At 38.9% G+C, this 72,089-nt stretch overlaps 2 protein-coding genes and 1 pseudogene across 7 annotated transcripts in view; 2 read left to right on the top strand and 1 right to left on the bottom strand.

The window, feature by feature from the left end:
* The window catches only part of Pak3 (p21 protein (Cdc42/Rac)-activated kinase 3), a 294,919-nt gene extending 262,293 nt beyond the window's left edge, over positions 1-32,626 (top strand). For all 6 annotated transcript variants that reach the window (XM_013504549.1, XM_013504548.1, XM_013504547.1 and 3 more), the window contains 7 exons: positions 3,355-3,403; positions 3,715-3,827; positions 5,146-5,263; positions 6,044-6,143; positions 6,750-6,946; positions 22,189-22,326; positions 26,013-32,626. In XM_013504549.1, the coding sequence (XP_013360003.1) occupies positions 3,355-3,403; positions 3,715-3,827; positions 5,146-5,263; positions 6,044-6,143; positions 6,750-6,946; positions 22,189-22,326; positions 26,013-26,102 (805 nt within the window). In that variant the 3' untranslated portion in view covers positions 26,103-32,626. The remainder of the gene's footprint in view (positions 1-3,354; positions 3,404-3,714; positions 3,828-5,145; positions 5,264-6,043; positions 6,144-6,749; positions 6,947-22,188; positions 22,327-26,012) is intronic.
* An 8,222-nt stretch (positions 32,627-40,848) lies between these two features.
* On the top strand, positions 40,849-42,296 carry LOC102005717 (annotated as a pseudogene).
* Positions 42,297-45,498: 3,202 nt separating this feature from the next.
* Capn6 (calpain 6) lies at positions 45,499-71,671 on the bottom strand. The gene is made up of 13 exons (XM_005404646.1): positions 71,583-71,671; positions 65,065-65,244; positions 56,164-56,295; positions 54,966-55,174; positions 54,290-54,482; positions 53,518-53,711; positions 53,182-53,259; positions 52,888-53,074; positions 52,433-52,555; positions 52,058-52,260; positions 51,365-51,486; positions 50,858-50,994; positions 45,499-50,441 (listed from the first exon to the last, which is right to left on the bottom strand). Exons 2-13 carry the CDS (start codon positions 65,227-65,229, stop codon positions 50,259-50,261), a joined length of 1,926 nt encoding a protein of 641 aa, XP_005404703.1. The 5' UTR covers positions 65,230-65,244; positions 71,583-71,671; the 3' UTR covers positions 45,499-50,258.
* Positions 71,672-72,089: the final 418 nt, after the last annotated feature.

Genomic DNA, 72,089 nt, shown 5'->3' with positions numbered 1-72,089 from the left:
TATATTTTAAGCACTATATAGATTTAATCCCCTTTTATCCTGAGCCACAGAGACATTAAATTATTTCCCTAGGGTCACACAACTAAGAACTCGGAGAATTTGAACTAGGGGAGAGTTCCATAATGGGAATGAAGGCTACTATTCTCAGTCCAGTAATCAATAATGACAGTGGTCTAATAAATGATTCTTGAAGGAGACCGAGATTTCTTCAAGAAGAGACTCATTTTTATTAGCTTAGTCTGCAATTGTTGAAATATAGGAATATAGTAGAATTGTGGTACAGAGAATGCAAAAGATAGAGCTGTGTTCATTTTAGTTGAAAGTCTGAAAGCTGGGCAAACCACTAACTTACCCAGCAGAGCAGTGAGTTCTAGCCACCTAACAGCATGCCCAGATTCAAGTGTGGTAAGTAAATGGGAGCTATATCACCATTTTAAGATAGGAACCAAGGGTGAAGGAGTAGGAAAAGCATGGGTTCCGCTTTTGGTACCAAAAGCATGCAATTGCCTAGATGCAAAAAGGGGAAATGAGAAAAAACTTCAATTTTAGTTAATAATCAATGACCTAGAATTTCAGGCTCTTTAAACCTCAGTGAATTAGGAAGCTGTGGCATTTCTGTACCACTGAATGTCATAAAACTCAAGATACTGGGATTTCAGGATTACAACTCTGGCAATTTTAAGACAATAAAATAATGAAGAGAGTGTGGGCCAAAAAAAATCCAAGGATGTAAAAGGTTGAGTTCCGGACATGATAAACAGTAACCACCCCACCCCCTTGCATTTCAGGTCAATCCCAACTTTAGCAACTGAGACAGGGGAAATGGATTTGGGGCCTGGAAGGACAGTGGTGAATAAGGGGAAAGCCACCTGAGCTGGTATTTTGGGCCTCTGTATGGAGCTTTAACCATTTCATTTATTTTCTGTATTCAGAGTTCCAGCATATGGTTTTATTTGATTTTTTTATAGTGTTCCAAGCTTAAAAGAAAAAGTCAAAACCACTTCCCTATGGGAAAAATAGAATGTGGAACCTCTACAAAGTGTTCCAATAGATCACCCTTAACCTCTGTCCTTTGGGAAATAAAGACATGCTAGCAAGGATTTTTGGCTGGGAGATTGGGAGGAGCCAACCAACAGCTCATCCCCTACTATGAAACTAGTAACGAAAGCAGTAAGAACAAAGAAGCAGCAGCAATTGCTGTATTAATCATCAACCTGATCTGGGACCTGGGCTAAATGCTCACATAGGTTATGCCATTTGATTCTTTGCAGTCCTATGAGATTGGTACTACTGTTATCTGATTTTGAAGACACCATCACTCTTGCAACTCAAGAAGTTGTGTACATGGCCTCAATATATAGCAATAAACCAAAAAAGGTGCTTAAAAATCATATTTTGCAATTAGGTTTAAGTAGTTGCTCAGCGCTTACTGCAGCTGAAATACATACAAGATTGAGATGATCTATTCCTTTTGAGCTCAGAACAATTCTGAGGTAAGAAGGGCAAATCAGGTACTGTCCCCTGAAGTCAGGAATGTCTGATAGCTTATTCTCAATGTTTCATGTTGATTGAAGTAGAAGAAATGTTTCCTTTACAGAAAGGGAAGTTCTTATTAAGTTTGCAGATTTGCATGGGAATATTTTTATCAATGTGTACATTCAACAAATATTTATTGGCAGCAGTTCTATGCTCTAAACCCATAATTTGGGAATACAAAATTGAGAGAATGGTTTATTTGATATAAATCTCCAGCCTAAGAAACTTCTATAATTACCAAACCCCGGTTGAGTGGCACCTATTAAGTGCATCCCAGTTAATGTTTTAGGCTATTTCCAACAGGTATTTTAAGCCCAAGCAGCATACCAAAGGCAGTATAGTTCTTCATTACCTTTCGCAGATTATTACTGTCTTTGAACCTTAGGTTCCTTATCTATAACATGAAGATAATAGACTTGCTTTATATATAAATGTGATGATCCCAAAAATAAATTATATAAAGTTTTTATCACAGTGTCTGACACAGCTTGCTCAGTCAGTGTTTACTGCTATCACTGTCTCCATGTGAGAGGACTGAAACTCAGTCAGCAGAAATGACTAGCCGAAGGTCACGGAGCCGCTTGACAGTAGACCACATATTAGAACTTAGAACTTCTGTAACAGTCAAATATTTCATAAACTACACTACCCATTTTATTTTTGGGGAGAGGGTAATGTAAACTTCCCAGGCCTATGAAAAATGTTTTGATTCATCCAGGAAGAAAAACTACAAAGAAATGCATGACATAAGAAAAGAATTCCTGGACTCAGAAAGCAAAATGGGGAGTAGAGAGTAAAGAAGAAACAATTACCAAAAAGTTTAGATCACAATGATGGAGCATTATAATACTTAGGAATCCCAGGACTGATTTCTATCCTAATTCCTTTATTTACCACAAATGAAATTGATTGAGTTGTTTTTTCTTTTTCTCTAAGGAGGGAGTGGGAGGCGATCTGGAATGCAGGTACAATGTGCAGAAAAGTCCATTAATTCAGCTTTATTATATAACGTCTACGTGCAAAGCAAGGGAGAGCTGTAATTGGGGCTAGAGAGCAAGCATAAGTACTACCAAGGCTGAAAGAATGATAAATTTCAAAAAGATATTTGGCTAGAGTGCTGTCTTACAAAGGTTGTTGAAAAATTTAGCCAAAAGAAAAACAATGGCTCGATAGAAAGGCCACATTACTGTTTCTTTGCATAGCTACAGTACTGAGCAGCGCTGAGAGTGACCAATTCATTAGAAGTTATTCTCAAATATTGAAATATATGAGAAGAGGCTCTCTGCCCCAATTTAAAAAGTTAATTTACAGTTGCCTAAGCAAAAATGATGTACTTTTTTTTCCTAAGTTATATTTCAGTTTAATCCAAGCCCTAGGATGTTGAATGTTGCAGAATCCAAGAAATATTTGGAATAGTGCAGTAGTTTCCTAAGAGGAACAAAGCCAGTTTACTCAATTCATTATTGCATAGAGCGTGGTCCAGGAACTGGTGCCAGAAAGTCTGACTGGAGTTGCTAGCCTGCCGCAAGGGATACAATGTGATTGTTTCAGGTGCAATTACTATACAAGGAGGTTGTTCCAGCACTGTGTGTTTAAAAATATGCCAATGTTTAAAATATATTAACATATTTCAAATACGTTAAGATTAAAAATATGTTAATATCTCATGTTAAGTGTTCTTACCACAATAGTGTTAAAAGTTTCTCCTGTTTCACAGGAGAAAAGTTTCCCCTGTTGAAAATAATTACATACTATGCAAATAAAATATATTGGTAATACTTTGATTGCTTATTCATTTGATCATTTTCATTTTCACAGGGCATCAGGTACTGTTTATACAGCACTAGATATTGCAACAGGACAAGAGGTAAATGCTAACATTCAATCCTGATTATTATCCCTTTATTCATACTTATCAGGTTTCCTCATTAATGATATCTGTGCCTGAAAAAAGTAGGTAGAACTGGGTTGAAATGGGAATTTGCTTCATTGGTGTATAAAGATCTGAAGTGGGTGGTCTATTCATGATTGACCAAAGAGAAAGGGCATGGGTTTGTGGTACAGAGAAAGAGCTTAGTGAAGAATTTGTACTCCTCACACTGTGTCCCCAAAATATTGATATTTGTGTTGATTGTAACAAAATGTAATTCATTCTCATATTTTAATTGTTGGATTTAGGTGGCTATAAAGCAAATGAACCTTCAACAGCAACCCAAAAAGGAATTAATTATTAATGAAATTCTGGTCATGAGGGAAAATAAGAACCCCAATATTGTTAATTATTTAGATAGGTAAGTGTTCTCTCTCATTATGTACCTGTTTTCTTTTAGGAAGCCATTTTCATGGCAAATTATTTTATGGCAGAATTATTCATTTAGCAATAATTCTACAAATATATCTTAAATACTAACAAGTGATGGATTGTGAGGTCTATTGCTGAACTTGCCCCATGTATGTTTGTCTACCCATCAAAACACTTGAAGAAATGTTCTAGGGACTTGCTTCTCAATATAAACAATTGGTGTAATTTCTTTTTGAGGTGTGTGGTTCCATATTGGCAGGAAATAGACACTTGCATACAGGGAAAAGTGGTGATGTTATAAACATTTCAGCAGACGTTTGAAGCCAATCTAATCTCTGAGAGGCTATGTGAAGAAGGCTGACTACACTGGCCCTACTTTAATGGGGCTTTGTGATTAACTAATGTGCAGTCTGGGGAACTAAGATTTTAATCTTAAACCTTTTCCTAAACCAAGTAATTAATGTCTCTTTCATCAGTAGTATTAGCAGCATATTATAAGCCATGTAATAGCCATGCTAACACTTCACTTGTGGCTAACATTTGTCTCATTCAGTTTTAGTAAGTGTTTGTTTAACACCACTATGCTGCATTCTCTTGGATACAAAAACAAAAACAAAACTAAGGCCAGGCCTTCAACCTCAATGATAGTAAGACCTTGTTGTCTGTGTTTTAGGCCAGGTAGACAGAAGAAAAATGGGGAGGAAAAAAGAAGGGTAGGATTTCAGAGTCTTGATCAGCATTTCACGTAAAGTGTCCCTTGGGGCCCCCCATAGCGTAGCGGTGGAGTTACTGTACATTTATAGCTTTCTAAAAATTGCATTCGTGCTTGTAAAAAAATGCCAATTTCTAAGCTGTTCTTCGTAACTCACGAAATGGAGCCTATGAATTTTCATATTTGACAAGCTTCCAGATGAGTCTTGTGAGCACTGCAGTCTGAGTAATTGTGTACAAAGTATTGTTTCATAGTGATGTGAGTCTTAGAGTAGGGTGGAGCCATTGGGGCTATCCAGTGCCCTGTAATGCCTCTCTCTTGCTAAGTGAGAGGCCAAAGAGACCTGATCGTACTGCTAAATTGCCTTCAGGTGGCCCCAGGTGATTTAAATAATTTCATGCTCTTTGCCTATACTGTAGGGTTCTGGTGACTTTTGTCCCCCATCTTTGACCACTTGAGGTATGATCCTCAATAACTTCTCAAAATAATGAACATGGCCCAGTCACAATTGACTTCTATGAGAACTGAGACCTAACAAACTTGAGTCTCCACTTCCTTCGTGACAAGTCAAAGACTTTTTCTTCTCTTCTTATAGCTACTTAGTGGGTGATGAACTGTGGGTAGTCATGGAATACTTGGCCGGTGGCTCTTTGACTGATGTGGTCACAGAGACCTGTATGGATGAAGGACAGATAGCAGCTGTCTGCAGAGAGGTAAGAAATGGAGCATTTCTTGCTGATAAGGACACCAATATTGGCAATATTTTATGTCTACTTATTCAGAATGTTTGTACTGTAGCAATAGCACAATTTCTGTACTGAAATAAAAATTTAAGTCCTAACCTCATAGCATTTCCTTGCACTACCTTCATAAGGCTGTATTTATTTTAGTTGCTTTTCTATGGATCTTTGACTTCCACTAAATCAAATTTATAGTCATTCATGGGGAAATTCTACCCTGAGCCTGTGGTTTCCATCTTCTACTATTACAATACAAAACATTTCCAAAAAACTACCTGTGATTACTTAATAGTCTAGGAGCCGTTCTTAAATCTGATTGCCCATCAGAAATAGCTTAGGGTACTTGTTTTAAGTTCAAATTTCTGAGTTCACTCCAGATCTAAGTCAAATCATTCTATGTACAGACAGGATTAGTATATCTTTATAAGACCGAACTGGATCAATATCTTCCGGATAACTATGCTAACATATAATTAATTGATTGACTAATTTGGTTGTACTAATCATTAGTGCTGCTTACCATATCCTCATTCTTCATGGCCTAGTTTGTCACAATAGCCATCAAATGCATTATATGAAGTAGAATCTCTGCTGTAAATGGTAATGTGGTTTTAAAGTGATGATAAAACACTTTAAGTAATCTATTTCATTGACAACATAAAATTGTACCCATGTCCAAAATTTGTCTAGAAATGAAACTTAGAATTTTTTTTAAATTGTGGTATAATTAGAATTGCTTTTCTGATTCAATAGTGCCTCCAAGCTCTGGATTTCTTGCACTCAAACCAAGTGATCCATCGAGACATAAAGAGTGACAATATTCTCCTCGGAATGGATGGCTCTGTTAAATTGAGTAGGTATTTTGATCCAAGTGGCATTTGAGAAAATATCAGAAAAAAGTCAAGTTATATCATGCACTTTAACTGTCTATTTTAAGAAGATAGCAGCTATAGAAAGTGATATGTATGAAAGTAGTTAGAGCCCAATATACAGTAAAGAATCTGTTGGGCCGAGGATATAGCTCAGGGGCACAGCACCTGCCTGACAAGCACAAGGTCATGAATTCGATTCCAAGTACCAAAAAAAAAAATTTGTTTTATATTATGTTTGTAGACTGTGACTAGATTTTTTGGATTTAGTATTGCAGTACATTTAGTAGCTTCTAGAATGAATGGTTGAAAAATCCCTAACTGGAACACTGAAAGAACCTGTAGGTTTCAATAAATAGTAAGAGGGAGAGAACTATAATGAAATCTAGTGAAGATGACATATCATCCATCAGTTAGTTCAGACTCCTAAAAATCAGGACCAGCTGAGAGATCAGATAATGAAAGGATGTGAGTTAAGCACTTTTATAAGCTCAGTGTCTAAGAAAGGAAGGTTCAGCTATATTTAAAAGTAACCTGTTGTCAAATGAAAATAATCTGGGCTTATTTTAACTAATCTTTCTTCCCTATAGCTGATTTTGGGTTCTGTGCCCAGATCACTCCAGAGCAAAGTAAACGAAGCACTATGGTGGGCACCCCATACTGGATGGCACCTGAGGTGGTGACTCGAAAAGCATATGGTCCGAAAGTTGATATCTGGTCTCTGGGAATTATGGCAATTGAAATGGTGGAAGGTGAACCCCCTTACCTTAATGAAAATCCACTCAGGGTAAGTCAGAAAAGAATTCAGGTACTTAATGCCCAGGAAAAGGGAAAGACCAAGGATCTTGCTTCCACCAAAAGTGACCAGAATGGGCTGTTTCCTGGGACTAGTAACACAGAAGCACCACGTTATTATACTATTTATTTATTTTATTAATTAAGTTTATTGGTATATGTTAGGTATATGTGATAATCACATTCATCATAGGGAATTTGTACCTATACATGATATAACTTGACTTTTTTCCCATTCTCCTATCTGCTGTTCAACCACCTCTTCCCCTCCTTATTTACAAAAGCTTTATTTCCATTTTTCCTTCTTTTCTCATTTTTTTTCTTTTCTCTTCCCTTCTCTCTCCCTCCTCCCTAGTTCCCCTTCCCATTTGAATATTTGTGAGCTTTTAGAAGTTTCTCTTACAATATCTCAACCATTTTCTAAAGTGCTTTGATAATATACCTAATTAAAAGGGTATTTACTATTCTTTAGCATAGTGTCGCACTATATAAACGTGGAGACGTTGAAAGAAGCAAAGATGTAGAAGGAAGAGGGTATTTTTATGGCATGACATGGTCAAATGATCTATCTAGGCAACACTTACTTTGTAATTACTTTAACAAAGTAAATAAATACGTTTCCAGAACAGCTGTAATTTCTTAAATTGGATTTCCCTCCATTACCAGTAATGATTTATTGAGCAACAACGGCTTAGTTGAATGAAACACAGAGATAGACATAATATCGGCCTGCTGAAATTACAAATTTAATTAGAAGACTGTCAAGTAGAAAATGAATGGAAATAGTTTGGATTGGATAACTCAGTTTGCTATTGCCATATCAGAGGTTTGATCCCCATGTGGTCCAGTTACCTCTGCAAAGACAAAAAGCTGCATTTCACAACCCAACCCCACCATCTTTAGTCAGAGGTGTTCCACTGATCGTGAGGGAAAAAGGCAAAGGGATATTAAAGCAATGATTGCTCAGAGAAGACGTGTGCCGAAAGCTGTTTTGCTTTCTATAGCCTAATGGTGATCCAGCAGCTGTGTTTTGTGTATATAAATGGCATCGCATTGAAAAATGAAATATGCACAGATTCAAATTCTGCTGTCAAAACTTATGCATAATGTCACAGGCGTCCTGTACATCATCTGCAGCCTTAACACCAAGAGTCTGCAACTGAATTTTATCTTTGCTATACAAAAACTCTTGTCCTTAGTAAACAGTTAAGTACGTTCACATTAAGCTCGTCAAATCCATATTCAAGCCAAATATATCAGTGCGGCTTTTTATGTGTGCAAACAAACCTACAAATTAATTGTCTAGTTGTTTTTGCAGTTGAACATTTTGTAATTGGAGCTGCATTCCCTATCTAGGAAGAGGCAGGGTCAGCCTCATTCTGGTCCCCTTCTAATTCCTCTGTGATACTTGGCCTGTTGTCCTAGTCCCCGCACTGATTAGAAAACAACAGATATGAATGCTATGGGCTATTGCTCTGGTCTCATGAAACGATCTGAAAGTGAGTTGCACACACTGATTTGCTGTCTGCAGGGCTGAATGGGAAAAAGGGGACATTTTCCCACCATTTGTGGCTCAGCTCTCCATGAGTTTAATCAAGTCCACTCCTGACCTATAGAGCAGCACAGCAGGATAATTACATGGGCTTTTCCTTGTTGTTTAACTACCTTTGCTCATTAAGAAATAGCGGTGAAAGGAAACATCAGGACTGTTGTTTCCATGGATTTCCTCCTCTAAATCTTCTGAGGTTGGAAGCACTAAGTGGATTATAGCTATTTTGCTTTCGGCCTTCTGATGTGTAATTTACAACCTGCAGAATTTAAGGATTAGATAAGTGGCTCTACAAAGCAACGAATCTCAACAACACGTTTATTACCTTCTTCAGTCCCCCAATTATAATTAATTGCTCTTTAGTTAGGCGGCTAATGGTTAGAAAAAAAAAATTAAACGAGTTTTAATCATATAAGAATCTTCTAGCCTAAGATTAGAATTCATAATTAACAGCTTGTTTCATAGACTCCACAACCTCATATCTAAACAAGTACTTGCAAATTAACAAGGTTCTGGAAGCCTCCATTAAAGTACTGGCAAGAAGACTTGTCAGAAGGACCACCCTGTTGAGTTCTTCTGATAAGGACTTACTCGAACTTTACTAATTACTCTCCTTGTGTGATCAGTCTCCAGTTAACTAATCAGCAAGTCCATGGCGAGCTAGGTCTATTCTAAATCTATTTCTCCTAGAACCAGGAGTACTTTCTATATTTTGACTTCAGATATGCTGTCCTCATGGTCTCTTAAATAAGCACAATGTCTTAAGATAGATGCCTTTATTTGGGATTTGGAAAATATGGTCATTGAAAACATCAGGAGACTAAAAAGAAAAAGATAAAGCATGAGCCTGTAGGGAGCCAACATTTTCTTGGATTCTGGTGACCAGTCCATGTGTGGTGGGGAAACAAGAAAATCATCAAGAATTTTACAAATTTTAATGAGCACTAAATTAGTCATTTTGTCTTTAAAATCTTTCCATTGCTACCACTGTCCTCCACTGCCAGGCTTTGAGGTGGAAACAAGAGGAAGGAAAGAAGTGAAGTAAATGAAGGAAGACAGAGGGGTAAAGTGGAGCTTGGCATATTCTCATGAGAAAAGTGGTTCAGTAGCAAAATCTGAGTATATCTTTGTTCTAAAACCTGCAAGCTCATGACTTCCAAGTCATGTAAAACCTTTGTAAACTTGTTTCCTTTCTATAAAATAGAGATAATGTCTATCTGGGTAACTTGGTGTAAAAACTAAATTAATAAGATAGATAAATCCTCTAGCACAGTATCTTGCTCATTATAGAAAAAATATATGGAAATTCATATCTGACTAGAAAAGTAAGAAAAGAAAAAATGGAAGGATGTTTAGTGAGTTAACAGCTCACGAAAGGATATTTGATTCACTACTCTTCCAAGAACTTGCAGTCCACACTGCCTGTACCCCTAGTCCCTCAAGGAGAGGAAGGTTCTGTACAGATTCAGCATAATGACTAGAAGCAGGTAACACTGAACAGGACAGGTCCAAGGTACACTCTCATGCTATCCATTTCAAAGTTGTTTGTATCTCACTGTTGCTTTTCTGTGTTTTGTTGTATGAATTTCAACGGAGCAAATCTTTTGTGAATATTGCCCCTTAACATATATTTGATGCAAGTAGGCGATGATTCCCTCTGGTTATAAAGTGGTTGAGACATTTAAAATGTAAATTGTTCTGCACCAATTGACCTAATTTGCTCATAAAATGCCTTTTAAAGGTCAACGAGTTATTAACTGCACTGATGTTATGAGGTTGGTACCCTTCCAGAGACAGAGAGGAGACAAGCTTCTTAGCGTCCCCCACTGCCTGAAGTCTTTACACTCAACATAATTGGCCTTGAACATGTTGTTCTGGAACCCATGGACATTTTTAATGCATCCTCCAATAATAAAGTCCTTGCTCCTTCTGTTTGCCAAAGTGACTGGGGTTAAAAATTGAACTTTCCTTGTGGATATCAAATTAAATATTGTGTTCTGATGATCTCAACTTTTTTGTTAATTGAAGATACATTTTTTTAAGACCTGTGATTGTAATGCTCTAAGAGGAGGCACAGTCATTTCTGTATAATTTCTGTTGGTTTTGTTTCTTAGCGTAAAGACAGTGCCTATTTATTAGCTTTGTATTCACACACAATGATGTTGTTCTTATCAAGGGGGTTTGATAGAATTTGGTATTCCTGAAATGTCTGTGATGTCCACTTGAAGTCTACACTAAACCCTTTGAAATCTTTTTTTATGTGTGCCTTTCCACACTTTTGTCCAAGGTGAAATGAACTTTAAGTGTTCTCTTTCTACCCTTGCTTTAGGCAGCTATGAGGCTGTGTCACACACTGGATCACTGGAAGACAGCTATTGATATCAATGCCGAAAACACTGTATATGTGAACCACGGATCCTGTATCAATAGTTCACCTCCCTGGCTACACATGGGATCACCTTTAAGTCTTTCAGTACTAATAACACCAGATTGCCCTTCTCACAGAAAAATAGTACCCAGGTTTAGATCAGAAAGAAAGCTATTCAGCATGACTTCTATAAGACACTGTCCACACTGAGAGCAGTTCTTCAGCAGCCCTCCTTGAGCACAGTGGTTTAACCAGAAAACACAATATCATATTGCTCACATTTCTCCATTTCATATAAAAAATTGAGTGACACTGTCAAAGCCAAGTTGAAACCATGTTTGCTCTGTATCATTCTCAGATTTACCAGTAAAATAGCACTCTCAAAAAGGAAATGAAGGCTAGGGATACAACTCAGTGGCACAGTGCCTGCCTGGCAAGCACATGGTCCTGAGTTCAATTCCCGGTACCAAAAAAAAAAAAAAAAGTAAATGACATTAGTTAAGCACATAATATCTCCATGATAAGCCCTTTCCTGTTTTTTATTTTGCTTCTGAAAATGGAGTTCATCATTAAAATGTGCTACTTGAGCTGGGCATGATGGTGCATACCTGTAATACAGCACTCTGGGGGACTGAAGTAAGAAGATCACAAGTTCAAGCCCAGCCTGACTTACTTAGTGACTTTGCAAGGCCCTGTCTCAAAAAAAATGTGTTTTGAAAAGCTAAAGGTATAGCGTAGTGTAAAGTCCCTGTGCTCAATCCCCAGCACCAAGTACCACACACACACACACACACACACACACACACACACACACAAAGTTCTAGGTGCTGATTAAGTCCTTAGCAAATATTGGTACATAATATAGCCATACAGCCATTGGTCTGGCCAGTCAGGATTAAGAGTAAATACTTGTATGTCCAGGAAGAAGGGAGGCAAGGAATCTAAATTTGTACCTGTTTTCTACACTTATGCTTCCTATCCTCCCCTAACCCCACACTTAAAGCACTGCATAAATGTGGGGGATTTTTTGTTTGGTTGTTTGTTTTTTTATAGGATCAGGGAAACTCTAATTAGTTTACGTTGTCTAGGAAAGAGCTTTAAGCAAAATAAGAGACTATCTAGCTACTGAAAAACAGCAACTGAGGGCCAAACTGCATTTAGTTTCCTCCAACCACTGGAACTGGTGCTGTGGACTGGAATGTCTGGATTTGATGGTGCGTGCTTATTTGAAATTGAAGTCAGACATAAACTTCCTGAGCACCAGAGAAGTGAGCCTACTTTGCTAGGACTCAGTCAATATGGTTTTGAATATATTTCAGGAAGAGCTGGGAGCAGTCCCATCTTTTTCCGTAAGCTACTATGGAACAGCAAGGTTTATTGATGGGTTGTTGACACTCCTTCTACTTTGAGGGCAAACCTGTGCCTAAAAGGAGGAGCAAATTGGGATAACTACAACTAAAATAATTACAGACCAGTAACAGGGTTTCTTTTTAATCTGAAAAAAATATTGCCTGTCAAAAGAAAGACAGCTCTTAAGAATTATTGGTTGTCAAGAATTCAGTATAGGAAAATGGGACTTACCATAGGCAAGCTGCAAATCTCATTTAGATTGTTAATTCAGGAGCAGGCGGTTTAAACTGGTGAATTATGGCCCAGAAGACAGCCAAAGGAGAAATTGATCCCACAGCAAACTAAAATCCAAGAAACTCTGACCAAGTAGAGAGGAAGAAAAGGAAGTTTTAAAATGTGGTGACCAGGGCCACACTGTTGGCCAAAACTGATATTCCCTTATGCTATGATTATCCTGTCATTCCTCTGCGTCCTTACAGGATGACTCCGGTAAAACCCAGGGGATGCATACGCATATTTCCTTTGCAGGTACCCTACCTACAACTAAATCAAAGCTCATTCTAAAGAGACAAATCTTGGAGTGTGATATATATTTGCCCACAGAAATGTCCACTCACATGTTTCATCCTATGGCCTTTGAAGTCTGTTTTTTTTTTTTTTTTGCCATTGAGAAATTACTTCAAGAAAATTGGGCTTTCCTTGATAATTATTTCCAACCTCTGTTGTCATTTAGATATATGCCATTTCTAACCTGGTTGCAACATCATTTTTAAAACCCATTTCCATTCTGAGAAAAGGATACTCTGAAATGTCTTAGATAAGTTTCTTAGCAGAGAAAATTAAATTAAGGCAATCTTAGCTCTGAAGCTGGGAAAGCCAGAGTTTTAACATTATTCCAGGAAAAAACCTGATCTTTTTGCTATAGCTTTTTTTCCTTTTGCTTGCTTGCTTTTCTCTTTTAGAGGTACACGGAGAGTAAGAATTGTTTCCATGCTCACATAGCAAAATTCTTCAGCACTTTTCATCTAGGTGTAGCCAATGAATGTGAGAAGACCAGAGAAGAGCTCTCTAGTATCTCTACCAACTTTATCTGTTATGTAAATTGAAAAGAGAATTCTTTTCCCAGGTCTGTCAGTCAGGAACTCCAGGCATTTGTGTAGGTTATTTCTTTCTGATCCTCCGTATCCTGAGTACTTCAAATAAGTAAAATTTGACTAGGTTACTCTTTACCAGTGGGCTCTACAAACCCTATAGTTGCATGGAGTTCCTTGGGGTATTGAAAGGGCCAAGACGAAGATCATTTGATGGGGCTCTTGGTTACATCAGAATAATTACTCTTCAATACATTGTATACACTGGGCTATCACTTAACATTTATTTAAATAAAAGGGGAGATTCTTGGGTTCCTTATTTGAGTCTACAAAAGGCCCATAGTTTGAGTGAGTGTGGCCTTTAAGAGTGCTTTCAGAAGAAGGACCTGCATAAGCAGCTCAGAGCTCTCTCTCTAATCATTGATCAAATCAGAGTAGCTAGTACTTCCATCTCCTGAATCATCACAGGGCAATAAAAATGGAGCAATTGCAGAATGGAACCCAGGATCCAGGTCCCTATGGCCTCCAGATTTTCCGGCCATCATTTTTTGTTTCTGTCCTTCTGCATCCCACCAGCAACCATATCTCACATTGTCCTTGGCTCTTGTTCTTGCTCTTTCTTCTGCTGCCTCTGCTTCTCACAGCCTCGCCCCTCTAACTCCTGCACCAACTCACCTGCCTTCCTTTTGTATCTATGTGCCTAACTCCACCCACAGTCCCATATCCCCTATAGTTCCAAAGCTTGTGTGTTTCTTTGATTGCCCAAGACTGCTTCATGAGCACAAGTAGCCTTCCCCTCATTTCTTAACAAGAGATTAAAATAAACACATGCATTGGTAGAGTAAGCTGGCACTTACCTTATGGCATTGGTTAGTCCTTTGTGCTTGAAAAAATTACTATGATGCTAAGCTAGCACTCAGCCAGCACAGCCTTATTACTATTTGTTATCAAGTTGTAAGACAATAGACCTAGGGTTCAAATAAGAAAGTAACTTGGTCACAGAATGAGAACTTCTATGTTAAATAAGCAGCAAGCTAAACTGCACCACACTGGTATCACACTGGCTCGTTAAGTTGGATAAGTCAAAGTATGGAAACAATGCTTGTTGTAATGTAGTGCTTTATTTTTGCAGATTGGACCCCATTTACTCTCTCTTTAGGGAAAAAAAAGAAATGGCAGTGCCTTTCATGAAATCCATAAACACATCAGAAGCAGCAGTACACTCTGGCGTTTAAACTCTGAAATCCCAGATCATAAGTAAACTACGTCATAAGGTGTCCGGTGACTTGTTGCCAAATCTTGCTCATAAAACACTCCCAGTTAGTTGAGAATTCTAAAATGAGAAAGGAACCAGGACAGCATAGTTTGCAGGCAACAACTGCAGTACAAGTTGCATATAAACTGTCGACACACACATATACACACATACAGGGGAATATGGTATGGAACCCCCCAACTGCGTACTTGTCCTTTGCTTCCCACTTCTAAGCAAGCAAAGAACGACTGAGTGTAGAAGGCCCATTTCTCTTGTGGAGGTAGAGGTGGATCAAGTAAGCCAGTTGTTTATGCACAGGGTGTTTTATTTTTTGATGAGCCAGTTCTGCCTCGGCTAGAACTCCTCCCCTAGAGACAGGGAACAGAGAAAGGAGGTATCCTGAAACAGTCAAAGAGTGCGGACTGCAGACTCATACTCTCTGGAGTCAAGTGTGAATTCCTACCTTGCTAGTTGTATAACACTGAGCAAGTTATTCTTAACCCCACAAGATTGTTTCCTCATCACTTGGAGATCGTAATACTCTACCTCAGGGGATTATTGTACAGATTATATGAGTTAATAGTAATCATTCAATAAATTTTATCTGTTGATACTTACCGTTGGCCTGTTTAAACAGATACCAAGACATAGATGAATAGTCCTCTTGCTCTTATAGTTCATTTATAATGTACATTCAGTAGAGTTTTGGACTAACCTGGGACCCTACTCATCATGGATAACATGATTTCCATGGAAAAATGTGTTTTGACTCCCAAATACTCAGCCTACAGAAAGATTTTTTGTACCATGCCCTATCCACTTCGTAAAGTGAGTCTTTATATTGGTGCTGAGGCCTCTTATAATTGCTATTACATTTCCTCATAAATCCCCTGGTTTGTTTTCTGATGTCTTAACCTAAACTTTATAAACTGTTATAATTAACTGAAGTCACAAAATAAAGCTTTTTAATTAAATGGTTAGTCCTGTTGTAAAACTGCCTTAATGAAAATTTATTAGGCACATATGGATTGCTTGGGGACTTCTTTGGAGAAATACGGTAACTTCCATGGTGGCTGCTTTAATCTTTCATAACTGAGGAAATTGCAAATAAGGTAAATTAAATTATTGCTTCAACCGGATAAACTAGCTTTCACTTAGTTAGGTGAATTCAGTTGCACACTGGGCTCGGTAAAAACTACAGAGACTGTGTAATACTGCTGAAATATTTAAGGTTATGATGCACGAGTCTAGAACCTAAGAAAATTCGGGGTAATGTGTATATTACAATGAAGAAAGCCCACCATTTTTTGCCAGTTTTTGAAGTTTTCACATTATAAATAAGGTCAGTACATAATCGGGCCTACCTTAGAGAGAAAACAGACCTTTCTTAATCGTCTCACAAATTAATCAGGCATATCTTTATTCAAGGTGAGATAGAAAAGATAGGGTTCTGAGCTGTGTTTTGAGTTCCAGAGAGCCATCCTGTTCTTTCCCCCACATTCTCCGGGTTTATATCAGACAAACCGTGGTCATCTTTCTCCAGCTTTCCCTCGCTTTGCTGGCATCTTCTGATGTATATTGCTCATGGAACACCCTTCTTTCTTATGGAGTAGTAGCTAGTTCAAACTTATTATATGTCAGGCCTAGTCAACTCAGAAAAGGTTCCTGTTTCATTTCTGCATGGATTCTTATATTTTGAAGAGGTTACTTTCAAATCTGACTTAATATTTTGTCCATCAGTCTGTTATTTTCCCCATTCTATTAAATTTATACTTTTTGGCTCTCATCACATTCAGCAACAAAAACATTTATTGAGCAACTATTTTGAACAAATTGCTACAAAATTCAAAGCTGATCATGACACAGATCCTACCCTCCATGGACTCAAAGTCTAGGTGAGAAGACAAATCTATGAGTAAGTAACAAGTATTCATAACACAATGTGAAGTAGACGTTCGAACAAAGGGCTATTGGGAGCTGGGAGGAGACAGTGGCTAACTCTGTCGGCAGTGTGACCAACTGTCCTCGTTGGTTTGAGATGAGAGACACAAGACTTTCAATGATAAAACTCAAGACAGTCCTCAGAATACCAAGGTGGTTGAGCACTCTGCCTGGGAGAGATTGAGAACTTGAAAGATATTTTGAGCTAGAATTTGAAAGGCAAACAGCAGTTTTCCAGGGACTTGCAGGAGATGAAGATAGCATTTCAGTCTGGAGATTATCACATTGAGCAAAATTAGCCAGACTCAGAATGACAAATATTGCATATTCTGCCTAATACGTGGAATCCAAAACAGATGACATAAAAGTAGAAGGAAGACTATTAGACAAGAGGAGGAAATAAGGGAGAATGGGTACAAGAAAGGAAATAGGAAGGATGGCTATGATAAAAAAATACGTGCACTGAAACTTTCCAGAAATGTATGACTGCAGTGGAGGGCAAGGCAAGAGAGGCTGGGGGGGATGGTAATCAAATTATATTATGTATACATATATATCTGACATATCTTCCTGTATAACCCATATGCATTAATAAAAAAAGATGTGAGACAAAAAATTAAAGATAGCATTTCAGGTACTTTGAAATAGCTTTTCCTATTTAGGAAATGCTGAACAAGCCTACGTGCATAGTATGTGATCGTGAAAAGTGTGCATATGTATGGCATTAGAGGGAGAAGGGCCTTAGGATGAGAAGAGAACTAATGAAAGCTGGAAAGGTGAGCCGGGGCAAAATCAGGGAGGACCTGTATGCCATGCTAAGGAATTTTTACTACGTCTTGTGGACCAGTGGTTTTTCAAACAACTGTAGCGATCCCCTGGTTCCCTTGAAACATTACTCAGAAGCATAAGTAAATAAGTAAAGATAAAAGCAAAATGTCTTTGACTGAAGCAGAGATGTGTGAAGTAGGGTCCTAAAATCTTCTCTCACTCTTTGTCTGTGTCTCTGTATCTCTCTCTCTCTCTCTTTGTTTCTCTGTTTTTCTATTTCTCTCTCTCTCTCTCTCTCTCTCTCTCTGTCTCTCTCTCTGTCTCTCTCTCTCTCCTCTTACCTGCCCCTTTTGTCTCTAAAGTGCTGTGAAGGCAAATTCTGGGAAGCACAGTTTGAAAATTTCACCTGTGGGCCATAGGAGGCCAGTAAAATTTTTTAAGCGAAAAAGTGAAAAGTATGATAGGACCCATGAGAAGATGAGATAAGATAAGATTATTAAGGGGGATTGAATGAAGAGCAAAAATGGTTGAGTAAGGAAAACCAATTAGGAAGCCATTTTAACTGTCTGGGAGATGTCTGATTTTAAGCAGAGATAACAAGGGAAGAGAGAAGTGAATGAGTATGAAAGACATCTCTAAAGTCGCCTTAATAGAACCTAGTGGACAGATTACAATCAGGCTGTGGGAAGGTTGCTCCATGAGGAAGAAGCAGAACTCAAGAATGATTCTGTGGTTGCTTACTTACATTGAAAGCGTTTCTCATTTCTCTAAATGGGAAATCTCTGATTCAATTTCTAATAGGTCATTTTCTTTAAATTTTCACTAATGCAGATTAAACCAACATGTGATCATTTATACCTAGATTTAGTTTCCTCAATCTTTCTTCATTTAAGACTTGACTTTGCCAGTAAAGCCCTTCTTGCTGTCCTTGTTATGTTGTCTACAACTGTATTTGTGTCTCATTAATGAGACAGTATGTAGTCATTTTCTTTTTTACTAAAAGAGTCCAAGCCTACGCACAGGATGTGTTCCAAAAGTTCGTTTTTAAATTACTTATTTGGAACTCAGACTGCATTTTCCCATAAAAGCAGCATTATACGTAATGATTATGTTCCCAGGCCAGTCCAAAAAGGCCAGTTTAGCCCGTAACATAACTGAAAGTGTGGATTTTTGTCAGGGAAATTCTTTGGAAATAATACTGTTATAATTAAAACAAAAACAATAGTTGAAAAAGAAATAGTCTGGGTTGTTGTTTCCCTCAAAGGATAGCGCTTGATGAAAAGCAGGTTTAATCCTAAGAAGCCAAAACAAAATAGATGAGGACTTTTGTGCAAATTGGACTCTATGGCTTTTTACATTTTTTTACAGTCATGTTTTAGAGGGTTTTTAAAAAAGAAAGCTGTCATGTTCAGTGTAGAAAATTTGAAAAATACACTTAAAAAGTTAAGTCACCAATAATCCTACCACTGAGACAGAACAACTGCTAAAATGTTGCTGTGTTTCAACCATTTTTCTTAGTAATTTTTTTTGTTTGCAGTACTAGTGATGGAGCCCAGGGCCTTCACACTGAACTACATCCCCAGCCCTTTTCATTTTTTTATTAAAAATCAAAATATTTTTTGATATAGTGTTGAGAAAAAGGCAACTTGCATTTGATACCCATGTTGGGGGTGAGGGAATGTCACATGGATAATAATCAACTAGGGTCAGAATCAGCTGTTAAACTACCAGTCTGTAATTTCTATCCTCAGTCCCAGCTCCAACAAAAACCTCAGTCAGACTTTCTGCCAAAGTTCTAAAGAGGACATGTGTTCCTTGACGTGCTATAAAAGTTTGTAGCACTAGCCCCTTATTACTTCTGATTTTCCTTCAAATTACAGGTGTTTCCTTTCCCTTGATGCACTATATCATAAGCAGTACGTAGGCTCAACAACTGTTACTAGGGTCATTTTTATTCATAAATAGAATGAAAAGAGGAACATAAATTTCCTAAGGTGATCAGCATGGATTGAAGAGAGATGAAAAAAACTCTGGCATCAAAATGTGTACATGCTTGTAAGGAAGATTGCATGGAGTAAAATGTACTAAGAATAGTTTTAATAAACTTTTATCAGGATATTTGCAATACATAACAAATGCATTTATCTTGGAGAACTGCTCCATATACATATCACAGTCTGGTCCTTTTTACTTCTCTCCCATCTTCCTGCTTATCCCCAGATCTCCTTCCCATCTCCACAAAATCTATCGCCTTGTTTCCTATCTTCTAACTTTTATTTTTGCTCCTTTTTATACTTTGGATGTTTAAGAAGTGAAAAAAGTAAATAGCATCCCATGCATGTAGACCATTAGAGCATAGAAAAGACCTAGGGAAAATGGAGCAAAGAGATGTATTTGTTAAGAACTGGGCTAGGCTACAGAGCAGGAAAAGGCAAACAAAAGACATTGAATTTGGGCAAGGTGTAGCCAGCTAAAGTAAGAGTTTCAGGAGGCAAGAAATGTAATATCAAGTGACTGGTTTTCTTTTACTAAGGGAACAAAAATGCTTTGTCAGGACAGGTGCTTCAAGCCCTACTCCAAGCACTAAAATACGTTTTCCGAACTTAACTTAATATTTCTGCTGCAGTGTGTGCCATTTGATTTCAGCCCATTCAGTGATTTTCTAAAAGTAAATTATGCATCCCCCTTCCATCCCATTATCTCCTTTTACTCAAGACCTGGTTTTTTGACATGCAAGTCCTAAGAACTGCCACCTGCAGTTCCTGTTCATCCAGGAAAGAATTCAACATTACAAAGGACTGAGAGGTGGAAGAAAAGATGTGTGGAGACAATTGGATGTAGGTGTGGGTTTTTAATGTACTGAGAAGAGTAACCTAAAAGTTTGTCTGCACTCTGTAGAAGCATATGGCATTGTAACCCTCACGCATCATTATGGAAGAGAATCTCCTTATATAAAATGTTGTGGGTCTTACATTTGCTGTATTTAGGATAGCAGAAAATTTGAGTTATTAGGTCTAAGCTGAGCTGCAGGTTCTCAGCCAGTAATTCTCAATGCTGGCTGCAAATTTTAATCACCCAGAAAGCTTAAAAATACTGATGCCCAGGTTCTCCTCTGAGACTTTTTTTTTTTTTACATAATTAGTCTGGGAGTGAAAACTGAGCATAGAGAATTTTAAAACTCTCCTCAGGTGATTCTAATGTGCAGACAAGTCTGGAAACCTCTAGGTTAGCCCATTACTTAAGTACCTCTTTGGAATAAGCCAGTTGTTCTTAAAATGTGCTTCCTGAGCCAGCAGCAGCAGCATCAACGGGGCACTTGTTAGAATGCAAATTCTTGGGCTCCTCCCCAGACTTTCTGATTAATTAAATCTGGAGGTGACCCAGGAACCTGTCTTTAACAAGCCCTCTTCATGATTCTGATGGATGCTATAGGTTGGCTAGTCACTAGATTAAACAGTCCTTCCTGACCCTTTGTAAAGTGCCTCTGTGAATGTTCCTGGAAAGGAGAAGAGCTCTCTTCTCTAGTTTATATGATCTGGCCTGGAAAAGGACCTTAATAAAAATACCTGTAATAATAATTAGGAACCATGCAGAAGAGAGAAATGGGATAATTTGCTGCAGAGCCCAAAGAAGCACAGGAGGGAGCATGCCTTCCTAAGAGTTAGGGGTTAGCGGATCACATGAACAGGCATAACCCAGGTGGCAGTACCTGCAGGCAAACTCCTATTTGCTCTTCAAGATCTTGTTCAAAGGCCAATCTACTATTTGAAAATTCTTCTGAGCTCTGGTGTAAATTGCTTCCTTCTTGTGTTTATTCAGCACTTTTTATGTTCTGGTATTAGTTCTAATTTTGTTATACTGTGACAATGTTTATGTCTCTTTCCCTGACTAAATTGTATGCTCTTTGAAAACAAGGTAACTTTCTCTTTAATCTTTGGATCTCCAGTGTCTAATACAAATCTGGCACATACTCATTTCTCCAGAATTATTTGCTTAGGGGAGGCATCAGTAATAGCCAGATTTTTTTCTCCTATGTAGCTTCAGAAAGTGGGCTTACCTTTGTGAATTAGCAAGGATCCTGGGTTCAGCTCTCTTTCTCGAAGGCCAGGGACCTGGAGTTTGTCAGCACGCCAGGAACTGATGCTTCACAGTGGTGACCTTACACAACAAAGACCTCAAACATGTATAATAGTCATTAGCAACTTATGTTTTTCCTGTAAGATACATCATTGTCATGACCCAGACTACTAGCATAAAATTTTCTCATATTGCCTCTTATTATTGGCAAAACCATGGGAAATTAAGTGAATTAATAGAACTATACTTGCCACAAAAGTATAGGAGTGCTTGAGCCACACAGGGAGCTTCTCATCCAGCCAGTGCCATCTTTTTCTCTCATTTCTCTAATTTTCTAATCTACTGTTTCCATCCCACATTCCACACATCTACTCACAAATTTTCCTCCAATAAGATAGGCAGTTAGTGAGTTACAGAAACTTGCCCCTTCCTTTCCCTGAGATGATACTCAGATCAGCGAAATTGGATGTTTCTGTGCTTCCCAGCTTTTTGGACTCATAGACTTATAGGCAATCCTTTGGTTTCATTTCCTAAGTGCTTAATCACACATTCCTTATATAGGAATTTTTACTGGCTTATATCTCAGAAGACAACCCTATAACCTTATCTCCAAGTATTTGGGAGGTAGAACACTTCAGTGTGACCTCAACAATTGCCAGGATTAACATGCTAAGTGTTACCCAAACTATGGAATATATATCAGTGACATTCTTTAAAATGAAATTTTTTAAACCCAGAGTGCAAAACAGAAGAAAACTGATGTGTGCCTTCTGTGCCAGCTTATGATCCTAATATGTATGTGCTGAATGGATTTTTCAAATGTTTTTTTCTGTAGGCATTATATCTGATAGCCACTAATGGAACCCCAGAGCTCCAGAATCCTGAGAGACTGTCAGCTGTATTCCGTGACTTTTTAAATCGCTGTCTTGAAATGGATGTGGATAGGCGAGGATCTGCCAAGGAGCTTTTACAGGTGAAAATAAAATGGGACAATTACAAAGACAGAGTTATTATATTGAGCTTTTCCACCTCAGTGTATGAGAGTAAAGAGTTCTATCAGGATATTTGTAGTTAGAGTTAGGTTATTACCATTTGATTTTAGACAACAGGCACATAAATATAGGCATGGATCTAATACATGAGTGATTGACATTTTGCCTTTCTTCTGAGAAGTTGGCAGCTTAATCTGTAAATCTCTTTTGTTCTTCCTGGAGTCTTATTTTGCAAGGAAAAAAAGCAGTGTGACCCCCTGGTGTTGCTGATTTGTTCTAAACTTTACTTGTGCCCCTGGATGTTGTATGCAGGTGCTCTTGGCCGGAGGTAATTCTCTACATAACTATGCAATTATTTCCATGGCATTTGCTACTCTAATGCTTTACTGGTCAAAGCCCCTTTGCTTGTGATGCCAATTGGCAGGCATCTGCTTGCCTGGGTGAGTACCATCCAGTGGTGAGTGCCTCTGTAACGATTTGTCCTTTTCATGGCTCTCAGGGATTAGTATATACGGTAATAATTACTACCTAGTAGCTACCAATTTTTTTACAAACAGTATAGCATCTAATTTAATTTTTACCAGAACACTCTATATGGTGGGTGCTGTTGTGTACTTTACAGATGTGGAAATTGAGGCTCACACAGCTCTTGTGTGACACAGCTTGGATTGGAGCCTTGGACTGTCTGACTTTCCACTCTACATCCCATACGAATCAGTACAGATAAAAGCATGTATTTAAAAAAAAAAAATAGCACATGCCCAGGTTTATCCACGCAGCTTCATTGCTGGCGATTGTTCCTTGTGAGCATATGTCAAGACTTTCAACATCTCAGAGAACAATAACTGCTGTTGTCTGTGTGAATCTGAACACATAAGCTGATTTAACAAAAGGTGCAACACATGGCTGTGAAGAATATTAAACACAGATTCGCTGTATTCTGCACCTCCACTGCCACCATCAAAAAAATCTGCTCCTGTTGCCTCTAGACTCCCTGCAGTGACAAAGCCACAACCATGCCAAATTTATCTCAGCTTAAACCATACCTGGAATCAATCTCCTGATAGGAGCTGAAGACTCTGCACCTTCTCTGCACTGCTGCCTGTCAGCATTCCACAGGTTGTTGTAGGTGACTATAAATGACACTTGGTTAATTCTCTACTGAATCCAGCTTCCAATTACAGATAAAACCTAAGCTTTCGAGCAATTCACTTCCAAGTCTTTTCACCCTTCCCATCATATGCATCCTGATACACATTTCTGTTATGCTTTTATCCAAAGGTTTGTGAACATACAGGTTCTTTTAATGCAGCTACGCAACTAAATAATTCATTGCATCCATTACTTACTGAATTCTCTCCTGAAAAGTATTTTTATTTTAACCAGTTAGATAAGTAATGCAAAACTATATTTTGAATGTAAATTGAAGTTTATCTTTTCATTTTATACATGTCAGCAATCACCTGCCTATCTCAAGTCTGTGTCTCTCACTTCTCTAACTCTAGCCTATTCTTACCCATTTTAGAGGTCACAAAGGAAAGAGATGCATCACCATCATGCCCCGAAAAGCTTGAGAAAAGACACAAGTCTTGAGTATCTGTGTGCCTTTCTTTATACCCTAAGTAGTTCACAGTCCATCAGTAGATATTTATTGAGCAACTTCAGGTTGCAGAGATAAGTGCAGTGAGTTAAACAAGTCTGTAAATGGTATAATTCCCACTTTCAAGATGTTCAGTCTCCTTGGGTATATGTGAAAAGATAATGAAAGGCTGTTCAGAGGCTCATACAAACCAAGTGGCTGTTCAAATAGTAAATGTCATAGTTGTTTAAAGAAATATGTCTGGCTATAGGCTGGGTTCATCAGAACATGTCGACAAATAGCAGAGTTCTGCTGGGCCTTGAAAGACAGATCAGTTTTAGATAGTTTAAGTAAAGACAGGAATGGGCTTCTGATAAAAAGTCATAGCACAGTCAAAAGTGTGTATGCAGAGTTGAAGGGAAAACAACAATGAATGGCCAAAGCAAAGGGTGATAAGATCTGAAGAAGAGGGCCTTGAATACCAGGCTAAAGAGCTATGACTGTAAACAGCTGGGGTGCCCTGAAGATATCCGAGGAGCAAGCATGATAAAAAGAAAACTTGGTTTAGGGAAATTAATCTGGTAGCATGCAATCAGAATTAGGAACAGAAAAATAAAGTACAGGCGGGGGTCGTTACTATACTTTAAAATTAACTTAAGCAGGCCTGGCCTATGAAAAGCAAGAGACAAACGTAAGAGACACTGAGAAGTTTCTTGGTAGCTGTTTACACGTAGGCCATAAGGAGAGGAAGAAAAAAGTGACTTCAGGGTCTTAAACCAATAGCTGCATTCAGTAAAAGACATGGCATAGGACAATGTGATGGTTCACATTCCTCGGCCCCTATGTAGCTTACAAGCGACTGTCACTTACTTCACTTAACCATCATAGTAAGTACAGAGGAGGACTGAACCTAAATGCTCTTACTGCAGAGCCCTTGTAGTTGGCATAATACAAGATTATCCTGTGAGAGACTTTAACAACTTTTTAAATGTTGACCTTAAGGTGACAGAAAAACATTACAGAGGAAATATCCAGCGGAGAATTGGAGAACAAGAACTAGAGCTGAAGAGATCAACTCATATACTATAAACGTGGGAGTCATTCCCATAAAGTTGATAATAGGTTGAAACATGAAAGGAAATAAAATCTGAAGTAATTTGGAGCCAAGTGTGGTGGTGCATGCCTGTAATCCCAGCTTCTTGGAAGGCTGAGGCAGTAAGATGCAAGTTCATGAAGAGCCTGGGCAATTTAGCAAGACCCCCATCTCAAAATAAAATATAAAAAGGGCTGGGGATGTGACTCAGTGGTAGAGAACTTGTTTGGCACATATGAGATCCTAGGTTCTATCCCCAATATGCTAAAAAAAAGAAATGAAAGAAGAAGAAGAAGGAGGAGAAGAAGAAAAAGAGAGAGAGAGAGAAAGAGAGAGAGAGAAAGACAGGAGAGACTGGAGAAAAAAGATATGTGTAACATTCTAGTACGCAGGAGGCAGGAGGAGAGAGTCAACCCAGAAAAAAAGATGGCGAGGAAGTATTGCAATCAGTGTGCATGCGCAGTGTGATAGGGAGGGGCCAAGACAGTGGAGTGTCACAAGCCCCAGAAGGAAAACGTTCAAAGAAAGAAAAGATATTCACTTGCATTAAGTACTGCAGAAGAACACGAAGAAAAATGGTAGAGAACATAGCTACTGGGTTTAGCAGTTCGGAAGCGACTGGTTTCAGAGTAAACTTTTTTAATGATCAACTGAAGATGCTTTTTCAAAAATGAAGACTGCCCTTCATTTTTGTAATTTGTAAATTCATCTTTTAAAAAAATCAGAAACTCAGAACAGTACAACATAGTGGGATTTTACAAGTTCCCTGCCCGGAGTTTCCAGTTATTCCAGCCTGAATCTAGAGGATTTCCTGACACTGAGAGACAAAAGTATTTAAAGGACCCAAAGCTGGTGCTACTTTTAAGTTGAATGATGTCTAACTGGTGCTCACAGTACTTCCTAATGAAAAAAAAAGGCAGCTTGAAAATGTAAAGTAATATACGTGTTGGAGGAAAGAATTCCAGTAATGCCTCTCTTTTTTCTTCCTTTTGCAGCATCCATTTTTAAAATTAGCCAAGCCTCTCTCCAGCCTGACTCCTCTGATTATCGCTGCAAAGGAAGCGATTAAGAACAGCAGCCGCTAGGACTGCACGCCTTACCCCTCACCATCTCCCTCATGAGTAAGATTGAACTAAAACTTTGCTTCAGGAAAGATGGAAGAAAAGACAGTCAGATGGGGTGGGGTTCGTTAACTTTCAAATGAATAGAAACTTCGTATAAGCCTTTTTTCCTATTCCCTCAGATTATGTAATTTATTTGTAAGCCTGAATCGCAGCCCAAACAGGGCCGCAATGTCGAAGTGGCCATCAAGTGGTCACTTCCACCGTGAAGCGAAAGAGCCAGTAGTGAATCCCCTCATTTTGTGCATTCACTTTGAAGAAAAAGATTTCTCAAAGATGCACTCTCCCTCTTCATAGTGTTGTGTTTGTTTTTAAGTTAGAGAGTAGTCCCTCATTCAAACCTCCTTCAAAACCCCTTCCCCAATGTGATGTTTTTCACTTGCATTGTCATTAGATGTCCAAAAAAAGATGTCAAAATGTTTTTTTAAAAAAAGAAAGCAAAAACACAAAACAAACAAAAAAAAAAAAAACAAAGCAAAAAACCAACAAACAAAAAAATAGAGCAAGTACTGTGTGAACATGTGGAACTCCATGCCCTAATAGAGTTGCAATTTTTTATTCTTCTTCTATAGTGGTGGCTTGGTTTGTGTACCTATTTTTCTGCATTTGTATTGGAAAAGGTTTCTTTTAAAACATTTTCCGAAAGCAGAAGGGACTATGTGTGTTCAGGAAGGGCTTTAGCAAATTCTCTATCTAAATAAAGCTCAAATGGTGAAATCCTATCACATTTTCACAGGGATGCGTAAGAGGTAGTTGATCTGCCTCACGTAAACCAGCTTGTTAATTTTCATGATACTGGGAAAACGACACACTAAAAAGGTCATCCCTTTTGGGTGAGCCCAGGTCCTGAACCTGGGAAATCCTAATAGGAGAAACGATTATTTAAACAAAGATGGGACTTTCTCTGAAAGCCAAAAGGAAAATAAGACACATGTGTGATACTGAAATCTTTGTTGGACATTACAGTAAACAAAGGTAAACACACCTAATTTAAGACTCTCTTGTGCTTGTGGATCATATGCACTGTAAAACAGGCATAGCAGGAGGAAATATATCCATTAACCGACATTTCTTTATGATAAAATGGTTTAATTTGACAATTTATAACATTTTGGAATTTTTTTGAAAATAAAAAAGAAATATAATAAGCTTTCAACTCTGGAAGAAATGATATACAATGAAAGATATGTCCCGGTCAACATTTACTTCTAAATATTTCTTCCCGTTTTTTCTGTTTGCCATCAATTTCTGTTTCAGGATCTAATGTGCTCATATTTAGCTCGCTGGGCTTTTGAATTTAAAAGCCTATTTAATAGTGATCTTAAATTCCTTAGTGAAAATAATTTTGGCTTACAATCATATATTCCACAAAATATCAGTCCAACTGAATTCCTTTTGTAGCTTGGGGAAAATACCAAAATTTGACTGTTATTTCACCATATATCTATTTCTTAAAAATCCAACAATTACTACTTCCTGAATCTTCTGAGAGTAGAAAAAATACCTGGAAGGTGTATGTGTAGAAAAGGATATGCTTCTTTTACTGTCAATTTTATAAATTTTGGAAAGTTGTTTCTCTAAGCCTTTGAAAAGCTAACAGTCTATGCTGTAGAAGATTTTTTAATTTGTAGTATATAAGAAATTTGAATCTTCATTCAGCAAGAAGGAAAAAGAGATCAATGACATAGGGCTCTCTCCTTCTTTGCAAAGTCCATCCATCCATCCATCCATCCATCCATCCATCCATCCATCCATCCACCCATCCATCCATCCTTTCTTTAAAATGAAAGCACTTTCTTTAGAGTTTCTACTAACCGTATGGTGCATGTGTTTATGTTTAGAAAACACCACTGATGAATTTCCTATTTTCCTATTGTTTTATTTGACTATAAAATTTAGGAGGGTCTTGACCCTCACTCTTCCCTTCAAAAAGAAAATTGTCCACAGTAGGATAAAACAAGAAATATGAAAAGAAAATCAAATGGTAATATTAACTTGATGCATACTATGGTACACTTTCAAAGAGGTATCTGGGTCTAAAATTTTTAATCCTACACTGCTCTAATGAGATAGGCAGGCCATAATTTTGATTTCATTGACAGTCAGGTGTATTTTTCACTCAGAATGCCAGGTAATGCAATGAAATACCTGGGATGCAAATAAAATCCAGTACATTGGTGATAATAGTCTCGCCAATGTAGAGCTGAAAACCTGGTTGGGAAGCAACTTGTCATCAGTTAGCATCCCTTATATGTTGTGAAGGCAATTTTGTTTTGTTTTGTTTTGTCTCGTTTTGTTATTTTGGAGACCCTGGAGCGGTGATCCTTCAGATCACTGTAGGCAGAGAAATGGCTGCTCTTTATGCTTTTAGTTCAGCATATTGACAGTGCAGAGCCAGGTACTACTTTAGCACCACCTTGTACCAAGTCTTGATGGTGACATGTCCTAGTAGGCTTTATTCTTACAAATTTATTTAGATCTATGTAAATTTTCACATGAGAACAGTTCCTAAAACCCCTTCCCCGTGTTAAAGAGTTATGTATATTTCTAATAAGTGTTAAAGAGAAGCTGCTTCTCGTGCCAAAAATGATGCTGAAGGATTCACATTTGGTACACTTGATTCAACTTGGACTCCAGATGGTTAATAGTTCTTTCCTTTCCTTCAATTTTTTTAGCTCATCTTAACACAGGTGAGTCTATCCAGATCTTTAATGTTGCTGGTGTGCCCTAAGATAAGGAGGGCATGTCATCGAATGTTGACTCCAAAATGTCCTGAGATAGGAGTAGGGCAATGTGAAAGTCAGGGAAGGGTGTGAAGCACAGTAGAGAGTATTTATTTAAGAAAGAAAAGAACATTGATGTGTAGCAAGGATCCGGTGCATTGCCATAATCCCATGAGGATTTTGGGATGACACAGTCCCTTCGAATCAGTCACCATGTTGGGTAATGACTTCGTTCTTGCTGATATTGTCTATGTGTCATTGTAAATATTTGTGTGTCCACGTTCCGTTTTGGCTACTGGATGGCCATGTCACATGAAAAGATTTAATTCAAGTATTTATTCTTTAATTTTGTTATTAGGATTTCTTTCAGGCTTGTGAATTGCACACCAATGTTTGAGTTTAACCACCTGATCCTCACATCTATCCCTCCCTTGTGAAGCACATTCCATTGCTAAAAGAAAAAGAAATACAAAATTGCTTCCTGTTGTCTGTATAACTGTTTTGATAGTTTGAGATGTTTGTCTATAAAGGATATTTCTCAGCTCAAAGATCATGTAAATAATTATATTTCTTTGCTCAGTGGGTTATTTCTAATGAGGCTGTGAGTTCTCAGAGATTCTATGAAATCAGTTTTAAATAGCATAAACAAAGATTGCAACTATATAAAAATAAGTGTGCATATGGGCAAAGACTAGAAACACAGATAATGGAAATCAGTTTTGTTAGGGCAGCAGGATTACGTGATTTTTATATTCCTTTTGAAATTTTCTTTGATGTTTTTCTAATATTACTTTATAATGAATAAACATCAGAAAGGGAATTCTAGAAACATGGGAAAGACTCAAGAAAGACATGCCTTCTGGCCAGAGTCTAGAGCATGCAAGGCACAGATATTTGCTAGTTATAGTTATTCCATGGGCTTTATATTAGCCTGTGATTGGCACACGCTCAGGTATGGCACGTGCTTTCTTAGGAGACTATTATATGTATCAAAGCTAGTGAGATGTCACTACTGTAACTCTAAATGCATTCTTCTGCTTTAAAACAGACTGCCCTCTGCTTCAGTATAACGCCTGGATGTCTATTTTGGTTACTTTAGATAGAAGGGTTAACCATTTGGTTAGCCACGTTGATTAACATTTATTTCAAGTACCACCTTTCTGAGTCATTTTACCAGATCTTCAAGTTGAACTTTGGAGAAATAAAATGATAAGGTCCCTAGTTCCCACCATTTCCTCGCCCAACAAGTTATTATATCATTCAGGTAGAATTTTTCTTTTAATTACCAAGAAACAAGTCCCACTCATGTCAAGAGAAATTATGACTTGCAATTAAAGCTGACTCTGAAATCATTCAGACAGATATTTAGGACTGTCTCAGGTGGCATTCAGTTACAGTCCTATTAGTTCTGGCTTAAGATAGTCTCCATGAGCTTTTGTACTGCTTAATTATAGGCTGTATGCAGTAATTGTGATTTTAAGAGGAAAGGAGACCGTCTACTAAAAGAGAAGAATATCCTTCTAACTAGCCAAAGAAATTTTAGGCTAGGACTTTGATCATATGTTACTTATCACCGATGCCTAGAAAAACTCACAAGATTTTCATTAGCCATTTTAAGTATAAATGAAGTCTCAATCTTGCCATCTGTAGCTGAACTTCATGGTTCTTTTCTGAGCTACTTGCCATTAACAGTCAATTAAATAAATGTATACCCAGTGGTGCAAGCATCTCCTAGTCCTTGAGCAAAAGACTGAAATTCAACATTTGTAAACTGACAGTCTAATGGGCCTCAGAACTGAATGAACTTAACACGCAGTTCTGAACATATATTTGCATGTGGATTAGGAAGGAAACAAAGGAGACCTTGGAAATAATGAGATTGTTTTTCTATGAAAGAGTTTTTCATGAAAGACATACTATAATCTGTCTGTCGACCAGCTTTCACTTTTTCACTCTTTTCTGATCCACATTACTGTAGCAACTAAATGAATCTAACTCAAATTCTCAAGCTTTGGAATGTTTAATGCTGAAGAGTGTCTTTCTGAATCTACAGATGCAGGAATTAGGATGTGACCTCCACGTGCAGATCTCTGCATAAAAGTATACTATATTACTTTCAGCATTTACTGACAATTTGGTTGAACTTGCAAGATAAAGTTATCTGGTCAATGCCATCAGTCTCTTTCGGAAACTGCCATCAGGTGAATTCTATCCCATAATACCAACAGTAAGGCAGACAGCATGCTCAGCTAGTTTAGTACCTAAGAGAAAACTAGTGACAATTCTAGAGAATAAGTCAGATGTGGTGGGAAGCATACTAGCCTAGAAAGAAGACCTGGATTCTACTAAGGGCTTTATGAATAACTTCCTGCATGACCCTGAGCGAGTCCCTTAACTTTTCTATTGCTGTTTCCTCATCTGTAAAATAAAGATATCAGACTAGCTGCTCTCCAAGGTCTTTATAAAGCTCTACATTCTGTGGTATAAATTGCCTTGCAAATTCAATCTGCTAAACTGATGGCAAATATCACATGCTTAAGCCTGAGTCTCATATGGTGTAGTGAAACACTAGAGCTATGTAAGATGGAAAAACTCAAGTAAATGAAGTTAATAATACTAGAGAATGTTGATAAAACTTGTGGCAGCCTTCCAGTTTATTCACAATTGTTTTGATTTATTTCTGTTTTAATGTGGTTTTTTTCTCTGTTGAGTGTTCCCGGTTTTTATTTTCCATATACTCTCTATGTAAACTCTGGTTTTCATTACGCTGTGGTCAGTATTTGCTACTAGAGCAGAAATACACTGTCACATTTGCTAAAATAGAATTGTACTTGGGCCTTTTCTTTCTTGTAAAGCAGTGCTGGGCTTTCTAGATTTAAACTCATAAATGGCACAAAATGACAGATCTCATGCATTTGAATGGCTGAGACTACAAAGTATGGACCTAAGCATTAGCAAGTTGCAGAGAGAAATGAAAGTAAATATATGCTTTTGGCATTAAGAAGTCTTAACAGATATACTTGTTGGGAACCAAAGATCGTATTTTTGACAACTCCCCCAGAGATTAGCCAGGTGTGTGAGTATGCTGCTGGAAAGAGGGTAAACTGGAAGTTAGTGAATGGTCCCAACTGCCTGCCTACAGGAGAGTACCAGCCAACCCTGAGTGTAAAATCCAAGTTCAATGTCTGTGCTTGTGTGTGGTGTGCTTTATGGACCCACATATATTATATTCATTAGTGACAATAAGATCTCTAACAGAATCCAATAACCATTAATGGGTTGAGTTTTAAATATCAGTACATCAGCCAGTAGGAGCCAGATTACAAGGGTATTGATGTCTGCTAGGATTATACTCCTAACACCCAGGTAAAATAAATTAAGGAGGATCTACATTTTCACTGTTTCACAGAATTGTATCTCCTTTGGTTGTGCATTACTTTTGTCAAAATGTGTTATCTGTAAACCCATGTGTAGTGAAATTCTTCTGTAACTTTGGATTAAAGGTATTTATGGTCTTTTTGTTTGTTTGATTTTTAAGTAAGTTATTTCTTTTGTAGACTTGCTGATGGTATGGTTCCATCCTTCTACCTTCAGCATACAATCTTTTTTAAGGAGTTTTGTTTCCAATATCGTTATTTTAAATTGTGGTTGAAGCAATAGAAAATTGAAATATGGATTGTGCATGACTGTGTCTTGAGTGTAAAAATATTGCAGTTTGAAACTTGGACCTAAAGTATTGCAAATAAAAATGACAAATATCAATGAGCTGGTGCTTCTCTCTTCTATCACCTTCCCATCCTCTCCTGTGGTGTTGGCTATTTTACCACTTTGCAGGTCAGAGGGTCGAACTGTCTTTCAGGTGTAAAGGTAAGCAGATGCTCAACCTTGAGAGAAATACAGGAAATGCCCTGCACATTCTACCACTAAATAATAACCCAAACTCAGAGTCTCCATGTGGCTTTTACATGCCTTAGCTCCGAGACAAATATACATGTTCAGTATAGCGCACAAGCCTGGTACATCCCAAAGGCAGATGGAGGAAATCCCCCAAAGAAAGCAGAGGCAATAAGTAATTTGACTTTGATTATCTTTTTACTTGGAAGATTCTGAACACACAAAGTGATCTGGATTATGCTGTTTTGTCTAATACCTGGTATGAAGATCTTCAGGACACAGAAGAGATTTGAAAGCCAGATTCCTGAGAACTTTCATTCACTCGCTCATTTATTCTTTTAAAAAGTATTTCTTGACCTTCTCTTATGTGACAGGCACTGTGCACATTTCTACTAAAGATAAATTTTCTATTAAAAATCACCTTTACACAAGCACCTGCCTGGCAAGTGCAAGGTCCTGAGTTTCCTTCCCAGGACCAAAAAAAAAAAAAAAAAAAAAAAAAAAAAAAGAAAGAAAAAGAAAATCACCTCTAAATGTGACTAAATGACCCCAAAGCTCATTGAAACCTTCCAGGTGCACCTGTTAGAGTCAGATTTGTCACTCAAAAATACCAGATTTAACAAGCTGGAGGGTTATTCCACCAACATTACTTGTACAGAAGCCATAGTGCTCCTTCTGGAGCACATGTATAAAATTTTGTACCTTTGTGTACTTGGATACACATTGATACTGTACTCCAAATGTATATTTCACCAAATAAATGTTAATTTTCTTATTTTCTTGTTCAGTGTACTTACATGCAAGCTTTAGTTTTTTATTGTATTTCTCTATGTTGAAAGTAAGAGAAACACTGTACATAAAACCCTGCAAGTGAATAAGAATCCCAGCAACTAGCTTATTAACCACAATTTCTGATGGGCATGTGCATAAAGTGCTTTACTGCCTCTCCCCCTGTTAGCTTCACATCCTTTCTTGGCAGGGTTTCCTCATTTTTTACCCCAATTAAATGGAGGAGAAATACTTTTTATGTTTTAGCAAATTATCAATATGTTCCTTCAGAAAAGAAAAATTTAAAGGGCATTTCCTATTAGCACAATGGCTTGAAGGATTGAGGTCCAAGCAATGATAGATGGATTATTCCACAAGTCAGCTCTACTAGCTTGATTTTTGGAACTTTAACCTTGTCTCCTACTGCAATGGGAGGGGCTGACACCTGGAGTGCCCTGCACATTATGATTGTTCTGCATCTTCTCAGGGGCCTTAGCCTCACACACACACACACACACACACACACACACACACACACCCCTACCTGTTGCCACCTGTTGGCATCTGATGTCTTCCCATACTGCTATATTAAGCACACTGCTACCATTACCTTCAGCTAAACCCATAGCAGGGTCTCTGTCCAATTACTGTACTCCTGTTTGTCACTATCCCTATCCACAAAATCATACCGCTTGCTGGTGCCAGTAGAGCTCTGCATGGGGTACTGGAGTAACTTGTTCACTTGCAGTTTCATAGCAGGTTACTTTTCCTTACCTGACAGCAGAAACCCTTACTATGGAATCAAACCATTTAGGTACAGCTTTGGAACCATTTTGGTGCTTCTTCTTCAGTTCTTCGCAATCATTGGAACAGGGGAAAGTTTCAGCTGCATTTTCCCCCTCTCCCCACCTGGGGTTTGTCTGGTCAATGCTCTCTAGCCCTTTTCAGATCCCCCATTTCCCATAGAGGTTAATTTACAGCTTTTGCTGTACTATCACTGTACACAATCTCCACATCCTTCCAGGCAGCCGACTTTGGAATAAAAGAGGAAAAATGGCAGTTTGGCCCCGTTATTCATGGGCTTTCACATATTACCTGGAGTACCTCTGGTCCTACATCTTAGAGAGATATATTTCCACAAAGTAAGAAGCAATCTTTCCATTGAGGAGAAAGAGGGGAAATGGAAATGAATCATCTCTTGTAACTACATGTAGACCAACACATATCTCAACAAAACTTGCTATAAGAAAAACAATGGAATAGATGTCAGCTCCCGTGTAAGGTTTCAGAGGTCATGCTAACCAGGTAAGACACAAACGATATCATGTCCCAGCCTAGTTCTACCACCAACCTCCCAGTTAACCTTGGTATCAAAACACTCCTCACTAAACTGACTTCACCTGACGCCAGCCCCACTACCTTACATAGCAGGACTTCTAACATTCTCTTGGGGTGATTCTGGAGTCTCATTCAGGAAGCAGAGAATTGAAATATTTGTTATGAGTTCCCCCTTGTAGACATGGATCAACTGGTTCCTTGGCCTATAATGTCACACAAGAGTAAAATTCATAAGAAACAACTTTTAATTTCACAACATATAAAACTGAATTGCTTGGGGCCGGGGATGTAGCTTAGCGGCACAGTGCCCGCGTGGCTAGTATGAGGTCCTGAGTTCAATTTCTGATACACTTCCCCCCAAAAAAATTCAAAATTGAATTACTTTGTAAAGACAAGAGGGCAATTCATGTTCTAGCAATTTTATATTACAGAGCAAGGCTCTTGATAATGTGTCATGAAGCTCCACAGTAAACACAAGTTGCTAGCTCCCCCAGGATTTCCATATTTTCCTTTTTAAACTATCTTGAACAAATATTAGTGAATGGAATTAAAATCCCTTTCACACATAAGTTGATGTAGATGACATAATTCAGACATTTCAATTTATTTAAGTAAGGTGCAGTTACTTCTCTAGTGTTCCAATAGAGAACAGGGATTACCAAGCTACTTCCATAAAATATTAATCCCTGATGTTATTGGTCCGTTACCACCTTCAGCAATGATTTTTGTTTTGATTTTCATTGTACTGTATTTGGTAAGGTGTCTTTCACCTGAAACAAAAGTACATATATCGCAATCTGCTTTCAGGGTATCTCTATCTATCATAAGACTTGACTGTGGAAAAGATAATAATTGTCTACATTACACGACATAGAAACTAAAGCTTTCATGTCATTCTTACTAACATCTACACTATAAGGCACGCAGTGTTGGCTGTACTGGACCAATGCACCCTCCACAACCCTCCCCAACCCAGAGTTCTGCTGATGGGAAGGCGAGGCTCAGTACATAGTTACAGGCTTATTGACCTGCAAAATGCCATGTACCCAATTGAGTTCACCTTACTTCCTCAGACTTTCAGGTTTTCCACCAGGTTTTCCTCTGCTGTCTTGGCATTACACTTGAACAAGCATGCCTCCACACACGCACCATAATGAATCATTTCCGCTTATGTTGTTCCTCATCATTGTGCCTCGCTACAGCTGAGGTGGCATCTGCAGCTACAGAAGCAAAGCAAAGTTTGGTTCCTCAGCCCCTGAAGTATCTGAGAATTAATGAATAGATTCTGCCTGGAGCGCCACTTACTTTACTAGCTAGCATCTAATGGTGGCCTGGTAGCTTTCCTTTAGTTTCTTATTGGCTGGAGTATACGTTGTGACCCACAGGGATAGATTCACCCCACCTTTTCCCTTCCAATGGACAGGGCCGCCATTTTGGACTCACCAGGGAGTCTCTTAATTCCTCAACATTTTGGACTCACCAGGGAGTCTCTTAATTCCTCAACAGTTCCTGTTAACACACTCTAACAGACCAACTGTGTTTATTCTATTTAAGTTTATTGCAAAATGCCAACCTGCATGCTTCTAGTAGTTTTCAATTAGTCTAACATATTATATCAGGTTCCTAACTCTACATCCCCTAGTGCCTCCCCATAAAAAACATCTCTGGACAGTGGGATTTCTCACCAAAAGTAAAATTATGATAGTAAAGTCATCATTCCTACCACAGTTGTCTCAAACATGCTTGATACTGGTCCTCACTGTATCTTTTATTCTTGCCTCTGATTTATAGCTCCTCCTTAGGTAAATATGGAATTAAGAGTTCACATTTTTAGAGCTACATTTCATTTCTAAGCATTGGTTTCCTCTTTTTGAAAAGATAGAAAAATACACCAAGGTTTATAAAATATTAAAAAATTAAACTACCAATGTGTTATTCTGCCACAGAGCAGTGATACAATACTACTATGTATTATTATTATTACTTACTCTTATTATTAACATCAGCATTAGCATTTTAAAAATCTTGGTAGGTTAGAATCCCTTCAATAGTAGTCACTACTCTGAGTGAATTTTGGCCACAGATTGAAAGGCAGAAGAATTTCTTCCACAATACTTTAACCATTATTGGAGATCTTCTGGTCCTGAGTAGGACAAATGCATGTGGACGCTTGTAGGTGAACTTTGAATGATGCAGACAAGGGAAGTATGCACCCCAATTAAAACCATACAGATTTATTGATTTTAAATTATACTTCAATGAAGCTGAAACTTTTTAAAAGAAACTATATGATAGGCTGAGGCAGGAGGACTGCTGTGAGTTTGAGGCCAGCCTGGGCTACAATGTGAGTTCAAGTTCAGCTTGAACTGCATAGTGAGACCCTGTCTCAAAAAGACCAAACAATAAAAAAAGAAAGAACGTATGTGGGGCCAAGGATATGGCTCAGTGGCACAAACACCTGCCTGGCAAGCACAAGGTCCTGAGTTTGATTCCTGGCACCAAAAAAGAAAAACAGTGAAAAAAAGAATGTATATGATGGCACGTATGTATAATTTGACCACCTTCGCTGCAATCATACTGATCCAAGCTATGATACCCTCTTCTTGAATTATTATAATAACCTCTTAACAGGTCTCCTTGCTTCTACATTTGCACACTGAGCTACAGCCTCAACACTGCATTGAACAAAGATCAAAACTCTATAATTCCATATTCCTTTCAAAGGAAAGACAAGGTCCCTGCAATGAAGATGCACAAGGTCTGCCCCCTGTGTACCACCCTCTCAACGTCTCATCTATACTTCTCTGTCCCCTCCTTACTCATTCTGCTCCCAGCACACTGGTTCCTTGTTACTCCACAAACACTGCAGGAATTCATTTGCCTCCGAACCTCTGTGGTGTCCCCTTCCTTCTGAGGGGACACTTTTCTCTCACAAATCCACATCTTCATCTCTTACTTTCTTCAAGACTTTGCTCATGCTTTTCTGTTTCAATGAGGTCTATCCTGACCACCCCACTGAAACAGGAATTCTCCCACCAGAACTCTTGAACTTATTTTCTTGGTCCTTTGCCTCATAGCACCTGTCAATTTCTTTTTGATTCAATCATTTATTCATTTACTATGCCTGTTGTCTGACTCTTCTCAAATGAATATAAGCTACACTAGTGCAGGCATCCCTGGATATGGTAGTAATAACTCAGTAAACATTAGTTGACTGAATGAATTTGTTTGTTTTGTTTTGGTTTGGGGGCTTTGTTTTTGTTTTCTTTTCTGTGGTTATTGTTGTAGTTGTTTTCTTTTTGTTGTTGTTATTGGTACTTTGGGATTTATCTTTTTTGCATTTTTTGAGACTGGATCTTGCTATGTAGTTCAGGCTGGCAATGAACTCACTATGTACCCCAGGTTGGCCTAGAACTCTCAGTGATCTTCCTGCCTCAGCCTCCTGAGTGCTGGGATTATAGGCCTGGGCCACCACACCTGCCTGACTCAGTGAATGCTAAGTATTCCTTTTAAAGTTGGCACCTCTCAGGTTTGTGACCACTCTCTTCTGATCATTGTTCTGCATTTCTTGACATTTCTGCAGCTCCCCTTCTCCTTCTCTTGTCCCTTGCATGTAAGCATCCCACAGGATGCTTCCCTGGTCTATTTTATTCACACCCTTGTCTCTAACTCCCACCTATATCATGACTCCCAAGTTAATAATTCCTGTATATTCCTTCCCTATGTCCCAGAAATTTATTGTAAACTATCCACTCAGCATTTCCACTAATATGTCTTAAAGAAACTTGATTTTCAAGTTGCCCAGAACTAAATATATTATCCCATGATCATCAGGTCAGCTCCTCTCCTCATATTCTCTACTCAAAGTCAGAAATTGAGGCATCATCCTTGAATTCCCCATTTTATTTACCCCTACTATTTCCTCAGTTACCAAGTTTTCTTGATTGTTCCATTGGGTGGCTTGTACCACTGGTGGCACAAACAGATCTAATCACTTTTATCATTCCTTTTAGTAATAAAATTAATAAGAAGTCTGTAAATGGGCTAAATTTCATAATAGCTCAAATTTGAATCATTACTGCCCAAACATAAACATTCATTTTTATTATTTATACCAATTAAAAATTATAACAATAATTAATATATTTATTTCTTTAAACTAAAAGGAATCTGTATTTATGAATAGTATGTCAGTAGTCAATTCTCTAAATTTTACCATGGACATCTTATGAGTACTCCACTGCTGGTGTGTATAATATACATTTACAACTGCTGAACCACAAATTAGCTGTATTACAAATTTTTGTACAACTAAAGTTTTCCTTGAGGAACTATAATATGATTACATGCAGTCTGATAAGCCAGTGCTTTTCTTTGCATTATTATAATCAAAGACATCCTGAGAAGCGGTACAAGCTGCCTGATGTAAAGTCATGTGTGTGCTACCAGCGAGTCAAGCCGGCAAGAATGATTGAATTCAAATGAGAGCCACCTACAGCTGGGCATGGTGACACACATCTGTAATCCCAGCCCTCGGGAGGCTGAGGCAGGCTGATCTGTGTGAGTTCCAGGCCAGCCTGGGCTACAAAGTGAGCTCAAGGCCAGCCTGAACGGCATAGCTAGACCCTGTCTCAAAAGACAAAAAAAAAATAAAAAACAAACAAAAAAAATGAGAGCCACCTGACAGCAAAAAAACAAGGGCACAGTATAGAGTAGTGAAAGCAATGATTATGCCTTAAGCTATCCCTGTCTTTTTGTCCACACTACTACTCTGGAATAGTGCAGTAATCCCAGAAATAAGGACAGCCTGAACATAGTGGTCCCTTGGCTTCCACTCTTTGCACTCTTTTCATTCACAATGCTGCTAGTGTTTTTGCTGAAAAGCAAATCTCACTGGGTCATGCCTCTTTAATCCTTTCTGTGGGCTCTCAGACATTATCAGGAAGGCCCCTGGCTTTCCATCACATTCCCTCATGTGGAGCCTCCCCTCAAGCTCAACAGTTTCCCCAATACTTCCTGAACAAGAAGATAACCCCTGCTTATAGGTCTGTAGAGAGACATGGGAACCACAAATGAAATTCAAATGAAATCAGAATTGGGGTTAGGGGTGTAGCTCAGTGATGAGAGTGCTTCTCTAGCATGCTTGAGGCTCTGGGTTCAATCTCCAGTATAGATAGATAGATGATGGATAGATAGATAGATAGATAGATAGATAGATAGATAGATAGATAGATAGACAGATAATAAATTTATTGTAAAAATCAAAATTAATGATCCTTTAGCTAAAAGAGAATGAAAAATAGTGAAGAATAACAACTGCAGCTTGTGAATGCAAACCTTCTCTACAATAATCCTGTATTAAAAGCATAAAATTCCAATGTTAAAATTATTTCTGAAACTGAGAACTCACAGACAGATGAGGAGGAGGCTTTCTTTTTTTTTTTTTTTTTTTTTGTACTGGCCATCAGAGAAGAATCAGGCAGTGTTCCTCATCACATGGGATTTGGATTTGTTTTGCCAGTTGCTGCAAGTCAGCCTCCGCCATGGAAGGTAAGCTAACTAACTTTTATTTTGATGCTTAAGACGGCATAGTCCTTAAAAAATAGAAAAAGGAAGGCATAGTTCTTGACTGTCAACTACATAGGTTTGACCTATTTCGTTTTCTTGAACATGATCTGACAGTGATGCAGAGCTAGGCATAGAAGTATTTTATTTTAGAATAAAATGGGTTCTTATAAATTGTCAATGAGAATTACATTTCAAATGGTTTAGCAGGAAAGAAGTGTTTCTACACTGAAATAAAAAAATGTGAGATTTGTTGGCCTAGCTTTAAGTCCAGCCATGGGATAAAAAGCAAAGCTCTCTGGAGGCCGAGCCCTCAAAATGGCACCAGGCAGGGCTGGACTCAACAGTAGCAGGGATGCATTCACCACTGGGGCCGCTGCCGTGGGAGTGGCTACAGCAGCGCCCAGAGTCAGGATGCTAAAATGATCCAGGAGAAGACAAAGAAACAGGCTGCGAACTGCAGTATCGTGTTGGCCAAGAAGATCATCATTAAAGACAGAGGCATACTTCAAGGAGTAGGTTCTCCTAGTGTTTATCATGTGGTTATCATCATTTTTGGGGAGTATTTTGCTTGGGGACTATTTATGGCCAGCCTTGGTGGGAACATACATTTCTGATGAATGCCTTAATTCATGGGATAAGGGTTTGTTATGGTTTCTCAGTGCCCAACTTATTGGTACTCTTTCTGATGTTTGGGGTAGAAAATCCTTTTGACTGCTAATAGTATTTTTCGCACGTGCCCCACTTCCTTTAATGAAGATCAGCCCATGCTGTTACTTCCCTGTTCTCTCTGTTTCTGGGGGATTTGCAGTTACTTTCTCCATGGTATTTGTACATGTAGCAGATATAATCCAAGAGCCTGAAAGAAGTATGTGTTATGGCTTGGTTTCAGCAACATTTGCTGCAAGTTCAGTCACCTGCGATTGGAGCTTACCTCAGCTGAGTGTATGGAAACAGCTTAGTGCTGGTCCTAGCTACAGCAATACCTTTACTAGATAGCTTTTTTTGTTCTTATTGCTGTGCCTGAGTCATTGTCCGAGACGATGTGACCGGTATCATGGGAAGGACCCATTTCCTGGGAACAGGCTGACCCTTTGGCCTCTTTAGAAATAGTAGGCCAAGATTCGATAGTGCTGCTTGTCTGCATTACTGTATTTCTCTCCTACCTACCCGAAGCAGGTCAGCACTCCAGCTTTTTTTGTAATACCTCAAACAGAAAATAAAATTTTCACCAGAAAGTGCTGCAGTATTCATAGCCATCCTTAGCATTCTTTCCATTATTGCACAGACCATCGTCTTGAGTTTACTTATGAGGGCAACTGGAAATAAGAACACCATTTTAGTGGGTTGGCGATTTCAAATATTACAGCTGGCATGGTATGGATTTGGTTCAAAACCTTGCATGACGTGGGCTGCGAGGGCAGTAGCAGCTGTATTTAGTATTACCTTTTCAGTTGTTAGTGCGCCGTTTTCACAAACTGTTGATGCTGATCAATAAGGTGTTGTTCAAGGAATGGTAACAGGAATTCCAGGACTGTGCAGTGGTTTGGGGCCAGCCTTTTATGGATTCATGTTCTACATGATCTACGTGTTTCTTAAGGAACTGCCAACAACAGGAACAGACTTGGGGACAAACACAAGCCCTCAGCATCACTTTAAACTGAATTCCATCATCGCTGGGCCTCCCTTCCTTTTTGGAGCCTGTTCAGTACTGCTGGCTCTGCTTGTTGCCTTGTTTATTCTGGAACATACCAATTTAAGCTTAAGGTCTAGCAGCTGGAGAAAGCACTGTGGCAGTCACAGCCACCTTCATAATACACAAGTGCCAGAAGAGGCCAAATAACCTTTACTCCAGGATACAAATGTGTGATGACCAAAATCAGGAAGATTTTTCTACCAGCCCCCAGGTCTTAGTTTTCACCTATAGTTCTGGATGTACATTCCATTTTCCATCTACAATGTACTTTAGGATTGTCTCAAAAAATGTGTCTGCATGAACTTCATGGGAACTAAAGAAAGAACTAAAAGAACTAGACAGCTTTCCAAAGATGTTATAATTTCTTTGGAAGGAAAATCTTTTATTCATTGGCACCAGCTTCTTGACTGTTTCCTTATACATCCCTTAATTAAAAATTATGTATGTAACTTGTTAAATATTTGCACATATTTCTCTGCTAGCATTTCCTTAAGGTGTTGAGCTTTAACTCTATGCTGACTCTCAGCGAGACTGAGTAGGTATGACTGTACACCACTTTGTTTTTAAGGTTGTAAAATCCTGAGTCCTATTTAAATATGTGAAATCTTGGGTAAATATGTAAATCCTGGATAAAATAATTCAAACTCTTAATGCAGATGCACTAAAATAAATGGTAAATGAAACATTTGCATTAAAAAACAAAAAATTTTACTAAATCTGAATCATGCGTTAAAAGAAGGAAATGTTGTCTCTGTGTAGAGCTCCTTTACAGAGGTGGGCTGTGCAAGGGCAACCCCGGGAACAGGTCATCTTGGCGAAGCATTCTGATGTAGATTATGGACTTTTCTTGACCTTCCACTTGAAAAGAACCTGGGAACAACTCAACAGCCAAAGAGTTCCAAAGAAAGGATATGAGATCCTTCTGCCAGGCTTGGGTATCAGAGCAAGGAAGGAGGTTGAAGAGATATTTTTCTATTCTCAGTGGTCTCAGAACATTGGACAGATGAAATGTCAAGTACTCTGGAGTTAAGTCAACCTTAATACAAATTCTGACTCTTTCACCTAATAGCTCTATAAGTTCCATCCAATTCCTTAACCTTCCCAATATTCCATTTCCTCATCAGTCACGCTAAAATAATACCTATGTAAAATGTTTTCACAAAATTGAGTGTTGTGCGGAAATATAAGACATGGGGTTTGGCAAACACTATACTCTTGATTAATGATATATCTCCTTCCCTACCCACTCTGAGACTGTATTAGAGCCTGCAAAACAAAGAATCTTGAGGATCAGAGTTGCCCCTTTGTAAAAATGAACGAGTTCTCATAACAAGGCCTTTGTTTCTGTTTCTTGAGGATCACTTCAAAACAACAAAGAGAGAAATGGAACACTAGTGAAGAGGTGGAGCTAAAAAGGGACAAATGTACCATCACCATTTTATAAACAATATTTGTTTTGCTTTTATCACAAAATAATATAAATCTCATGTTCATTTTAAGATTTTAAATTGAATGTTATTTAATATTGCTAAGATGACAGTATTCTCCAAGCTGTTATACAGAGTCAGTACAATTGCTATCAAGATCCTAGATGGCTTTGTTGCAGGAATTGACAAGCTGATCCTAAAATTCATAATGAAATGCAACAGACCCAGAATAACCAAATCAATCTTGAAAGAAAAGAATAAAGTTGGGGTCTCATACTTCCCAATTTCAAAACTTACTACAAAGCTACAGTATTGGAAACAGCATGGTATTGGCATAATGATAGACCTAAAGTCAGGCCTATCAATGGAACTGAGATTCCAGAAATAATCCCAGATTTGAGGTGAATTGGCTTTCAACAAGCCTGCCAAGAATATTCAGTGAGGAAATAATGATCTTTTCAACAAATAGTGCTGGAACAATTTGATAGCCATTTGCAAAAGGATGAATTTGAACTTTTGCTGTACACCATACACAGAAGTAACTCAAAATGGATCAAACACCTCATCATAAGAGCTAAAATTTCTAAAGTCTTAGAAGAACACATAAGCATAAATCTTTGTAACTGTGGAATGAGAAATGGTTTCTTAGAACACCAATACCACAAGAAACAAAAGAAAAGTAGATAAATTTGACATCACAAAAGTAAAAACATTTGTGCTTCATAGAACAACATCAACAAACATAAAAGGAGGGGCTGGGGATTTAGCTCAGCGGCAAAAGCGCCTGCCTGGCAAGCGCAAGGTCGTGAATTCGGTTCCCGGTACCAGAGAAAAACCAAAAAAAAAAAAAAAAAAAAAAGAAACATAAAAGGTAACCAATAGAATGGGAGAAAATGCTCTGGAAATGACATATCTGTAAGGTGACTTACATTCAGAATATATTAAATAACACCTACAACCCCAAAAGACAAATGACCCAAATAAAAATTGGTAAGGAAACTAAAAAGAACTTTTTCCAAAGAAGATATATAAGTGATCATAGGCACAGAAAAAGAGATAACCAGCATCCTTATCCACCAGGGTAAAACAAAGCAAAAACACAAGATGATTTATTAATTCTACATAAATGCAACTGTGTACCCATTGAGCAATGTTTTACATTTTCCAAACTTCCCACCCTTGTAACCAGCAGTCTATGCTCTGTTTATATATATTAGATATTTTTAGTTTCACATATAGGTGAGATTATGCAGTACTTTTTCTGTGTTCATCTTACTCACTTAGCGTAATGATTAAATATAATGATGAAAAGTACAAAGTAATGACTATAGTTAAGCATACTGTATATGTAGATTTCATGTGCTCACACCAAGAAAAGATAACTGTAAGAGTAGATGGATATGATTTGCTTGACTTTAGTAATCATTTTCTCGTGTATATGCACACCAAAGCATTGTGCTGTACAACAACTTGTATAAAATATATGGAAATTTTATTTTAAAAACAGAAACCAATATGATAGCACTTCACACTCACTAGGATGGAAGAATCAAAAAGACAGATATTAAAACATATGAGCAAGTACTTAGATAAATTTGAACCCTCACACTGCAGATGGGAATGCAGAAATTGTTCGGCTACTTTTGAAAACATTCTTACAGTTAGTCAAATGGCTAAACACTGAGTTTCTACATGATCCAGCAATTCCACTCCTAGGTATATATCCAAGGGAATTAAAAACATATGTTTACACAAAAACTAGCACACAATATTCACAGTGACATTATTTTAAATTGGAAACAACCCAAATTTCTATCAACTGGTGAGTGAATGAATGAAACGTGGTACATACAAATGATAGGGTATGATCCAAATGAAGTACGGATTCATGCTACTATCTGGAGAACCTTGAAAACACTGTTAAATGAAAGAAGCCAGACACAACAGGCCACATAGTGTATGATTTTATTTATAGGAAATGTGCAGATTAGGCAAATGCATAGAGAACAAAGTAGATCAGGGTTTTTCCTGGGGTAGGGGAAGGGAAATTGGAAAGAAGTGGAAGGTGACTGCTAAAAGATACAGGATTTCTTTTTGGAAGTAATAAATTGTTCCACAATTGATGGTGGTGTTTGTTGCACAGTTGTATAATGTAATGGAATACACTGAATTTTGCACTGTAAATTGGTAAATCAGATAATATATAAGTATATTTCAACAAATCTATTATAATAAAGTGATATATGCCCATTATAGAAACATGAGTAAATTCAGAAAAACAAAAAAAAAGAAGAAACTATTCATGCTTTTAAAAAATTCTATTTCCCAAGATAGATTACATTAAAAAGTCCTTATCCAGATACATCATTTGTCCTGTTTACTTCTCAAGCACCATTTTGTCTCTCCTGCAGTGGTATCACATGTTCCAATCACTAGAGGTTTCCTAGAGATATTCCATATTTGACTGTAAGTCTACACACTTGCATACATTATCCTCATCCCCTGTAACTGGTCCTTCCTTTCTTTATTTGGCTAAATGTATTCATCCATATGTATCACTTTCTCTAGAAAGTTTTGTCTAATCCCTAGGACTAGGTGTACTGTCTTAGTGTCTAATATATAGATGCCTATGGTTATTTCTATAAGATATTTCACCACATGTAAAATTTAAAAATTAAAATTTGTAAAAATTATACTTACTGAAAAGTATTTTAAAATTGCACAGGACCTCAAAGATCATTGGTACATTTTCGAACAGTCTAACTTTCATGTCATCAAAGTCCCAAAAGGATTGGAAAAAGGGATTGGTACAGAAACTAATTTTTAAATCAATAATTGCTCAAAATCCTCTAAAATATTATCAAAAATATTAACATACAAATTAAAGAACACAGTGAAACTCAAATTTGATAAATTTAAAGAAAACCACTCCCAGACAGATAAGAAAACTGCTTAACATCAAGAACAAGCAAAAAAAATCTTGAAATGGGTGTGGTGATGCATGCCTATAACGCTGGTTATTTGGGAGGCTGAGGTTGGAGGTTACAAGTTAAAAGGCAGCCTGGTAATGTAGTGAGACACTGTCTGAAAAATAAAGAACGAATGAATGAATGAAAAAGAACCATCTTGGAGGCACCTAGAGAAACATGGTACATAATATATATAGTACTAATAATTTGAAATGCTGTAGATTTCATCAGAAACCATAGAGGCCAAAAGATAATGGAACAATGTCTTCAAATTGCTGAAAGAAAATAACTATCTAGCCCGAATTCTATATCCAATTAAAATATCCTTCAGGGGTGAAGATAAAATAAAGACATTCTTACATGATGGAAAACTAAGGTGTTCATTAACCGCTCTAAAAGAAACACGAAAGGAAGCTTCTCGGGCTGAACATAAATGATACCAGAGAGAATCACAGAACTTTGGTAGTGAAGAAAGAAAACTAGAAATAGTGATATTTAACTAAAATAAATGATTATTTTCCTCCTCTTAAGTTCTTTAAAATATACATTACTATTGGAAACAAATGTTCTACTATTGTCTGGTGGAGTTCTTAATATATTTAGATATACCTATGTAAATGTCAAAGTATCAGTAAGAGAGTATGAAGTGGTTATGAGGCTTCACTTTTTAAACATTTATTTGCAGTAAAACTCAGTTTTATTTAGAAATTGCATATACTCATGTAACCAACACAACAATTAAGAACTAAGCAGATCTAAAAATATAAATATAACCATCAGTATATTCCTCAGGCCCCTTTGTTTTTCTCCCCTCTCTTCCTCCAAGTAAACCAATATATAGCACTCTTTCACTGTAGGATAGTTTGCATTTTGTAAATTTTATATGAATGAAATAAAATAGTACATACTCCTTTCTGTCTACCTTCTTTCACTCGGTGTAATTATTTTGAGATTCATTCACATTGCATCAAAGACATATGTGGTATGTATTTGTGCATGGGATTCTTTTTGGGAAAACCAAATCTACTAATACATTATATACATAAATGAAGGAAAAGTTAAAGGTAAAGATTCTGAAATAAAGCACGTAGTATTTGAAATCCTTCTGGAGTGGCCGTTAGGTCAAAGCTGTGGTGGCCAGACCTTTCACAGTTTGCACAGTTCTTGGTACAGAACTGTGGCTACACAGCTGATAATATAATGTAGATGAGAACTCACTGCTTTTTTAAAAATTTTCTTTTCCTCACTGCTTTCTGAGGTGCAGCATTTTTTCATGGAAAAGGCCCAGATTCAAGAGTCAAAAGGACATTATCCTGAATCTGTCACTTACTGGCTGAGCAACTGTGAGAAAGTTATGTCAATTTCTCTTAACTTCCTTATCTTTGAAAACTAGAGATAACGACAGCACTTTATATATTAGCTATGGACATTAAAATGAGATCATGTATATGAGGCACTGAACATGGAGTCAGCTATATGGCAAATAATCAAAAAGTGTTAGTTTCTTTTCTATCCTTTTGTGATTTGTGGAAAGATTCTCACCCTCAAAAAAAGAAATAGCAATATCTTTGAGCTTAATTGTAATATCATAGTGCCATCTGGTGACAACATGAAAAGATTACACTGTCTGTATGGGCTACTTCATTTCTAACAAATATACACAATATGTAAATTCCCATTACACATTGGGCTAGTGGTGTAAGGGCAGAGAGAGCGAGCTGTGTTTGAGGACTGTTTTGCTGAGCTCTCTCCCTCAGGTAGGCATCCTTTCATGTCAAGAAGTAGGGCCCGAGGAGGAATGAGAGTTTCTTGCTCCATAGCCTACCCTAGGATGGGCAGCTGGCACATTGCGTGTAAGCAAGTGAGTGAAGGAAATGTTGGGAGAGAGTAGTTGGGGTGCTCTCTTGTTAAGAAGTCTTCCCTTGAAAGGTCTGACCATCATAGCTTTAATCTAAAGTCCATTCAAAGTAGAATAATCTCACATATCACCCAGTTGCTCCTGAATGGCTAATGAAAGGCAAGTCCTCTCAATTCCTTCAACCATCCAACCACCTAGATGAAAATCTATCCCATCAGAGTACAGCCAATTTCTCTGAATTCATCAGACTTCTATCTGATATCAAGTTTTATGAGGTTCTTCCCCCAATCCTGCACTTACCATAACCCTAATACATGTCTCTACAGATGGTCATTTTTGCCATCTCTACTGTGCCATCAATTCAAGTCTAGACTGGTCCATTTATTGCATATGAACTTTATTGTGGTTTGATTTATATTAAGGCAGTTTGGTGAAGGCACTGTGGAAGTTGCAAAGACCAGAAAATATGGTAGAAAATGAGTGAAGTGAAAAACAAAAAAAATTACAAAACATATTTTTTAAATGAATGCATACCAGACTAGACTAAGTACTACAGCTACGTTTCTTTTTCATCATTACAGAAGCGTTGAAATATTGCTAGAAGTGGGCTTTGGGATGGGAGTAGGGAGGGTTTCATGGAGGAGGTGGCATTAATGCTGAGCCTTGAAGGAAGGGTAGAATATTGATAGATGAAGACAGAGGGAAGAACATTCTATAATGACTGACTCTACAGAAAATTTTGCAGAAGTACTGAAAAACAAGAGGGCAAACAAACACCCCCAGGGAGTGAAGCTTCCCAACTGAGGGAAAAGCCTGAGGAGGCTGGGCCCGGACCCAAAGTCTCAAGCTCCCACGTGGGACCTCCAGTACCTATATTAGGAGGCACAGGACAGGGGGCTTATTTGTAAACCTAGCAGCAGCAAGAGGTTTCACATTGCAGTCAGGGGCGCCAAACTGGCTGTACTACTCTTGGGTGGATCCTGTCATCTTTTCAGAGTGTGTAATACTTAACTCGTCACTTTCGCCCACTGACGGCCTGAACGGTAGTTCGTGCGCTCCGGCATGCACGCGTGTGAGTGTAGGTGTGTGTGGATAGTGGGGGACTGAGGTTTTGTCTCCCACTGCAGCTTCTTGCACTATTCCCTCTTACGACATACAGCTGGCTTCTGTTGAGTTCAAGCTCAGGCCTTTTTCACTGTCTAGGCCTCACTGAACCCCAGCTCTTGATTAAGCACCTAGGAAGCTTGCTGAACATAAAGGTAAAACTTACTGTGGGGGGTGACTTGGATGAGGGCAGGACTACACTTTCCGGAGGTGGCAAGGATAGCTGTGGTGGTGGTGGTGGTGGTGGTGGTGGTGGTGGTAGTGGCGGTGGTGGTGGTGGTGGTAAGGGTGAGAACCTTAAAGTCTGCTTTGGCTGCTGGGTGAAATGCTTCTGAAAAGTCTGAAGTGTCAATCAGGAGATGGGATGTCAGGCTAGACCAGCTTGGCCTTGATCATCCTTCCTCCTTCCTCAACATTTCCTACAGGAAATATATATTGGACAAGTGAAAACAGCAAAGACATCTGTAAGGTGTCCAGGCTCTCATTATTGTCCTGCCTGAATCTCACCTCTGGAATCCCCAAAGATCTTTTCTTTGCACACATATGTATGATCTCCAGATAGGACTGTCACCTCCCCCTACCCATCTGCTGGAGGTATATAGGTTATGTAGCTACAGCTGCTACTTAGATCAGGAGGTATGGGAAATTATCAGAGAGAGGAAAAGTTAATTATTGTGAATTTCTTTCTTTCAATAATTATAAATCTTAGTTAAGACCTGGCACCTGACATAAAACAAAAGGATGGAAAACTCTGCCAGGATTCTCTACAGTTGGAGATTTAGAGCTCAGTGAGGTCATCGCTGGAAATAACCTTGAAGCTGATGTGACCTTGCTTGACTTTGGCAGTTGGACCACCCTTTTTACGCAGGTAGAGAGACTTCAGCTCACGGCAGTCACTGGGGTCAGCATCCAGAGTAACCTGCCCCAAGAACTGGTCACAGAATTTTTGTCTGTTCCAGACCTGTAGAAACAAATCAAGGGAGTGAAGAGGTGCAACCTTCTGTGAGATGGACCCTTTCCCAGAGATATCTACAGTTCTGATAGTGAGATTGCAGTGGTCCATCTTGACCTAGCAAAGTAAGAGTCTTCTGAAATGGTATTCCCCCTCATGGAATTTTACAGTACACGTATTAGCAAATGTATCTGTAAAGCTGTGGGCTTCTGCCTACTATAAAGTAAATGCAAGAGATTTAGGCTGGAGATGAATAAGAAACTCAAGTGTCTGTGCTTGGTGGGAAGTGTTTTTGAGTATAAAACAAAGAGAAAAGAAACAGTATAACCCTTGTTCTGCGTTTTAAACACATGTGAGGTACTTGAGGTAATCTTGTATCTGGTAGAGTATATGAACTCTCTCAGGCCTGCTGTTCACGCTCTTACCTGGACTATAATAGGAATGTCAGTGGTCCTTCTGTAGAAAATGGCCTGGGTGTCAAAAATGGCATGTACAGTATTCTTCTGGACAGGTGAACGAACTTCCTCCTTTCCACATTTGATGACCAAATATGGGTTTACAGCTGGAACAAGGTGACAATTTTTAAATATGGTGGTTAACATTCCTTTTCTGGGTAAGCAAGAAACTATCTCCTGAAGTCAAACTTGGGACTTTCAGCATAACACCTGAGCACTCGAATGCCCTAGAACTTAACATTTTTGTTTCTTCTTCCCTTTCCTTTTTCATATTTCATATATGAATATAAAAATATGTATTACGTAGATCTTGCCCAAAGAAGTTTACATCCCATTTTCTTTCATGGTTGACATCTATTTTGACTTCTCTGGACTAAAAGTGCCATGGGAAGGATTAATTTCTTCTCATCTTTTCTAACCATACATGCAATATATGAAATTGAACATTTCTTTTCCAGAAAGCCCTGCCGTTCTTACTTTCAGTGTCATTTTTCTTCTCCAGGCCCTCAGCACTGTGGACCGTGATCTGGGTAACAACCTTTGGGTAGCCACGAGCCAGGTTCCAGCAGGACATCTTGGGCATATCCATAGTTAGTTCCCTAGAACAACAAAACCACATGTCATCTGATGATGAACATCCTTTGATAAGATGGGTTTGTCAAAGCAGACATCATTGCTGAAAATCATGAGACTCTGGGTGACAGCCTATTGCTGCTCAGATATGGCTTATATTTTGTAAGTGTGGTTTCATTTCACCTTTGTAGAAGGACCAGCAGATAATGACAAAAATCAGGGCTCAGGTAAAAAGGGACTTTGGTGACTCAGTACTGAGAACATAATAAAGAAGCACTTACAGGGAGCACTGACAAGCTGTTTACAAAGAGACAGAGTTAGCCAGAGAAGAGGAGACAAAATGTAAGTGAAAACTTTAGGCTGTTGGCCTGTTCCCTTTAAATGACAGCTCAAAACTCTAAAACTCAGACCTACTCAAAGGAATTTCTCATAACCCCACCTTCAGAAATACTATATTCCAGTCACCATCATTTCAGTTAAGTAGGTCTGACTTGAACAGTTTGTCCCTTTGAGTCTATAAGTACAGAGAGATGAGTCAAAGGTTTAGGAGGCAAAGCAGAGAACAGGAGGCTGAAGGGCTTCCCAAGGATACTGAACCTGAGCTGAACAGGCACTTCAGAGAAGATTCTCAGGAGAAATTCGCTGGTGCGGCCATGTTGAAACATGGTAGGGACAAGCACATAATTGCCTTTCTTCAGGTACTTGCTGAGAAACACGGTGCGGGTATCAATATAGGTAGAAGTCCCAGCACGCTCCTGGATGTAGAGGTGGTGGAGGCGGAATCTGCGGTTTATCTCCACCTAGAAATGAAAGAGGATGCAATATTTCATCTTGCTCAAATTACAGTTTTTGTATTGAAAGGTCCTCCTTCTTGCCTTTATTTCTGAGTCTTGCATACTTCCATTTACTCAGACCACTCTAATTTTGACTCTGTTTGCCTTCATGCTCTTTATTCCAAATACCCATTCTTACCTTGAAGAGCTCAAAGCCAATGATGTAATTGTCAGGTCTTCTCATTCTGCGGTAAGTGCGCAGGTCCTTCTGTTGCAGTGACATGATAACCTTGTGCCCATCCTCAGGCACAGTGAAGATGTACTAAGGGAAAGGGGCCAACAAAGAACTGAGTTAGCCCTCCAGTTTCAGGTGATGCAGCTTAAATTTCAAGGAAGACAACTGCATTGGATGGAGAAAGACAGCCAGAGAAGGTAACTCAGATTTGACAATGTTGCTAAGGTATGTGTCTCCAGAGCCCGTCTGCTCTGACTGCTCTGAGCCAATCTCTAGGGATTCTAGTTGATGAGTATTATACAAGATCTGTAAATGGAAGAGTTAATGCCAAAAAAAATACTTCAGCAAACACCAAAGAGAAGCCTAGATTCCTATAAGCTGGATTACTTAGGGGAAAAGAAAACTCATTTGACTCGAACCTGAGGGTTCTGCAGGAATGTATCACGGTTGTTATAGCAGCCTCCGGAGCGATTCATTAGAGGATCATCATCCACAGTCCAGCATCCCAGCACAGATTCGAGCTCCTTGTGGCCAAAAACGGGATTATTCACATTGCGACAGACATTCAGTTTGTGAAAGTTGCGGCAAAAGTCTTCCAGGCTCATCCTGAGTGGAAAGAGTGGAAGAAAGAAATGAAGATATTATTTCGTACTTGCTTCTTACGTATTCTGTTAAGAACCCCAACTCCCTTAATGCAGTAAACCTCTTCTCACCAAAACTCTCCATCGTCACACATGACAAGCCCCAGGTTCTTGCGATCTGCTGAAGTCAGCTGCTGCCACTCTTCAGAACTAAAGACAAATAAAGAGTACAAAGATAAGCCATTATATTTACAGTTGACTTCCTATGGTAAACAGGCTGCCCAAATAACAGAATACATGAGGATCAGGCCTGCTTTCTCTTACCTCTGCCTTTGTTGCAGACCCCATGCCTGACAAGAGCTCACAGATGTCACTGAGCATTGAGTGCCCACTAGCAGTCTCGAGGGATGGGTTTGGGAGAACTACAGAACTTTGGACACGTAGCACTGAATGTGCAATGCCACTCACATTTCACTCCAGGGGCCACTCCATTCCTGTCTTCCCAAGGGATTCCTCAAGCGAACCATATACAACTTCTCAGCTCTGAAGACTTCCACAAGTCTCTCTCCAAGACGTATCTTGCGAATATCAGTCATGGTATAGGTATGACCCTTTAGCAGGCCCCAGTCAGTTTCAACTTCTTGCTCCTCCTGACTGGGAGACTGAGAACAAAGCAAGATACATAAGGGTGTAGGATGCAGGAGACCTAAATCCTGACTACCCTTCTTCCTTGATCAGTTTATGCCGACATGGTTGAAGCTAGTGCTCCCACAGAGACAGAAATTTGATCATGAAAACTAACCCATCACAGAAACAGCTGCAGGAGAGGAAATAAAAAATACAATATAACAACTCACTTAAGCAGCTCAGACTCAAACTACCCCCTGCAATACATTGATGTGGACCATAATAAAATTTGGTAGGGTAGATTCATTTCTTGAGCAGCCAACTACTATTTAACTTCAACATCCAGGGGCTATGACAAGAGGAAAAATTTACTAGAGGTTGTTTATACCAGCTTGGATGCTGCTTTGGCCTCCAGTGCAATGACCGGTTCAAAAGGATAAAAAATTAAAGCTCCTCAGTCTCCTTGCCAGGGTGCCATGCCTATGGTAACTTCCCGAGTTCCATTAATGGTTTTTCATTGATCTCCAGGGTAAGGGCAGTGTTCCCTACTAAATTTTGCAGGTTTTTTTCTGCCAGAAGCAAGCACAAAGTGGTTATTTTGGTGAATACAAACCTCAACGGAGCAGCAGATCAGACCTCCTTTGGTGAACGTTTTGTACAGTTCTCCAAACAGCTTGTACTTCTCCTCAACAAGTTCAGTGTATCTCCCCTTCTGCATGTCAACAGTTTCAGCCAAAGTGCCCGTGAAGTCCACAATGATATCAGTGATGGTCAGACCATCTAGGGCCTCATAGCAGCCCAGAAGCCTGAGGGGAAATATGTAATGTTATCTTTGTAAAATTATTTTTCCAGGCCAAGGACATCATGTTCCCAAAAATTAAAACAGTCCTTGCCTGGACTTTACCAGCTGTCCTTTCTCTAGATATGAAAAGAGAGATATTTTGAGATTATAGTCAGAGATTTCTAAGGTTAAACTATGTTGAGCAAGGACAGTCCATACAGAAACTTATTTCCATAAGCAGATATTAGACAAGGAAAAAAGGAGGCGATAATTACACGTGATCTGCAGATTGGAAACCTAGGAGACCTAGGAGAAGGGAAAATGACTGACTTCTCTCTTATGTAGGATTTTGAGGGGCAGGCCCAGGCTCAAAGCAATGCCTTAAATATGACTGGGATGCAATCTAATTTTATGTCTGCACTTGGGTTGGGAGAGATGAGTACCCAAGGACAAATGGGGTTTTCCTTTCCTTACGTACCCTCACCACAAAATAGTCAATCCCCCTTACTTTGCATAGGCTTTTTCCAGTAGAGCATTCCAAAACTCATTCATGGAAGTTGAGAAGGAGAAGACCAGATCTCCATTGATGGTGGGCAGCAAGTCATCAATCACCACCTCTATCCATTCTCCAAAATGCCAGAACCGAAAGTGAAATATTCCAGCATATCTATCTGGTTTTCGAGGATCCCATTCTTGTTCCTTATGGTTGGGAATTGTCTGAACAGGTAAAAGCACTCAATAACATTAGTTAATAGCCCATATTCAGATATGGAGATTAAAATTAGCTCCTAGTCAAACTATATAGCAAAAGGAAGGATATCAAATACACCTGGCGTGGCTCTCGATTGAAAAGTCCTAAGTAGGGCATTTTTGTCTACAACTTCTGCTTCCCCCATTCATTTTTGCTGAGGATGATATTGCCATGTCTGCCTTGAATATGACTGGTACAGCGAGTCAGGGGTTAAACATTCCCCACAGATAATCTATAAACTAGGTAATGGGAAAAGGACTATACAAATATATTCACGACTGCATCTCTAAGCACATAAGCAAGACATTTAAAAAGGTAAAACCAATAAAAATACAAGACCCAATGTAGTGTTTTAAAATTATTTAGAAATTTTGTGTAGATCCTATAGAATACAGATTTTATTCACACCATGAATGAAGTATATTGCGGAAATTCTTTTTTATGTATTAATTGACCTTAATATTCTAAAACTCCCAAATCACAGTAGCACATTGTTGCCTTACATTTTAACTAAATGTCAAGGAATTTTCATACTACTAACAATTTATTAGAACTTTTCCAACGATCTTTTTCTATCGTTTTCTCCTTTTCTGTTATGCATATGTGTGTTAGTCACTTCCTGGCTCCTTACTGGTTTCACACCTCAGCAGGTATATAGAATAAAGTATTAAGTTAAAGCACTGCAAATGACAATAAAAGATCAACTAATATACTTGACAAAGAAATTAGAGAAAAATGTTAATGGAATCTGTGTGGATACACATAGGTGTTGGTTGCAGAGTTCACTTGGCTGTGAGTATGAAATTTCCTATAACGCAATAGTGGGAAATCACTAGTTAATAGTTGTGACTTCAGAAAATAGAACAGCCTAAGAAATTCATGAGCTCATTTTTCTCAGTTATTAAAGAGAACAAGAAGCTGGAATCTGAATGAGGTCCTACACAAGGGATGTTACCTTTGTCCAGTGAGACTCCTGCACAGCCAAACAGGAAAATGCAGGAACCATGGACTTGTGCCCCAGTCTTCCCTGAATCAGCTGGTGGTTGCTGATGTTGCCTACAATCAGGTGGGGGTCATCGCAGATGTCCTATGGATACAATCGTTGGTTATATAAAAGTCTGGGAAGAGCTTCCAAAGAGTCATTGTGAACTGAACTAAGCAGGACAGACTTCATAGGGGAAATGGATTTAGGGTTGAAAGACGGTTAGGATTTTCAAGGATGGGATAAAGAGAAGGTTGAGGGGATTATGAGGAAAAACAGAAAAGAGTAGACAACTAGCTACAGAAAAAGGACATGTGTGGAAATGGCTAGCGAAATGGAAGAGATGTTCCAATAATACAGTATGATGTGTGCTGGTGGAAGGGCCCTTATCATTTGGGTTTGGAAGAATTTTTACCACAGCAGTGAACTTCAAAAGATGAGAACTAAAGAATAGCATATTTTGCTTTACTTTTCTGAAGCACCTTTGCTTGGAGGGGTGATTGCATCTCAGTGAAAAAAAAAGTTGGTTGGAAATGAACATTAGAGTTTCTCTCTCTTTAGGGAAATGAGTGCAAAGACACTGTAGGAGCCCATTTCTAACACAAAGCAAAGGCAGCAGCAGTTTCAGTGGCAGCTAGACTTTCTGTCAGCTTTGGATGAATACAGATGACTGCAGCATTAATAGCAGGTGTTAATAGACCTTCGCTTGGGCCTGCCACCCCGTCACCTCCATGGGAGTTGTAGGACGAGGGGAACTGATATAAAGTTCACACTGCTGCTTGGCTGGTGACTAAAAAGCTTTTCTAAATCCACCTGGATTCGCTGTTTGTTTGTGCCTAGGAGCATTTCGACACTCTTCCCATAGTGTATCTCCCAGAAGGATCTGGGCAGACGGGGGCAATATCTGTTTGAAGTGTATGTCTGTGTGTCTTTATCTTAATAGATGATTAGCTGTGCCATTCCAGCTGTGAGTAGGGAAAATGAGACCCAAATAATATATTTATATATTATATAAATAATATAATATAATTAAAATATGATGAGGGCACAGTGGAACTGTTTTCAAGTATAATCAATGCCAATAGAGGAACAATCGCTAAAGTATCCCCAGTTATATAGTAAGTATCAGAGTGGTGGTAAATGTCAAATTGACTGGAGGTAGGCCAAGGCATAACAGGTACACAGGTGTGGGCAAAGGCATAACGGCATGCATGACACCATACAACTGAAAATATGATTGTGTGACTCAGAGCATGAGCACTTGTAGATTTCAAAGGCAGGAAATACAAATAAAGTCTGAGAGATGGAGAAAGTTTTGTGGAGGAGGCCCTTGGCCGGTACCTTGACATTCTGCTTACCCAGCAGAAATAAATCCTACTCTTAAATGGAAAGAAAATCTAGACATATAGTCTTTTTAAAATTATTAAATAGAGACAGCTATATTTTTCTAGTCCTCAACTCTGTTTTAATGGACATAATTCTCCTTGATGAATGGTCTGGTCTACAGAATGAAACATTCCATATATTCTTTAAAAGCCAAAATAACTCTGGAAAGAAAAAAGCATTCTGGGCAGGGACAAGTTCAAACTGAAGATTAATTAGACAAACCTTGGCCAAAAGGAGATGGTTAGATGTGTTGTCAGCTTTGAATTTCCTGGTCTATTTTTGTTTAAGATATATGTCTGATGTCTCATCACGACTATCTTTCAAGGTATTTTTTATGGAGTATAAACTGCCTGTTTTTTTTTTTTTTCTTTCACTTACTGAGCATAGAGCAAGTATGTCAGATCAGTTAGATCCTGATGTTCTTTGTCTTCTTTTTGTGTCTATGATTTTTCTAAAATGAAATCAAGCATAGTTTTTCACTCTAGGTCAGAAGTTGACATTTTTTTGGAGCAAGATGTAAAGTTATACAATGATTTCTTCAATCTACATGATTTATACCGTAGTTTCCTACCATGAAAATAACAATAACCATTAATATGTAAAAGTTGTGCTTTTTCATTAGTAAGATAAATTATGTTCTAATTTTATGTAGTTACCACAGGTGGGAGTTACCTTACAGTGTCTTGATTTCCTACAAGGCTCATTTCACACCAGGGTTCAAGGCTCAGCCAATACTTCCCACATGTCAACTTTTACTTAATACATAAAAGGTCACATAGATAAAAAAAGAGAAATATAAACAGAGCTCAAATTGAACGACTGAACAGACTGAGCGATTACTTGATTATTGTCCCATAAAGCTGAATTAGATGTGTTCAATATATATCTATATGTCTATGAGCAATCATGGTAGAATGTAAATTCGGGCCAAAAAGCCCTTAATGATGATATTCTCTTATTCCTTAGTTTTACCTTACCACTCTTTGTACATCACATCTACTTAACAATGAACTTTAAAATGTAATAAGAGTCATGGAATGTCAACACCAGGAGAAATTTAGAGACTATCTGGTTAACTTCTTTATTTTTTAGAGGAAAACCTACGCTCAGAGAAGAGCAGTAACTTGCCACTCTGGTTATATACCTAGTTAGTAGGATATCCAGAGCTAAACTTTTTGATTATTCATAATTGTGAGATTCATAATGGAATCACAAGATGTTTGCCAGGTCATCCTTTTACATTGTGGCTTATCAATGGCCCCCACATAAACGATAATATTGTATAGCTTCCCAGGGATAAAGGTGAGACCACCTCTTTCATTTATCCACCTCAGTGTTGTATTCCCCTTTTCTTAGCACTCCATTTGCTGGAAGATGTTCTTAACTTTTGGTTCCAAGATAAATATCACTAATAGGCTTTGATCTCCTTAATTTAATCCACCAAATATGAATCAACAAGCCATATCTTGTATCTCTTAAAGAAAGTAAGGCATTAAAAGACCAAAAAGCAACCAAGGAGTTAGAAACTGTAAGGGTAATGAACCAACACAAATCTAACAGTTCATGGACATTTTGGTAATTACTGGGAAATACTGAAAAGGGCATTAATTGACTTTTCCTCTAGTTTTGGATACCCTGGATATTTTCCTGTTGGGTTAAGGAAGGAAGGTTGTAGAAATTTTTCTATAAATCAAGGCTGAGACATAGAGTACAGATGGGATATTTCAGCCTGAGCTGTGCTTGAGTACTAGAGTGAGGCTGATGGCGAGGTCACAGCTCACATATCCACATTTGGGTGGCTTGGGAGTGTGTGTTGGGGAGGGGATACCGAGCCTCTAATGGCTCCCAGCTGTGTTGGCAGAGTTGAAGTGATCCGTGAACTGCACTGTTTTTCAAGGCAAAATAATTTCTCAGAGAGAAACACACACAACTAGGAAGCTGAACAGCATGAGTAAAACTGGAACAGTCTCCACATACCTGCAGACTGGAGCCAAAACCTTCTGTAAGCAAAGCAACTCCTCTAAGAAATATGTTCTCCTAGCTAGCCACTGAAAGACCTCTCAATTATCCTTACCTTATCCCCTTCCCAGAGACCTGAAGAAATCATTCAGGAAAGGGCATTCCTAAATAGGTTAGCCTATGTAGTTCCCTTTGCATTAACCCCATCCAAGTCTTCACCAGTGTTTTATACAGGAGAAATTTTCTGACGGTTAACCATCAGGGTCTAGGGCAAACCTCAGGAACAACAATAAAATGAAACTCTGCTCAGAAAAGCAGCATCCTAAAGTTTGAAGACACATTCAGAAGTGCTACATACAACCTTACAGTAACAGGGATTAAGGGCAAGGCCATCCCTGTATCAGGGATATTATGACTACATCTAGGGTCTAAGTAGTTCGAGGAGGCTTAGGGGATAATTTGCACAGAGCTGCCATTTGAGAACGGAGGGCAGTGTGAGCTGGTCCAAGTAGTCGTTATCTCATCCCCCAAAATGTATACATCTCCGAGTGAGGTGTTTATACGTGAACGTGAGCTGCATCAGTCTCTTAAGGTGTCCATTTTATCTACTGGAATTTTAATTTCTGCTTGAATATTTTGTCACTAGTGAAACATTCTCTTCCTAATCCCTCTAAGAAAAATTCAGTGTGAAGCCTGAGAATAAGATCTTAAATCCCACTTCTAATCTGACAACCAAGTTACTAAATAATTATTTTTAATCACTGAAAAAATACATTGATATTTCCTTGGGGTAACGCAAATATTCTAAAACTGAGCTGTAGTAATATTTGTAAACAAATATTTGGTACAAAAAATAATTTCACTGTACACTTAAAACAGGTGAATTTTATGGTTTATAATTGTACTTTAAGTTAAAATATTTTAAATGCAAAATTTAAAATAAATAGGACACGGAGAGAATACGAGCCTATGACACTTTCTTGGACTGTGTAAACACTAGAAAACATGTAGAACTATTTGTATGGAATGGTACTGCCTCTGGGAAAAAAAGAAATTCATGAATAGTCTAGGTCCAAACTGCTAGGTCCAAAATGTTCCATTCAGCTGGTGCATGGAAGTTCTTATTAGCACAAAACAAAAGTGTTTCTTCCTTTATCATTCCCTAAGTCTGTATATTCTGCTTCTGATAGTTACAGTCATCAATGTTTCTCTTTTATTCCTACTACCATGTTTTAATCCAGAATATCATCACTCCCCCCCCAAAAAAAACAATGTAGTGAAGTGGCTCTAAGGGAGGGTGTTCCTCAAAAGAAAATTCATCAAGTGTAGTGGTAAGAGGCTGGATTCAAAACCTCACCAGGAGATAGGACAACATCTTACGCAGGTCCCCCTTTCACGGCCTCACAGCTGCCTGTGAAAATTCCCATGAGGCCTTGTTCCATTCTAATCAGGGATTATATGTGTCTGTTTCCAAGACACTATTGTAGGTAAATGTGAATCAGTCAGGAAAAAGGCCAGAGTGGCTGGAAAAAGCTGGAAAAGAAATTGTCTGTGAGAATTTGCTGGCGAATTTCAGCCTGAGAAGCCTATATGCTGTCTAACACTGCTAACTCGGGACAACAGCCCTTACAATTTATGAAGACTTTATATAATAATGCCCCAGAAAAGTCCAGGAGCACACCATCTGGGGCAATATACCTGTGCACGCTGAGAGCTGGGACAAGAGCTGGGGCCACTGGAGCACTAAAAACGCTGAGGAGAAAGATTTTCCTCTCAGGTATTGGCAGATGATTAGCCACTGAACAACTGCAAAACACTCACACAATCCCTGTCTATCTAAAGAGGCCCCTTAAAATAGAGCAAGGAAGTGATACATGAAGAGGAGAGGAACTTGCTCTTTCCCATCAAAGGTGTGTGTGGGGGATTCCTGGAGTCGAGTTTGCTCAACTCTCAGTGCTGTTCGTGGGTAGTCAGGCATATGAAGTCTGCAGCTTTCAGTACGAGAGGAAAGAGAGAGAATATCAGGTTGCTTGTGTTCCTGTTTTGTAAACTCATCTTGGATGAGTGCGATGCTATGTGGCTTGCCAAGGGACAAGATGTCTGTCAGTTCCCCTGCAAACCAGGAGCTCAACCTTCCAATGAGGTAGGGGAAGGCAACAACCCACTTGGTCTTCCTGAGCCAACTCAGTGAGGCCCACTACTGTCTCTTAGCTTTGCTGATGAGAGGCCAGAGAACTTTGACGTGGTTTTTGACCACAGTCTTGGCCTCCATTCTGGCTGGAAAGGATTCCACAGTTTTGGAAGAGACTCAGACAGTGGTCCAGAACTTGTTTTTTCTCCTCCTTCCCACGAGAGGCCCCTTCCCCAAGCATTCCAATCTATGAGTCTCCCCTTCTGTGAAAACACTAAATGATTTACTGTCTGAATATCATAAAATAGCATTCCATATATCCAATTTTTATTTATTAGTTAACTCATTGATAGCTCAGTATCCATCTTCCCAACTAGAATGGGGAGACCTCACTACAGGCCACATCTGTAACTTGCACGGAGGCTACCATACAGTAGGTTCTCAGTAAAAATTTCTCAAATGACTCTCCCTGTGGGCTCAATAAGACTAAGCTCACACAGTGCTCTCCAAAAGGAGTGCATGTATTAATGAAGAGAAGTACAGCATCAACACAGTAAGGCTGAATGTAAGAACTGACTAGAAGGGAGCTACCTATTTCTGTTGAGAGAGAGAGACAGGGGCAGACCCAAGCAACTCTTTCTCTGGCATGACAATATGAGAGGGTTTTGGAGTCAAATCTAGATTCAAATTTTAGCTTGTTAGTGACCTGACCTTGAGCAAGTCCTTACCCTCTCTCAGAGACTCCAATTCTTCAACAATAAAATGGGCATGTCTACTGCTATTTTTAAACCAGGAATAAAGAGTCACATTAAAATAATTTTAACCTACCCACCTTGCTAGGCAGTGCTAGTGAGGATGAAATGAAATAATGTAAAATAAAAGTAAAAATAACCAAATAAGAAAAAAATGGTATAGAAAGCTCCAAACACAGTATCTGCACTAATGGCAGTTCCTTTCTCTACCCCTTCCCCTCTCCTCCCTTCGAATGCCTCGCCTTAGAATGGGCATTGCTTACCTCGGAGGAAAACACCCCTGCTAGTCCATCTAGGTTTAAATCCACAGAATTTTGACAGTAAAGGTAAAGGACAAAGGACTGAGCTAAGAGAGGGGGTAAGGATATGTCTAAAGACTGGCCAGCACAGAAAACACTTTCTGCTTGGCTCACCTCTGGGGAATGGCTTCATGCTGACTTGCAGTTTTGCTGCTTCACCAGATCTCCTCGTACCTCCTGCACCGCCTCACTACTTCCCTCTCCTGTATCTTCAATATCTTCTTCAGCCTCTTCTTTATTGCCTGGCCTGTAGCCTACAAATAGGTTCAGGTCTGCCCTATTCTACAAAGACACTTGCCAGCAAACCTACCTCTCTTGGTGCTGGGGATTTAGCTCAGTGGCACGGCACCTGCCTGGCAAGTGCAATGTTGTTAGTTTGATTCCCGGAACCGGGGGAAAAGAAACTAAATTAAAACAAAACAAAACAAAACAAAACAAAAACCTACCTCTCTCAATTTTTTGCTTCTTTTTCCGCGATTTCTGCCTGCCTGGTGCCCTTTCTTTCATATCTAAGCATCAGAGCACAGTGATACCCCTCACTATGACCATGCACTCATAAGAGTGTCTCCCGACAAAATATCTCAGTTTTCTCAATGTATTTTTAGAAGAAAATTGTCTTACTCTGTGCATAGCAAATAGCGGCTAATGAATTCTGTTAATGTTTCTCAGGTTTGTATTGCAGGCTTACAAAATGATCTGCAGATATGTCAACAACTGGGCACGCCGAGCTGATAGGAAGAACTTCTAGTCTCACCCTTTATCGTTTTCCTTATCTGTTTATTTTTGTAGGGTTTGAACCCAGCAGCTTTGCTCATGCTAAGCATACACTCTACCTCTGAGCTACACCGCAATCCCCAGTCTCATACTTTCAGTGGTGATCACTCGTTGCGAAGGGACACTGTGATAGGTCCTTCCAGTGGCACAGAAAATAAGACACTTATTGTAACTAATGCATCTCGGCACCACCTGGTGGCAACCAGCATAAACTGAAGTAGTTTTTGGAACGCTTTTGGGAGTTTAAAGTGTGGAAACCACAAATAAAATCTGATAATTGCTGTAGAGCACACCTGTAATCCCACCTACTTGGGAAGCTGAGACAGGAGGATCGCACATTCAAAATAAAAGGGGCTGAGAGCACACTTTCATGGTCAAGCATTTGTAGCTTCAATCTTTAGTACTACATGGCTTATTAAAGGAGGCGAGCATTGAGTTAGTGACTGAGGTGGTTCTGTTATATGGCTTAGAGACATCTCATTAAATACTATGGAATGTCTTCAGGGATTTGTGAAGCCTCGAGAACATGCATTTCACGACAACCTTCTGTAGCCTACCCACCTGGACACCCACGTTGTGAAAAAGTCCAGGTAGAATATTCTTCTATCCAGCCATACCCTTTGGACATTGAAAAGTTGTTACTTATTCTCCAGACTCCAACATTACATCTTATTATACACTGAGTTCTCACACATGCAGTGCTCGTGAAAGGGGTCCTGTGACTTGCTTTGAGACACAACATAGATGTTCCACGGATAACCACAACAGCTGTTAATCATTACTATTTATGAGCAGTAAAAGGCTGCAGTTCTATGCAGAGGCCACCTGGCCAGCTGTGGGATGACACAGGTGATGATACCCTAAGAGCAAGCAGCAAAGGAGACTCCCTCCCCCTATGCAAAACCCCCCTTCTCCCTGTAGAGTCCATTTATGCTTACTTTATAAGGAGTTTTTCACCTCACTAGTGTGAGATTGCTTTTAAATTGCTTAGTAAGTCATCAAGGAGACAAGTGTATGGTTCCTTTTTTAATTACCATATTTACTTAAATGAACTTCCAAAACATAAGAATGATATACCTCCTTTCTGTTGTTGCTCTTTTTAAAAATTATTAATCTGACAAATTTGACTAAAATTCTGGTCTCCTCAAGCTAAAGCCCAGAGCACAGTTCCATGAAAATTCCTATTTCTGTGGGAATTGATGGATACGCTAATTGGCTTGATTGTGGTAATCATTTCACAATGTCTATGTATACCAAAACTACATGTTTTACATGTTAAATGCATTTAATTTTTATTTGTCAGCTACACTTCAATACAGCTAGAAAAAGAAATGGAGAAAATGGGGAGAGAGACAGAGGACAGAGAGAGAGACAGAGAGGCAGACAGAAAGGGAAACAGAGACAGAGGGTGACAGAGACAGAGAGATAGAGGACACAAAGAAATGGATAGAAGCAGGAAGAAGATTTACTTTCAAATTGGTCTATACAGTAGTCCCATGTAATAGAATGTGTCAAGCAAAGTTTTGGTGAAGAAGGACGAGCAGACAAAAAGGGAGGGCGTTAAGAAAATTACCTGGGGCCGTTTCCATACCACTTTTCCAGGAAGCAGTCTGTTGTAGAAAAGAGAATCGTTCTCGGGCAGAAAGGTTGGGTCACAGAAAAGTCTACAGTCTTTGATGCACTCCTGTTTCAGTTCATGGTACTTCTGATTTTTGAAGAGCTTCAGAGGAGGACCCATAGTGTCAAACTATGCCTAGAATGAGAAAAAATAATGTTAATGTCTCTGGAGGAAGAAGTGCTTAGATTTTTCAAAGATCACCTAGATGTACCCAAACAGCAGTCAATTCAGTGACGTCTTCCCAGAGCTAGGAACTTCAGATTTATCTTTAAAGGAAAAGGAAAGGAGAAAAGAATGGGCCAAGCTGTGCAATTAATCGATACGGAGCCTTGTGAAAGGCACCTAAACATTCTCAGCCTTCAGTTTGTTTTTCTGCCAACAGGGTAGTATAGATCCTTACAGTCTCATCGGGAAAATAGGCAAAGATGTAAAGATTGCTAGTTAAGCCTGAGTCATTACAACGTAAAGGGCAATCTTCCATTTATATTAGCCAGGAATATTTCAAGACAGAGTACATTTTTAAATTTGAAGATAAAGGAAAAATAATCACTTTACTACATTCTGAATAATTTGGCTTCCCAAAGAGTCACACACTTTGTGCACAAGGAAAGAAGCTGCCCCTTCCATTTCTAAAAGTCCTTTTTTACACACTTGATTCCTTTTTTATCATTTAAAGTCATTTGCATGTTTCACTATTGGCCAAAAAGGTTAATGCAAGGAACAGAGTGTAAGCAGTTGGCCTCCAAAGACAAGAAAAAAAGACAGATTGTATAGCTTTTTCTCTTCAAAGCCTAGTGTACAATCATTTGCAGACTCTGAAATCAAAAGGCAGACCCCAAAATTCAATTACACTAATTTGGTGGACCATAGATTCTTATCTTATTGGAGCACACTGTTGATTTCTTTTCTTAAAAAATAAAGAAAAAAAGTTCACATGGCTAAACAGAGATCCTCACTCAAACTCCCTCAACAACTGGTTTGTAAGAAGAGAATTTGAAAGGTAAATCTGACCTTAAATGCTTTTGGGATGATAATAGGGTTTTCAATGCACTAATTTGATTCACAAAGATAGATATGCAATGATTTTGATGATCACCTCCTGGCGTTCAATGGTAAATGATGACACAGTTGTAAAATTTTCAGGTTGACAATAATTTCAAAAATATATTTTAAGACTGTATGTTCTATGAGCACAGGAGGATTGAAAAAAACTCAAGATTTAGAGTGTTCAAAAATTGACAAAACTTGCCAAAACAAATAAATAAACAAAAAACCCCAAGCACTCTGCACTAGCACTTTTAACAGTATTTGGACAAGCTATCTATGAGACAGTTACTATGTTATGAAAAGTATGATATCAGTCAGACCTCTCTACTAGCTCCTTTCATATCATTTCGGGATCACATTGAAGTTCCTCATGGGTAAAGAAATCTCATCTGAGAATTATAAAAATTTTATTATAAATGTTTGCAATAAGGGCTGGGGATTTAGCTCAGTGGCAAAAGCTCCTGCCTGGCAAGTGCAAGGTCGTGAGTTCAGTTCCCGCTACCGGAGAAAAACCAAAAAAAAATACACACACAAAAAATAAATGTTTGCAATATTTCAGCGATGATATGTACAATATATATGCAACAAACATACCCTTTCCCTGAATCCAGGGAATAAGAAGCTGAACATAACCACAATTTTTCCGTAGCCTTATTTACTGACAATGGCTTTTCAAATTGAGGACTGCAGGGATACTGCTCAATACCGAAGTTCTTTCCATTAATCAGATTTAAGTATGTTCACGTGTTTCAAATATTAGTGTATTTCATGGGATTTGAAGGCATGGATGGTATCAGTAATGATTTCCAGTGAAGCAGCATCAGAGTCAACCTGAATGTCCAGTCTTCTCTTTGAAGACTTACAAATGAACACCGATTTTCACGTGTGCTCCAGTTCCGAAGCAAACACCACCATGCTTCTTGCTTTCCCTAGATTTGCTGGATTGCCAGAGTCTGGGGACTATAAATGCAGGATAGTCTGAGGCAACTAGGACACTTAGTTTGCCAGAACCTCCTCGTCCCTGGATAAATGGGAATTTCCTGCTCTTGGGAAAGCTATTTGCTCCTGTAAGTCTCTCTTGCTACCAGGTCAAAGGGTGGGCAAGGCAGGCAGGAGCCTGAAAAGGGCATCTCTGTTGTAAAGAGGGCCTATGTACAGGCAAGCAGCATCAACTGAAAAAGGTATAGGTTTGATTTTAAAAACCAGTATGATCCCAATCGATTCATTCAAAAGCAAAATACACCTCTGGTATGGATGGGTCAGACCTTGACAGACTGCCTTTTGCATGAGGGTGCCAATATCTGGGGAACACTCAGTAAATAAGGAACAGCACGCTATGAGTCCACACTTTCACTAGAGTATAATTGTAGACCCATGTTCTGCCAGATTTGCATGGTAAAATGACCCGTATTTCTAAGTAACAGGAGAAGCGTGTCCCATTTGCTCTGACTTTGGTCTCTTTATGATTTTCCCATCAGGAAAATTTGTGGTTTTACTGACTGAGGTGGGTAAGTAAAAGTAGTTTTGGGCCAAAGATATAGCACAGTGGCCCAAGTGCCTGCCTGGCAAGCACAAGGTCCTGAGTTCAATTCCCGGCACCAAGAACAAACAAGCTAGTTTTGAATAGGCAGATAGTGCTCCAGGAGTGCAAGATATGCACTGATGTCTTTTCATGGTCTGGCACGGAGTAGTGCATGCAACCATTGTTCAACAGATAAATATTTGTTCAACAGATAAATGTTTTAAGCAGCAAATCAGTGATTATATAGCAGTTTACTATTGAAATGTTCATTTCACATTTTAGTTCATATTCCCTTCATAGGAGCCATATTTTATAGATATGATTTGTGCCTTTCATTTTGTACCTAAAGAAATGGCAACCAGAGAAACGGCAGCTGGAAACTGGCAGGGCTGACTCAAACCCTCATCTGTGTACTGCCAGATTTGGTGTGCGGCTTTCCATCGCACCATGCTGCTTCTTTTGGTCACTGCATTTTTTAAAGAAAAGATTTGTTAGTTCAAATGAGGAAATGCTCCAAAGCAAACATGATGCCCAATTTTGAGGCATTTTGCCTAGAATTTATTGCCATGCTGGATATTAAAAAGGTTCTTTATTTCCATGATTTGATGACCGTGGAGTATCTGAACAACTTATGTCCAGGGGTTTCTACACTAACCATCAGAAAACTTCTGGAAACCCAGAAATGTGTAAGGGATTGTCACAAACTACTTCTCTATTGGAGAAGAGGAACACTGTTGGAAGGCAATGCTCCTTTACTCCTCACTGTACCTAATGGTGACAAGGAGAAGAGAGTCCTTAAGTTAAAGACCACATATTAGGAAAGTTGCCAGACAAAATAAAAGCTCTGGCTTTGAGTATAACCCAGAGGGTCTCTGGATAACAAGGGAAATGTAGACGTTTATGAAGGGGGACCCTGTGGCTTGAAGGGTTGTGGTGTGTGTAACTAGGTGAAGCAGAGTGTAGGCTTCAGCACTGAGGTCATATTCTTAGGCAGCCTTACTTGAATTTGGAGTCATTGTGTGGAGAAAGACATGTGAGGAATACCATGTCTACTAAGGCAAGGATAGCAGCTGATCCAGAGGGTGAAGATTTGGGAATTGCCAGGAGAATCTGAGGGAGCCTGCTGTGTGGAATACAAAGCTGCAGCTGGAAGAGAGAATGTTTGCTTCTCCCTTGGACTGAAGGAATGGGGGAGCTAGGCAAATTCTTGGCACAAAAGTGCTTGCTTATTTACCTGGAGGTCAGCTTTAGAGTAGAAAGCAAATTTTGCTCTGAAAAGAATCTGATATTGGAAATTAGGTCAGTGGTTTACAACTCACTTTAGACTTGGGTGAGTAGGAGAGAAAATGAGGGCACTTAAGGGGGAGAAGGGGAGAGAACACGCCTGCGGGTTATTGTCCCTGGCTAGCTTTTCCTTTCCCCAGTGACTTTCACCCTTGTTACGTGTTTTGGACAAGAATCAGAGGTAAAGCCAACTAAGATTCTGCATACAAATTAAGTATAGAAGCCCCAGCTCTGCCCTGGCATGAGTTAGGCCCAATTTAGACACACTCAGTATCCTTTATCCCCACAGTAGGAGGTGTGGTGAGAGAAATGGGACTTGGACAGGTAGTAGTGAAAGGTCAACGTATATGTGCTACAGAGAGAGCAGTGCTTTCCATAGCTACACAGGCAGAGCCACAGATTACATCTATGGGCATGTATCTACTAGGGAACTTACATGCAGCTGCTCAGATTCAAACTGTTGGCCAGATAGTCTGGGTTCTGAAAAGGACCACAAAGGTCCTATGACCCAGCCCACTGGCTTATACAGATGCACCCTCTCTGCCCACAGAAGTCTCTATTCAAAGAAATTTAAAGTGAAAAAAGAAGCACACCATTTCTTTTAGTTCCACTGTTGAAAAATGAAAAGCATAAAATAAGAAAGCAATTTAAAAATCATTAAATGAGCATAGGTAGTCAAGAGAGCCACTGCTTAGCTGACAGAATGTCTCTATCTCTCCATTTCATCATAAGCATAAGAGGAACGTGATGGCTGCCTTGCCCACCTCGGGGTGTTACGGGGGAGATCTCATGAAATTAATTATGTGAGTACACTTTGCTACTGTTAAGGATAGAGCTAACCTAGGGGAGGAGTATTAGAAAACTCATTTTTAGCAAGTTATGTTCCTTTTCTGTCCTTAGTAGAAACTGAGGAGATTTGATCACTCACTGACATTTAAAAGACCAATATAAAATGGCCCCTCTGCCATTCTTTATTCCCTATTCCACCTTTCTTTTTTTGGCTGATTTTACACTCTTGGCTGAATAAACCTGTCTTATAAGTCTAAGTTTTACAGTACTTTGAGAATCTAATTCTGAGTTTTATAGAATGTTGTTCTGGAAGGACTTTCAGGAAACCATTTAGTATAACTGCTTTCTTTTAGTACAAGGTGAAGGAACCTGCCCAAGATTATATAGTCAGCACCCAAACTGAGTCCAACAGACTCTTTTCATCATGATTTTTTCTTTCGAAAAACTGGTGGTGGAAGAACGCATGAAAACGCCGAACTTAAGTGAGACCTTGGTTTTGAAAATTTTCATTGTCTTCTTCTTGCAAGAATGTACTTAGGGGTTTGGTTTTTGAATTGCTAGCTGTCAGAAGGTGAGATGATTTCAAATCAAGGCTAATCAAAGAAACACTGTTTTGGGTCACAAAGGGGCTATTTCTGCTCTTAATTTAGGAATTGAAAACTCCCAAGGATATGAAAAGCCTGCTTTTTAACCTATTCCTGACCATGTAAATGTTTCAGCTTTTCCCTGGACTGCGAGGGACTCCAAAGGCTAATAAAGAATGCTATTCAAATCCAAAGTATTCAGACACACACACACACATACACACACATGTGCACATGAATGCACACACACACACAACTGCCAGAGAGATGCAAGAGTTAATTAGCAGTTTCCAAAGAATGTTTTTGTTTATTCATTCAGACTGTAAAGTGTCCTCAGTTTCACAACAGAGATTAGCAAATAAAGCATTAACTGCACTTCAATAAAACATAATACAAACCAGGATGCTTTAACCTAAAGCCAGAAGTGACTGTCAGAACAGCAGAATTTGTCGAATTTTCCTATGTACTTTTCACCAAACTTAGAGTTCTAGATCCTCAGGACCAATTGTTTCAATTGCAATTTGCAGCAGTTCCTTCTCCTGTTGCTCCAGTCAACTAGCTCAGTTAAATCCCTAGAACAGTGAATAAGGGGGTCAATTTCAAATCAAAATTTAAACCAAAGCTAAAATGAGAGGAAAACAAAACAACACCGCCAGGATCCGACAGCGGAATAGCAAAGATCAACCTGTCACAAGGGCAGAAGGGCCCCTGGGGCTGTGCGGACAAGGAATTAAAACAGCCGGGGCTGCCACTCCCTCCTGCGCAACAGCACACAGCCTGCACACCCCGCTGCCCTTTGCATACAGTGTGGCTCCAAGATTTTGCCTGCATTTCAGTAATTTGCCAATAGCTGTGGGGCAGCTGAAGCTAGAATGAAGCCCGAAGTCATTCAGTTTTCTCGCCTCACACCCCTGTCCCCGCTCTGTCCTCTCTTACCAAGTATCTACCCAAAGGTATGCACACACACACAACCACATACACACAAAATTGACCAGATATCCCCCCAAAAATCTTATTCCCAGATAACCACAATTGCTCCTTACATACTCAAAACAGCCAACCAGAAATTCCTTTATTTGTGGAGTTTCCAAACTGCTATTAACATGCACACATCCAATACCAACTATAAAATTATACCCACAATGTTTGATTGACTGTAAAGTTTAAGTTCTTTCACCTCTCTTAGATGCTAAGTTACCTAGCGAGGAAAACTCTAGGCTACATTTATTGTTATCCTCCCTACTCACCTGAGTTATCTCAGGAGCTCTGCTGCTGCTTCTGCTGGTACCACTGCTCTTAGCCAGGTGACTTCGCTAAGTCTGTTCAGTCAGTGCAGTGGAACAAAGATTCTGGCTTTCTTAACCTGAAAACTATTTGAGCTGTACCAATCCCCACTCACAGGGGGAGGCGCCTTGCAGCAACTTCAGGAGACTTTGCCCCGCCCAGCATTCAGAAACTGATCCTGAGTCATGAGGAAAATCTGGAAGGCACCCCTGCCAGATGTGCAGATGGGATGCCCACTCCAGGTCCACCCACCAGCAAACTGGAAAACTCAGAAAGCCACGTTTGAAAGGTCTTTCTGTTCCAAAGAGAAACAGGACTTTCAGGGAGAGGATCTGCTAGGTTTCTGACTTCTGTCCCAGAATTAATACGGCAGACATGGATATTACTCGAGAGAGGACATGCAGAGAAAAATATTAGCATGTTGGCAAAGTTCTTATGAGCTAGGCTGCAGACATGGCCCTTGTAGAAAT

Source organism: Chinchilla lanigera, unplaced genomic scaffold, assembly GCF_000276665.1.
Source record: "Chinchilla lanigera isolate Chin_1 unplaced genomic scaffold, ChiLan1.0 scaffold00089, whole genome shotgun sequence".
Taxonomy (NCBI): domain Eukaryota; kingdom Metazoa; phylum Chordata; class Mammalia; order Rodentia; family Chinchillidae; genus Chinchilla; species Chinchilla lanigera.
The sequence above is the reverse complement of the archived record's forward strand: the minus strand, read 5'-3'. Positions and strand labels throughout refer to the sequence as shown.

Excerpts from the sequence above, each read along its gene's own strand:
- Capn6 (XM_005404646.1), bottom strand. The coding sequence starts at position 65,229 with ATGGGTCCTCCTCTGAAGCTCTTCAAAAATCAGAAGTACCATGAACTG. Across the intron at positions 55,175-56,163 it reads AGGAGTCTCACTGGACAAAG|ACAATTCCCAACCATAAGGA; the intron begins GTAACATCCCTT and ends TTACCTGTTCAG. Across the intron at positions 52,556-52,887 it reads CATTCCTGCAGAACCCTCAG|TACATCTTCACTGTGCCTGA; the intron begins GTTCGAGTCAAA and ends CCTTTCCCTTAG.